The sequence below is a fragment of the Ambystoma mexicanum genome, chromosome 3p (genome assembly GCF_040938575.1).
Source record: "Ambystoma mexicanum isolate Mex_15411 chromosome 3p, UKY_AmexF1_1, whole genome shotgun sequence".
Taxonomy (NCBI): Eukaryota; Metazoa; Chordata; class Amphibia; order Caudata; family Ambystomatidae; genus Ambystoma; species Ambystoma mexicanum.
In genome coordinates this window covers 1,128,177,616-1,128,249,704 of record NC_090925.1, presented here as the reverse complement: position 1 = coordinate 1,128,249,704, position 72,089 = coordinate 1,128,177,616, and the positions used below count along the sequence as shown (strand labels likewise).

Sequence of the window (72,089 nt, the reverse complement as noted above, 5' to 3'; positions counted from 1 at the left end):
GCTGCTGGAGTCTACCTATCCCACTGCTGGAGTCCACCTATCCCGCTGATGGAGTCTACCTATCCCGCTGATGGAGTCTACGTATCCCGCTGATGGAGTCTACCTATCCCACTGCTGGAGTCTACCTATCCAAACCCCCACTGCTGGAGTCTACCTATCCCACTGCTGGAGTCTACCTATCCCGCTGCTGGAGTCTACCTATCCCAACCCCCGCTGATGGAGTCTACCTATCCCAACCCCCGCTGATGGAGTCTACCTATCCTATCCCGCTGCTGGAGTCTACCTATCCCGTTGATGGAGTCTACCTATCCCGCTGATGGAGTCTACCTATCCCAACCCCCGCTGATGGAGTCTACCTATCCCAACCCCCGCTGATGGAGTCTACCTATCCCGCTGCTGGAGTCTACCTATCCCGCTGCTGGAGTCTACCTATCCCAACCCCCGCTGCTGGAGTCTACCTATCCCACTGCTGGAGTCCACCTATCCCGCTGATGGAGTCTACCTATCCCGCTGATGGAGTCTACCTATCCCGCTGATGGAGTCTACCTATCCCGCTGATGGAGTCTACCTATCCCACTGCTGGAGTCTACCTATCCAAACCCCCGCTGATGGAGTCTACCTATCCCACTGCTGGAGTCTACCTATCCTGCTGATGGAGTCTACCTATCCCGCTGATGGAGTCTACCTCTCCTTTCCCGCTGATGGAGTCTACCTCTCCCGCTGCTGGAGTCTACCTATCCCAACCCCCGCTGATGGAGTCTACCTATCCCACTGCTGGAGTCTACCTATCCCGCTGATGGAGTCTACCTATCCCGCTGATGGAGTCTACCTATCCCGCTGCTGGAGTCTACCTATCCCAACCCCCGCTGCTGGAGTCTACCTATCCCGCTGCTGGAGTCTACCTTTCCCAACCCCCGCTGATGGAGTCTACCTATCCCACTGCTGGAGTCTACCTATCCCACTGCTGGAGTCTACCTATCCCGCTGATGGAGTCTACCTATCCTATCCCGCTGATGGAGTCTACCTGTCCCGCTGCTGGAGTCTACCTATCCCACTGATGGAGTCTACCTATCCTTTCTTGCTGCTGGAGTCTACCTATCCCGCTGATGGAGTCTACCCATCCTATCGCGCTGCTGGAGTCTACCTATCCCGTTGATGGAGTCTGCCTATCCCGCTGATGGAGTCTACCTATCCCAACCCCCGCTGCTGGAGTCTACCTATCCCAACCCCCGCTGATGGAGACTACCTATCCCGCTGATGGAGCCTACCTATCCCGCTGCTGGAGTCCACCTATCCCAACCCCCGCTGATGGAGTCTACCTATCCCGCTGCTGGAGTCTACCTATCCCGCTGCTGGAGTCTACCTATCCCGCTGATGGAGTCTACCTATCCTTTCCTGCTGCTGGAGTCTACCTATCCTGCTGATGGAGTCTACCTATCCTATCGCGCTGCTGGAGTCTACCTATCCCGTTGATGGAGTCTACCTATCCCGCTGATGGAGTCTACCTATCCCAACCCCCGCTGCTGGAGTCTACCTATCCCGCTGCTGGAGTCTACCTATCCCAACCCCCGCTGCTGGAGTCTACCTATCCCACTGCTGGAGTCCACCTATCCCGCTGATGGAGTCTACCTATCCCGCTGATGGAGTCTACCTATTCCGCTTCTGGAGTCTACCTATCCCAACCCCCGCTGCTGGAGTCTACCTATCCCACTGCTTGATTCTACCTATCCCAACCCCCGCTGCTGGACTCCACCTATCCCGCTGCTGCCTGAAGCAGAAATGAAGCCCGCTCTCCCCGCGTCACTTCTACAAACCCACCTCACGCTGCAGCCCATTTCCCAATGAGTTGGGGTAGTTTCTCTTTCAGGCGATGCACTGCTTGCATGTGCTAAATACAAGGAATCATTAAAATACTAAATAAACGGCATCTTCCATGTGTTAAAAGGCACACCTATTAGCTTTGCCAATGCGTGTTTATGACCAGCCGCGGCGGATGGCAGGTGTCAGTGGCAGCCGTGTTACCTCTAGTCCGGGTTTTTGGGATTGTGTTTAAGGAATGTCCGCCATTTGGCTAGAGAAGGGCCACTGCCCTCAGTAGCTCCGGCGGGACTTCTCCTTAGAGCAGCTCCACGCGACCATGACACTAGGCGCTATAGCGAGGCAGTATAGGCACATTGGAGCTGTTGGCTAGGTCTTTATTTTTGCAACCTCTCAGGTTATAACCCTTGACCCGGATTATTGCTGTACGGTTTTTTGCACGACTTTATTTCTGAGAGAGTTTTTGTTGTACCCATTAATGAGGCACCGTGCTGCACGCGTCTATATTATATATTCATGGAGCTGATGCTTTGGTAAAAGGGGGAATTGGTGCATACCGCCCTTTTTGTTGACTGGGAGATAAAAATAGCAGAGAGAACAAGATTAGCACACAGCCGGTGTTTTGAAAATAAGAAATACCCTTTCAGGTGTTTTGAAAATGAACCTGTATTTTTTTTTAATCATTTTATTTGCACGTGACTTGTTCTGTAACGTGTCATACTAATTTGAAAGGAGGCGTCGTTTTTATATAATATATTTCATTCTTAGGACTTTTCTTTGCAGGGGCTGTTACCCCATCGTGCCAAAGCGACCCTAGAATGGCTGCGGACGCTTACATGGCCCATCCCTCGTTCTGATTATGGCTCTCTTCCCGGTGCTTTATCCCCGATCATTTATTACCTTTGCAGGTGGAGCCTGGCTGCCATTTTTCATTCACAGGTCCCTTGACACAGGGCACCCCTGTCCTACACTACACCAAGATAAGGTAGAGTACACCAAGAGGGGTGTGGTTGCACATGTGTTGCAGGAAACCTTAATTTATATAGCTGCGTTAATCTTGTAGTATAGTCCCATGGCGCCCTCTGCTGGTTCTTAGAATAAAAACATGCACTTCCACTTATGCTTTCATGAAAGTTGTTTTGCATCTCTTAATTTAATTTTCTCAGGCTTTTTTTTCATTTCAAATTGAAATCCACCTTCATTAAACAAAATATGCTTCCTATTAATGTCCTTTGTTTCATAGATTGTGTTTAAATATCTCCCTCTGATGTCAGCAGACCACTGCTTTATGTTGGATGACATGAAAAGGGAGTCATAAAATAGGAGTTGTTTCTGTTGCGTCCATGTTGAGTTCAGCGTTGCTGTGATGCGTAAGAGATAAGGTGATTGCTGTGGCACGGTAGACCTGGCCACGTTTCCTCATCGCTTCTCTGCTGGGCTGACTCACAATGTCCCAGTAGTGTAGTAGCACTACTCCACTTTACTTCCAAAGTTGCAATTTCGCAGTTCAGGAAAGAAGCGGCCAACTGGCAGCATGGAATTACTCGAATTTTACTGCCACTTTTTTCCCACGCCGCCAATCTCACAACTTGGCCCAATATATTTGCCCCAGTTCTCAAGAGTATGAACCAAATATGTCTTTTGTGCACAGATCTGACAACTAAATTGTGTGTGCGAATTTCATCTCCTTATTATTGTGTTTAATGTCTTAATGTTCTTACAGTGCTCGACAGTGCTTGCTAACAGCCCCAATGCAGCATCCGTTTGCCACTATAGGGCAGAGGGAAAGGGTGGAGCTTGGAAGGTGGTGTGTGTGTGTGGTCTGGTCTGGTGTGTGTGTGTGTGTGTGTGTGTTTGTGTGTGTCTGCGTCTGTGTGTGTACGTGCGTGTCTGCGTGTGCGCGCGCGCCTGCGCACACAAGCACTCCACCTACATGAAAGCACACATGAATATAGTAGGTCGCTCATGCTCTGTCTCCAGCACCAGACCCCAGGCGGATTCCCCTTGCAGTTCCCTCTACTTCGATGGATTGGAAGGAGCAGCCGACTTTCCAGGAAAGTGCAACTTGTGAGTGCAATGAAAGCCAAACCCTCTCAGAGTCTTTCACTGTGTGATGTTGAAATGCAGACCCCCATAGCCATAATTATCAGCAAGACCCTGACCACGGCTGCTTGTTGTGTCTGGCAGAGGCTTGCTGGCAAATCATGGGGAATGTGGTGAGGGGCAAGTAATGGGCTTGGTGTGATGGGCAATTAAAGGGGATGATTGGCAAGGAATTGGTGACTGAGCAATGAGGGCAAGGGAAGGGGGTGCATGCAAAGGAAGGGGATTGAGTTGGGTGCATAAAAGAAAGTGGTGTAAGGTAGGACACTGGAGGATGATGGGAAAATAGGCTAAATGAGCCCGAGGGACACATCTTGAAGGTCAGCAGGTTGACTGACTGTTGTTGAGATTGTGCCTAACCTGCATGCTACTGCACCCGATCGCGGGCTTGGCTCGGCCCCTTTATTGTTTTGACAAAGTGACGTATAGCTGCTTTATGACCATAGATGTCAATTAAGACTTCTCTTATATTATAAAGCTGCTTTATGATCTGACTTGGGGCTTCTAAAGTACACACAAATGTACAGACGAAGATTACAGTTATGGTGCCTTTTCATTTTATTGATAATCGTAATCTGTACAATTGTGAGCACTCTCAAATGTATTTGTCTCTGGATACAGACGATGAATAGGCTTCTCTCTTGTAGATACATTGGTGCTTTGAAAACTAGATTTAATTAATGTATTCCTCGAATAACAACTTTGCAGTAAGTGTTTGGTTGTTTCTAATATTGAAGCTGGAATAGGAGAAGATGAAGTCGCATCTGCCCTCTAAATTGGAAGCAGTGGAACAAGGATGCAAGGCCCAAATCCCCAACTTCCACACATCATGCATTCTGGGATCCTTCTCAAATCACTTTTTATCACTGTGGCTTATTTCCCTTAACTATCTGTAGAGTGGCTTACTGTTCAAACGTATCGAGCAGAAATGATGGCACTCTATACTAATGCAAATGGTTATGGGTCCTAGACAGACATGGGGGTCTTATTGGGGCTTCTTGATTTAAGGAAAAGAAGACAGAAGATTTCTCTCTCAAAGTGTGCATTCACTAATTATGTAAGGACTAGGATGAGGAATTTGAGTATTTAATGTTACTAGTAATTAGGGCATTAGTGATCTGAGTAAGAGTGGGGAAAAGTCAACCGACCCGATCTTCCTAGATTAGTCAACAATCGTGCTTGTTGCTCAACAAACCCCTAAGGCCTTGCAGTGCCTGCCGGGAGCCAAGAATAACGGGCAACCCCCTGCGAAAGATTTGGCGTGCAGCATAGGCGTTGGAGGTCCAATCAGAGCCCTTCAATTTCCCTGCGAGTGTTAGCAGGCAGATGCGAACCTCTGATTTTCTGAAGGTTTGTGGCCTGATGAAAGTCACAGGCCACGCTCTAGTTCTCTGTGGGTTGTTTGTGCGTGTTAGAGGCAGGAATAGATCTGATCTACATGGGGTGGCAGTTCTGTAGCCACTGAGAGCAATTTTGTGTCTACCTTTTTCACATCTCATTCCATGTTTGTGCCATTTTTTAAATACAGTTCTCATTTCAGTATCTCATTTGGTAGTCAGCTGTCCAGCCTTGATAAGTATCCGGGAAAGGTATTTTAAAAATGTGTTTCATTTCAATCTCTATCGAACTGAAGATGAAATATGGAGTCAGATATTATCTAACAGACGAATTGCTGTACAAATTGCTTTAGCTCAATATGTACAAGCAATACTACCTGATAGCGACAGCTTCGAAGGAGAAAGGTGAAAAAAAATGAACATTGTTTTATGTGCTACAGAGATGTATTGAGGAAAATTCATTGATTGCACTTTCTTTCTGAGATTAACAACAACATTTTTATATGAATCAAAACATTTGTAAAATAGGAAGTGAAATGATGGAAACACACCCTGAATGTTGTAAATTGAAATATGTAATAATGTTTCCTTTCTCTGCCTATTAATGTGTATGAAAAATTTGAAAGGTTGAGTGCATCAACAAAGCAAAAAAAAAAAAGAAAAACCCAGTTCTCGTCACTTTTCTCCATCCACCAAAAAAAAGGGAAAAGGGAAATCTTTTGGGAACACCCTGTTATTGGTTTTTTTATTCCCTTTGAAGGACAAAACCCCCAACATAGAAAAAGACAAACATACTAGGAAAACAATTCTACCAGTAGAAACCCCTCGTCGGACGCTGCTCTTAGTTCCCACAAAATTCGTATGGAATAGTTGATCTCTTTAGTGTGAACATCTCATCTTCCACTAAGGATGAGGATCAGCGGCAGGTAGAGGACAAGGAGGAGGCAGAGATAGAGGGGCAAGAGGAGATGGAACACAAAGATGAAGAAATGTAGGGGGCAGCCAGATTGCTGCATGTTTCAGGCCTGAGTTGACTCAGTTGGCTCTACCCGCCTTTGGTGGAAAGGTTGCGTGTGCCTACATGCGGCAGCAGTCAGGTTGATCATCTGTTCTGGCATGAAGGCACACATTGTCTGCATTGCGTGGTGCTTAGGAGCCAGTTGGAGATGTAAGACACTGCGATTGAAGAGTCTCTGGAGGTTCGCCTGTGTGCACATTAGCAGTCACCAGTAAACTGAGCAAAGGGCTAAAACGGACAGAGCATTGTTTATGTCTTACTGTCAGGGTTCCACTAGATGGTTCTGCATCTGATCATAAAGAAGTTCCGCGTAAATGCAAACATTCCAGAATACACAGTAGAGTGAACGGTTCTCACTCCAAATCGGGACGCTCTGTAACTCCTCGGAGTCATGGTTCATTTGTTTACACGCTCCCTTTCAGGAAACGCTATGGGTTGCCGTGGAGAAGCTGGTGTCCTTTGCATTGGCATAGGCTGTCAGGCCTACGATGCCACGCTGTGCGTGCAGTCACCTGACCAGTATTTAAGCCCGCACCTGCGCATAGTGGAGCTTCTGAATTTGCAAAAACTCTTAAGCTATGCATCTTGTTACTCTGTCTCCTGGTTCCTTGACTCTTTGTTTTTCTATGTGACTTTTTGCATTGTTCTTGTCTATTGCCTTCGCCTTACCTGCCCGTTGTTAGACCCGGAACGTCCACGCACTGCATCGTCTCTTCCCACAAGTGTTACCTGCTCATTACTAGACCTGGAACGTCCACAGACTGCATCGTCTCTTCCCACAAGTCTTACCTGTCATTACTAGACCCGGAACGTCCACGGACTGCATCGTCTCCTCCCACAAATCTTACCTGCTCTTACTAGATCCGGAATATCCACGGACTGCATCGCCTCATCCCACAAGTCTTACCTTCTCATTACAAGACCTGGAACAGCCACGGACTGCATTTGCATCATTCTTCAAGTCTTACCCGTTAACTGCTTATCTTGGAACTTTCACAGACTGCTTGGTCCTCTTCACGTCTTACCCCGCTTGCCAAAGCCATTTGGATTATTCCAGCTACAGTCATTTCCTCATCCTCCGTTTTTCAGCTCAAAGACTCTAAGGGACATAAAGAACTGTCACGCATCGGCACAAGGATCAAAGAACATCAGCGCAATGGTGCAAGGATCAAATGACTCTTTAGGCATCCTCGTTCCGTCGGGAATAAGAAACAGGACATTGGGTTTCCAGGGCTACCGCTTCATTCACCAGAATGAATCTGCTGTTTTTCACCTGTCCACTCAATTGGTAAGCCCATACACTTTGGTTCATGCTTTGTTTCCTTCCACTACTGTCCTTCCGGTAATTGTTGCATTTCTTGTTTTAGGGTACTCACCAATCTAGCTCGGAAGTATTTAGGCCCATTTTGAGTTTCTTGCTTGTGAGTATCGGTTCTTCATCTTGTTTTGTGATAGCAGTACCATTAGCCAAATGTTAATACTTGGTTACTTTTTCTTGCAACCAGCTCTTCTGAGTACCAGAGTGTACAAACATTTTCGGGCAATACTCACCTCAATCTGTCCTTTTGTACTCTTGAGGGGTATATTGCCAGAAAGACCAAATTGCGTCTCGATGTGTCAAGCCACCACAACTGGATTTAGGCCTTGGGCTCTAATACTTACTGTCATGCATGCTGGACGCTACGCTCGTAGAACAGCTAGACCGTTCTACTCCAAATGGAGGCTATTCGATACGTTACCGGGAAAACGACGTTTACACTTTTCACGTCGCTAACTTCACGTGACTTTGCTTCGTCACGTGAACTACGGTATCACGTATTTAAGCAGCGTAGAAACTTCACTCGCTGCTTCTGATCGTCTCTATTGGCGTCGTGTAGCTGAACCTCTGATCTACATCCTGGTATATTCCTACAGCTACTTTTGGGCCTTCGATAGCGTGTGTTCCGCCACACGCTGATTCCTGGAGCTATCCCTTCGCGTGCTATTCCACACGCGCTCTTCGTCTGCAAGTGCGGCCGGCCCAGGCTGCGTGAATCCTGCCCGCGTGTAAAATCCACACGCGCTCTTTGTCTTCATACGCGGCTGGCCAAGGCTGCGTAAATCCTGCCCGCGTGTAACATCCACACGCGCTCTTCGTCTTCAAGTGCGGCCGGCCCAGGCTGCGTGAATCCTGCCCGCGTGTAAAGTCCACACGCGCTCTTTGTTTTCATACGCGGCTGGCCAAGGCTGCGTAAATCCTGCCCGCGTGTAACATCCACACGCGCTCTTCGTCTTCAAGTGCGGCCGGCCCAGGCTGCGTGAATCCTGCCCGCGTGTAAAGTCCACACGCGCTCTTTGTCTTCATACGCGGCTGGCCAAGGCTGCGTAAATCCTGCCCGCGTGTAACATCCACACGCGCTCTTCGTCTTCAAGTGCGGCTGGCCCAGGCTGCGTGAATCCTGCCCGCGTGTAAAATCCACACGCGCTCTTCGTCTTCAAGTGCGGCTGGCCAAGGCTGCGCGAACCCTGCCCGCGTGTAAATCCACACGCGCACGTTGTCTTCACACGCGGCTGGCCCAGGCTGCGCGATTCCTGCCCGCGTGTAAATCCACACGCTCACGTTGTCTTCAAACACTATTTTCTTCTAACTCCTGCATCCGTGGAATTAACAGAAGGATTGATCCCTAAGTGGGAAGGAAGCCTTTCAAGGATTATTGGAAGTGACTTTGAACTGAACTTTGGACGCTATCCTGTGGTGAATTCAACCCGTATCTAGCGTGAGCCTCGTTCCGTCCGGGATAAGTCTCCCTTACTAATTTTCCCTTCCCTGTCGTTTTGTTCTTCATTTCAAATCCATCAAGAGACTTCTGGATTGTTCTACCCAGAGATACAGGTCAGTGTGATCATTCCTGTCATTATCTAACTCATCATACTCAGGTTGGAGCAGTTATTCATGATACTTTAATTTGTCCTAGGCTGGATTACTATACCTTACCCACGCCCTTTCCAGTGATCCATCGCTCTGCCTGTTTTATCAGCCAGAGGGTTGTATCATTTGGAAGGTCTTTGTTGACTTCACGACTATCAAGTCGGGTGAACAGGGATCCGGAAGACCCTACCTCCTGTATCCTTTTGAATATTGTATCCTTTTCGGTTGATACTTTGGTGCATTCTGACACTTACATAGACTACCCTGCGGCCACCTGTTTGCTCCTCTCTCCCACCATGGTCCCCTGGGGGCTCCACCATCTTGAACCCTTCCTAATCCATCAGTGCTTCACCCACCCTGTGCATTCTCCTGCTTCCAGCCCTTCTCCACCTTGCCTTCATTCTACTAAATTATCAAAAATACCATCAACGTATTTGCTTTAAAGTGGGCCCTCCCCCTCCATCTCCTCCACTTGGAAGAGGCCCCTATTTATTGACCTGCACATTCTTGACCCTCTTGAACCTTTCTCTCAGACCCTCCCAGGTCTATATGCTTGCTGAGATCTCCATGTAAATACTCATCCTTGTCCTCCTGCTGGTCTGTTCTCTGTCCCCAGTTCATGCCCAGTCCCCAAAGAGATTGTCAGAATATGCCTGAGTCTCTTTTGTGTTGTGCAAGAGAACCTGATGAATTCTGATCTTGGAGATTCTTAGACACCTGAGAGAGCCCAGCAATTTCTCATGTTAGTGGCTCTCGGGTAGCTGTGAAACTCCCCACAAATGTATATGGTGGCAGCTCTCAGGACTGTTTAAAGGTAGCACTCCCATCTTAATAAACCTGGATTTATAACAGCTGAAGCAAGACCTAGAACAAGGACTTAAGAACAGAAAATGAGTAACACAAACGCGAAGAGCATCTCATCATGACATGACAAGAGCACGTCGCCTACACCACCAGTCAGGCACTGGAGCCATCGGAAGGTTTAGAATTCATTTGAACCTCTGGCATTGCTCTGGGCAAACCTCCAGACCATCGTTCTTCAGTTGGTGACCGCACCCTTTGGGGTGAGAGCAAGTCTGATTTGCATGTAGTATTTCACCTTACGGTAATGGCTTGGCAGGCTGGAGAGCGATGGTGTGAAAGGCTGCCCAGCGCAATGGCAGACGTTTACTTTAATTCAGATCCTTCAGTCATTGCCTCTTTTATTTTGCTGAAGACACTGAGTGGGACGGATATGTCCAAATATGTCACTGATCCTGCTGGGTCTAGAGACCCAAGCTACTCCTCACTGATGACACCCAACAAGGCTGAAAAAACATGTCTGGGGATGCTTGTGGTCTCGTGCATAAGGGGTGTGGCCAAGCAGCTCGGGCTGGAGTGCTCCTTTTGGGTTGCGGCCAAGCCCGATTTGCATATGGCCTTTCCACTTCCTGCATTGGCTTGGCAGGCTGGAGAACTTGCCATCCATAATGCCTGCATAGTGCCCCCTGTCACCCAGCAAGTAGGGCCACAGGAAGATGTCTAGAATTGCCATCTTTATATTAGGAATCTTTCTTTTTACTTTTATAGGTAAAACAACAATACAGATATTCAAAAGCAATTATCAATTAAACAGGACTCCTGCAGAAACCCCCCCCCCTCCATCTATAGCAACCAATTCACCCATCGAGGTAAGAAAAGCTTCTCTATCGAGCCAACTCCCCCACCCCCCCGCTGACAGAGGGAAGAAACTAAAGACAAATCACGTGTCTGCATTTCCGCAGTACAAAAACACCGGATTCAGTAAAGGTGGAGCTTAAACTACACGACTCACAACCTTGAGCAAAGTTCAGAAAGCTTGCCTTTGGAGAATGATTTATTTATTTATTTATAGACTTATTAAGCGCACTTAGCCCGCAGGCACCGAGGCGCCGTTACATTGCGTTACAGGCAGGGCCGTCACGAGGGAGGTGCAGGGGGGGCAAACTGCCCCGGGCCTCGCACTTGCAGGGGGCCTCGTGTCCCCCTCTCCTAAGTGGAAGGCAGCACAGTCTCCCGTGTCCATTATTCACACGGGGGACTGTGCTGTCTGCTCTCTGCCCCTGCAATGATTTTGCTTTTTGTTGCGAAGCCGTTTGGCTCCGCAACAAACAGCAAAATAATGGGAGACAGCAGGGCTCAGAAGTGGGCTCTGCTGCCTCCGTCATGACAACGTGGACATGCTGAATGACAAGAGAGGACTCCTCTTCTGTTGCTCAGCATGAACACGCTGACTGATAGGAGAGTTCTCTCTTGTCAGTCAGTGTGTTCATGTTGTCAGCGTAATCACGCTGACTGATGGGAGAGGAGTTCTCTCTTGTCAATCAGTATGTTCACGTTGCTCAGCATGACCACGCTGACTCCTGTCAGTCAGTGTGTTCATGTTGTCAGTGTGATCAGGCTAACTGATGGGAGAGGAGTTCTCTCTTGTCAGTCAGTGTGTTCATGTTGTCAGCGTGATCACGCTGACTGATGGGAGAGGAGTTCTCTCTTGTCAGTCAGTGTGTTCATGTTGCTCAGCGTGACCACGCTGACTGATGGGAGAGGAGTTCTCTCTTGTCAATCAGTGTGTTCTTTTCAGCGTGATCACGCTGACTGATGGGAGAGGAGTTCTCTCTTGTCAATCAGTGTGTTCACGTTGCTCAGCATGACCACGCTGACTGATAGGAGAGGACTCCTCTCCTGTCAGTCAGTGTGTTCACGTTGCTCAGCATGAACACGCTGACTGATAGGAGAGTTCTCTCTTGTCAGTCAGTGTGTTCATGTTGTCAGCGTAATCACGCTGACTGATGGGAGAGGAGTTCTCTCTTCTCAGTCAGTGTGTTCACGTTGCTCAGCATGACCACGCTGACTGATAGGAGAGGACTCCTCTCCTGTCAGTCAGTGTGTTCATGTTGTCAGCGTAATCACGGTGACTGATGGGAGAGGAGTTCTCTCTTTTCAGTCAGTGTGTTCATGTTGCTCAGCGTGACCACGCTGACTAATGAGAGAGGAGTTCTCTCTTGTCAATCAGTGTGTTCATGTTGCTCAGCGTGACCATGCTGACTGATGGGAGAGGACTCCTCTCCTGTCAGTCAGTGTGTTCACGTTGCTCAGCATGAACACGCTGACTGATAGGAGAGTTCTCTCTTGTCAGTCAGTGTGTTCATGTTGTCAGCGTAATCACGCTGACTGATGGGAGAGGAGTTCTCTCTTCTCAGTCAGTGTGTTCACGTTGCTCAGCATGACCACGCTGAGTGATAGGAGAGGACTCCTCTCCTGTCAGTCAGTGTGTTCATGTTGTCAGCGTAATCACGCTGACTGATGGGAGAGGAGTTCTCTCTTGTCAATCAGTATGTTCATGTTGCTCAGCGTGACCACGCTGACTGATAGGAGAGGAGTCCTCTCCTGTCAGTCAGTGTGTTCATGTTGTCAGTGTGATCACGCTAACTGATGGGAGAGGAGTTCTCTCTTGTCAGTCAGTGTGTTCATGTTGTCAGCGTGATCACGCTGACTGATGGGAGAGGAGTTCTCTCTTGTCAGTCAGTGTGTTCATGTTGCTCAGCGTGACCACGCTGACTGATGGGAGAGGAGTTCTCTCTTGTCAATCAGTGTGTTCACGTTGCTCAGCGTGACCACGCTGACTGATGGGAGAGGAGTTCTCTCTTGTCAATCAGTGTGTTCATGTTGTCAGCGTGGTCACGCTGACTGATGAGAGAGGAGTTCTCTCGTCAGTCAGTGTGGTCACGTTGCTCAGTGTGACCACGCTGACAGATGGGAGAGGAGTTCTCTCTTGTCAGTCAGTGTGTTCACGTTGCTCAGCAGGACCATGCTGATTGGCAGGAGAGGAGTTCTCTCTTGTCAGTCAGTGTGTTCATGTTGTCAGTGTGATCACTCTAACTGATGGGAGAGGAGTTCTCTCTTGTCAGTGTGTTAACGTTGCTCAGCGTGACCATGCTGACTGATGGGAGAGGAGTTCTCTCTTGTCAGTCATTGTGTTCACGTTGCTCAGCATGACCACGCTGACTGACAGGAGAGAAGTTCTCTCTTGTCAGTCAGTATGTTCATGTTGTCAGCGTGATCACGCTGACTGATGGGAGAGGAGTCCTCTCTTGTCAGTGTGTTCACGTTGCTCAGCGTTACCACGCTGACAGATGGGAGAGGAGTTCTCTCTTGTCAGTCAGTGTGTTCACGTTGCTCAGCAGGACCACGCTGATTGGCAGGAGAGGAGTTCTCTCTTGCTTGTCAGTCAGTGTGTTCATGTTGTCAGTGTGATCACTCTAACTGATGGGAGAGGAGTTCTCTCTTGTCAGTGTGTTAACGTTGCTCAGCGTGACCATGCTGACTGATGGGAGAGGAGTTCTCTCTTGTCAGTCATTGTGTTCACGTTGCTCAGCATGACCACGCTGACTGACAGGAGAGGAGTTCTCTCTTGTCAGTCAGTATGTTCATGTTGTCAGCGTGATCACGCTGACTGATGGGAGAGGAGTCCTCTCTTGTCAGTATGTTCACGTTGCTCAGCGTTACCACGCTAACTGATAGGAGAGGAGTTCTCTCCTGTCAGTCAGTGTGTTCACGTTGCTCAGCATGAACACGCTGACTGATAGGAGAGTTCTCTCTTGTCAGTCAGTGTGTACATGTTGTCAGCGTAATCACGCTGACTGATGGGAGAGGAGTTCTCTCTTATCAATCAGTATGTTCACTTTGATCAGCATGACCACGCCGACTGATAGGAGAGGACTCCTCTCCTGTCAGTCAGTGTGTTCATGTTGTCAGCGTGATCACGCTGACTGATGGGAGAGGAGTCCTCTCTTGTCAGTGTGTTCATGTTGTCAGAGTGATCACGCTGACTGATGGGAGAGGAGTTCTCTCTTGTCAGTCAGTGTGTTCATGTTGCTCAGCGTGACCACGCTGACTGATGGGAGAGGAGTTCTCTCTTGTCAGTCAGTGTGTTCACGTTGCTCAGCATGACCACACTGACTGACAGGAGAGGAGTTCTCTCTTGTCAATCAGTGTGTTCTTTTCAGCGTGATCACGCTGACTGATGGGAGAGGAGTTCTCTCTTGTCAATCAGTGTGTTCACGTTGCTCAGCGTGACCACGCTGACTGATGGGAGAGGAGTTCTCTCTTGTCAGTCAGTGTGTTCATGTTGTCAGCGTGATCACGCTGAAGGATGGGAGAGGAGTTCTCTCTTGTCAATCAGTGTGTTCATGTTGTCAGCGTGGTCACGCTGACTGATGGGAGAGGAGTTCTCTCATGTCAGTCAGTGTGTTCATGTTGCTCAGCGTGACCACGCTGACTGACAGGAGAGGAGTTCTCTCTTGTCAGTCATTGTGTACATGTTGTCAGCGTGATCACGCTGACTGATGGGAGAGTTCTCTCGTCAGTCAGTGTGGTCACGTTGCTCAGTGTGACCACGCTGACAGATGGGAGAGGAGTTCTCTCTTGTCAGTCAGTGTGTTCACGTTGCTCAGCAGGACCATGCTGATTGGCAGGAGAGGTGTTATCTCTTGTCAGTCAGTGTGTTCATGTTGTCAGTGTGATCACTCTAACTGATGGGAGAGGAGTTCTCTCTTGTCAGTGTGTTAACGTTGCTCAGCGTGACCATGCTGACTGATGGGAGAGGAGTTCTCTCTTGTCAGTCATTGTGTTCACGTTGCTCAACATGACCACGCTGACTGACAGGAGAGGAGTTCTCTCTTGTCAGTCAGTGTGTGCATATTGTCAGCGTGATCACGCTGACTGATGGGAGAGGAGTCCTCTCTTGTCAGTGTGTTCACGTTGCTCAGCGTTACCACGCTAACTGATGGGAGAGGAGTTCTCTCTTGTCAGTCAGTGTGTTCATGTTGCTCAGCGTGACCACGCTGACTGATGGGAGAGGAGTTCTCTCTTGTCAGTCAGTGTGTTCACATTGCTCAGCATGACCACACTGACTGACAGGAGAGGAGTTCTCTCTTGTCAATCAGTGTGTTCTTTTCAGCGTGATCACGCTGACTGATGGGAGAGGAGTTCTCTCTTGTCAATCAGTGTGTTCACGTTGCTCAGCGTGACCACGCTGACTGATGGGAGAGGAGTTCTCTCTTGTCAGTCAGTGTGTTCATGTTGTCAGCGTGATCACGCTGAAGGATGGGAGAGGAGTTCTCTCTTGTCAATCAGTGTGTTCATGTTGTCAGCGTGGTCACGCTGACTGATGGGAGAGGAGTTCTCTCATGTCAGTCAGTGTGTTCATGTTGCTCAGCGTGACCACGCTGACTGACAGAAGAGGAGTTCTCTCTTGTCAGTCATTGTGTACATGTTGTCAGCGTGATCACGCTGACTGATGGGAGAGTTCTCTCGTCAGTCAGTGTGGTCACGTTGCTCAGTGTGACCACGCTGACAGATGGGAGAGGAGTTATCTCTTGTCAGTCAGTGTGTTCATGTTGTCAGTGTGATCACTCTAACTGATGGGAGAGGAGTTCTCTCTTGTCAGTGTATTAACGTTGCTCAGCGTGACCATGCTGACTGATGGGAGAGGAGTTCTCTCTTGTCAGTCATTGTGTTCACGTTGCTCAACATGACCACGTTGACTGACAGGAGAGGAGTTCTCTCTTGTCAGTCAGTGTGTTCATGTTGTCAGCGTGATCACGCTGACTGATGGGAGAGGAGTCCTCTCTTGTCAGTGTGTTCACGTTGCTCAGCGTTACCACGCTAACTGATGGGAGAGGAGTTCTCTCTTGTCAGTCAGTGTGTTCATGTTGCTCAACATGACCACACTGACTGACAGGAGAGGAGTTCTCTCTTGTCAATCAGTGTGTTCATGTTGTCAGCGTGATCACGCTGACTGATGGGAGAGGAGTTCTCTCTTGTCAGTCAGTGTGTTCATGTTGCTCAGCGTGACCACGCTGACTGACAGGAGAGGAGTTCTCTCTTGTCAATCAGTGTGTTCTTTTCAGCGTGATCACGCTGACTGATGGGAGAGGAGTTCTCTCTTGTCAATCAGTGTGTTCACGTTGCTCAGCGTGACCACGCTGACTGATGGGAGAGGAGTTCTCTCTTGTCAATCAGTGTGTTCACGTTGCTCAGCGTGACCACGCTGACTGACAGGAGAGGAGTTCTCTCTTGCAAATCAGTGTGTTCATGTTGTCAGCGTGGTCATGCTGACTGATGGGAGAGGAGTTCTCTCTTGTCAGTCAGTGTGTTCACGTTGCTCAGCGTGACCACGCTAACTGATGGGAGAGGAGTTCTCTCTTTTCAGTCAGTGTGTTCACGTTTCTCAGCATGATCACGCTGACTGACAGGAGAGGAGTTCTCTCTTGTCTGTCAGTGTGTTCATGTTGTCAGCGTAATCACGCTGACTGATGGGAGAGGAGTCCTCTCTTGTCAGTCAGTGTGTTCACGTTGCTCAGCATGACCACGCTAACTGACGGGAGAGGAGTTCTCGCTTGCCAATCAGTGTGTTCACGTTGCTGAGCGTGACCACGCTGACTGATGGGAGAGGAGTTCTCTCTTGTCAGGCAGTGTGTTCACGCTGCTCAGCATGACCACGCTGACTGATAGGAGAGGACTCCTCTCCTGTCAACCAGTGCGTTCATGTTGTCAGCGTGATCACGCTGAACGATTGGAGAGGAGTTCTCTCTTGTCTGTCAGTGTGTTCATGTTGTCAGCGTAATCACGCTGACTGACGGGAGAGGAGTTCTCTCTTGTCAATCAGTGTGTTCACGTTGCTCAGCGTGACCACGCTGACTGATGGGAGAGGAGTTCTCTCTTCAGGCAGTGTGTTCGCGTTGCTCAGCATGACCACGCTGACTGATAGGAGAGGACTCCTCTCCTGTCAGCCAGTGTGTTGTTCATGTTGTCAGCGTGATCACACTGAACGATGGGAGAGGAGTTCTCTCTTGTCAGGCAGTATGTCTATGTGTCGGCTCTGTGGATGCTTTGTACGGGTGCATGGAGGTAAGGTAAGTGTTTTTATTTTAAATTAAAATTGTATATGTGTATTTAAATTAAATTAGTATGTATGTGTGTATGTATGAATGCATGCGTGCATGTTGGTGTTTGTGTCAATGCTGTGTTTGGTTTTTTGTATACATGCATGTATGGAGTTGTGTAAGTGGTGGATGAATGCATGGGTCAAAGTGTTTTTTGTGAGTGTGTGTTCAGCATCATGCCTAAATGTAGCCACCCTGGGGGCAACCTCATTAAGGGTTGGGTCCATGGCATCAGAGGTGCACCTAGGCTAAAATGTCAGGGGGGAAAGGAGACTAACACTTCAAATGTTGGGAGAGGCGCTGACGTCAGAGGCTGTGAGGAAGGGGCAACCTTCCTTGTGTGGGGGCGCCTAACATTTTTCCACATTTCGAATGAGACTATTCTGGTGAAGCTTCAATGTTACAAGCAGCTACCTCTTGCCTTCATTTCTGAAACGTCACACTTAGGGACTGCTGTGAGAATGAGATGTCTCATGTCACCACTTCCCTTCTAATTACTCCCCTAGCATGCAAGTGCTAACCCCACATCACGATTTCAATTACCTAAAAATGTATGGATATGAATGCAGGTGCTAACAGTGAAATGACTTCTCATGGCCGTGCAATTCCCTATGGCAATTCTCACCCAGTTCCTGCCCTCCCCACTCAAAACACCTCCTCACTGGAACTCTTTGAGCTAGCTTTAAACATGCCTTGCCATCAAACTTTGCCCTCAATGTGCCTGCAAGTGTTCCTCAAAGGAGTCTTCTGAGAGTTCATGACTTCATTGGAGTTGTAAACACGCAACTGGTGTAATAAAAATGTCTTAATCAGGTCTGCCTTTGGCCACTCAATTTAAAAACACCCTGCGTGTCTTTCGCTGAAGTTCTTTTAAAAAAAAGCATTGGCAAAGCCAACAGTTTTGGCTTGTGTATAAGTATTAGGCATTTACCAGGCACTGCTTTTAGATGCTCAGGTACTCAAACCATTTTGCACTGGCACTATCAATGGCCAGCTAATACCAATACAGAAGTGCCTTTCCCATGCCTACATGAATGCCCAAACTGTTAGCATTACCAGTGCTCTTTTTGCTTTACCCTTGATGCACAGGACTATGCATCAAGGTTAAAGCAAACATACTACTTGGCTAAATTGGCCCACATTGAATGAAGGCCAATCTAGCCAGTAATAAAACTTATGGTGCACAGTCAGCCTGGATATACTTTCTGTGGCATGGCATTTTTACTGGCTGGTATTCCATACATGGTAATAATGGCATGATGCAGCCTGCATCGACATAATTAGAACAACCAGCATGAATATATTTTTATACTAGCATATCTCGCGTGGAAAGGCGGCATGAAATGTATTGGAAAATGTTCCTATGCACAATGTGTGATTTGCAAATATTGGGGTTTTCCATGTGCTTCCATACAAAACCAATTGCAAATTGTATGAATTTCTACCCAATTTTGCAAAGAAAGTGCTCTAAAATGCATACTTTTAACCCAATGTTTCAAACATTTTCTTGGGAATGAGAACCCCCCTCAAGCAACCCTTGTTTGGTTTGGGCTCCCTCACTGTGCTCTGTTGATCCTGCCTAATTGGCACAAACATTTAAGCCTCTTAAGTTCAGAAATGTACCAGCCTCCACTCTACATCATTTGTTACTGTGTATGATGTGTGTTTTAATGCACACACGGGGCGGGGTGCTCATTAATGATATGATATGGCATTTATAACGTGCCCATACACAAGTGTTTGAAGGCGCGACAAGGCAAGGAAGGAGAAACAAAGAGTAGGACAAAACACAGATCTTCCTAGGCCTTGTGTCATTCAGATCGCGCAAGAACAGTGAAGGGGGAAGGGAAGAAGTGCCGACGGTGGGGCAGGATGCAGAAGTGCAGTAACAAAGGAGAAATAAGAGTGCAGCCAACGGGTGGCAAGTGTGGGTACTCATAAGTGCAGTCAACGGGTGGAGAATAAGAGCAAGAGCGGGGACTGTAGGGTTACAGATACAGACCACAAGTGCAGGGGAGCCAAGAGACAGTGTGGGATTGCAACAGGACAGGCAGGGACCTGGGCCCGAATTCAGAGCTTGACCAGATGACCAGTGCATGGATCAGGCAGGTGATCAGCAAGGGAGAGGAAGAGAGAAGGCAGAAGCAAAGAGACAGGTCTTGAGGTGCTTCCGGAACCAGAGATGGCTCTCCTCAAGTTTCAGCGAGGCTGAGAGGCTATTTGCAGGGGGAGGCCCCAGCCAAAGAAAGAGATCTGCCCTCAACTCTTTGCTTGGAAAAGTGACTGACCCTCAGAGAATTGGAGGTGGCGCAGTGGAGAGCTCATGTCTTCTTATATATATTTATTCATATGATAAAAAAGTTAGTCTGGCATGAACCTTCCTTCAGTAGAGAAATCTAACTTTGCTGTAGTTGATTTGGAGTTGTAGTAATAAACCATATTTGGGATCCTGCACACAAACTCAAGAGTAGATTTCTCGAGTCTCCTGTTTGCGGATGTGTCGCCGCTGCCGAGTGCAAAAAAATTCTAAGGGGGCCTCACCAAATGTTTTGCCCCGGGCCTCACCACATCTTCTGACAGCCCTGGTTACAGGCTGTTACATTACATTACAGGCAAGAGTTGTCTCCTTTGACAAAGTGGTGTGAAGGCGGACCGAGATATATTGAGTGATGACATTGATGGACATACAGTGCCATTCCATCAGACTCCTGGCTCATCTCCAGGCCCAGCATGCCTAGGACAGTGAATGTCCTTACTGTAGCACTGGGCATGGAGTCCTACGGGCCTCGAGTCGCTAGGAAAAGCGAGCAAAGCAGCACGGGCTACCAACCCGGAAGCATATTGGACAAAAGAGGCAGAGCACCCAAACAGCCTGAAGAGGGACTCAGGGGCCTGTTTGACACTTAGCTGAATGCGAATACATATGAAAAAACAAATCTAAAATGTACAGCAGATAAACGAGGGAGATGATAAAAAAACGACCACAATATAAAGCTGATTGGATTAAGGCATCCACCGAAGAATACAAAATAAGCGCTACCCACGAGCGGAAACCCAAGACTTTAAATTGTCGAGGTATTTTATTTAGTGTATAAAATGTCACTGGTAGAGCAGCAACTGCATAAGAGCAAGGCTCTGCTGCCACCCGGAGGCCATTTGTGAATTAACCACCACATAAAAAACAACAGCCAGCTCGAAATAAATGATGTAACCAAAAGAGCGATAATTCACGTAGGGTCCCATAGCATATAACACTAGCTCCCACAGTACAAAACACCATACTACAATAAAAAAGAGAAGCCGAACCTTGTTTGTGATAGTGTTGTTAACGGGTTGCATACTACACTATGTGCGTGTATTATATAGTTATTTTTTTTATTTTATTTTATTTTTTTGATTTATTTTGTTCAGGGAACCCTGAAAAATGTATCGAATGCTTCCATCCTTCGTTAATTGGTCTAAAACTTCGTTTTAACTATGTAGTCTCGCTTCCTGGGTAAGAAGAGCTTTGGAGTTTTAGAGTTTCCTGTAAATGTAAGTGGGGAGACGGCGTCAAGACACTGTCACCGTTGGCTGGGCCCTATTGGGTTCTTCTGTGGGAGAGGGAGTGCTATTTCCCAACTGTTTGAAAGTCGCCTCAATTATGTTCACCATAGCCACCGACCACCTAGTGGATTCCCCTGATATCAATCTGTTCCACAGCTCGTTTTCTTTGAACATCCATGGCTTCTCCATCAAAGGTAGTAGGTAAGTTGTTCTGTTGTGTTTGTTGTTTTTGCAATTAAGTATTAAATGCTTTAGAGTTTCTTTCGTTGCTGGCTTTTTGCATAATCGGCATTTCATCTTGTTTGAGGCGGATCTGATCGTGAGTATTTCTTGAGTCGGTAACAAATTTAGTCTTGCTTTCAAGCGCGAGTTTCTTTTTCTTTTGTCGGGAAATTTTTTGCAGTACTTGATTGGAGATTTTACTTTATTAAAGGTCGGGGGGAGGTGGGTTAGGAGTTTGTTATTTGTTGCAAGTTCGAGTGTTCGTATCCAATCCGTAATTACTATTTTCTTCTTGATTCTGTCGGGATTTTCTTTGAGTTCTTTGGCTGAGCATGCTATTTCCAGCAGTTTCTCTCTCCTTTTTTCTTTCCATTTTTCCAGGGCTGCACATTTGGCGTTGTCCATCTCGTCTTTGATAATGGAAAAGGATGGCAGGGGCTCGTCCAAGATGGATTTTCTGAAGAAATTCATGGCTGCTTGATCTACCATGGATTTGAGAGATACTAGGCCCAGCTCCCTTCTAATTGCCGCCATCGAGGTTGATTTAGGGACTCCCAAAACTGATTTCCAAATTAGGCCTTCTAGTTTAGTCCAAATGTTAGTTGGAATTGAGAGCGAGACTGCCATTCCATAGATCAATGCGGGGGTGACTTTGCCCTTGTAGAAGTTTATCGCGGGTGTCAAGGAGAATTTGACAAACTTTTTATCGACCAGGCGCATTTGCGCTGTTAACCTTTTAGCTTTGTCCAATAGGGTTTGTTGCATTGCCAGGGATGTGTTTGTGCTATCCAAGTCAACTCCCAGGTATCCGATTTAACTGATTCAATTTTTTCATTTTCCAGGAACCAGACTGGTTGCTTTGATCTTATGTTCGGCGCTTTCTCAATCGTCAAGACTTTAGTTTTTTTTTTGTTGATGACAAGGTAGTTTTGGGCGATATATTTAGCCAGGTTATTTAGTTTACCCTGGAGGCCAATTGAAGTCTGGTCGATTAAGATAATATCGTCAGCATATAACAGTCTTGGTATGGTTGTTTTTCCTAGTTTTGGCGGAAAGCACCTGATTTCAGTTTCAGAGTGTTGGAAGTCACTTAGGAACGAGGTGAAAAGGGTTGGTGCTAGGGGGCAGCCTTGTTTGACACCACGTGCAATCTTGATCTCTTCGGACAACGTTCCTTCTTGGCTGAGTTTGACTCTTACGCTGTTATCCTTGTGAAGTGCTTTAATCGGATCCAGAACTGGTTGGGGGCAATTCCAAGCCTGTAGTTTAGCCCACAATGAGTTGCGATCGATTTTGTCAAAAGCCTTGGATAGGTCGATGAAGGCTAAGTAGATTTTTGGAGCCCCTTCCTTTACCTTGGCCGCTAAGATGTTGATGATCATGATATTTACCGCGGTGGATCCTTTTTTTTTGAAAACCCGTTTGGAGGTTATCTCTGAATAGGGCACTTTTTTCCCACGCTCGGAAGTGATCCAAGAGCAGGGACGCGTAAAGTTTGCCAATGATGTCTAGTAAAGGCGATAGGCCTGTAGTTCGCCGGGTCTTCACAACAGCCCTTTTTGTATACTGGGACGATTACGGCTTTCAGCCACGATTCAGGGATTTCCTTTGTGTTTTCACATTCTTCAAAGATTTTGCTTATCACCTCCGACCACTGGGTGGGAAATTGTTTTAGTATTGCGTTTGTTAGACCATCGGGGCCGGGAGCTCTCGAAGACTTTAGCTTCATGATTTTTGATTCTACGTCTTCTCGGTTTGTTAAATTTATCCACCTTAAGTTTGTATTTGCTGGTTTGGGTGGTGGTGGATTTTTGGCCTCTTCGAATTCCGACGTTATGTAGGTTATCCATTTCAACTCCGCAACTGCATTACACAACAGCGTGGGCTGAGGAAGGGCAGATTTGTTTAGCAGTGACCAAAATTCGCTAGATTTTTTGGACACCAGACTTTTCATCATCGCCTCGGCGTCAAGTTGGTATTGGAGTGCCTTGTGTTGTTTTTGCCAGTTGGAATACCTTTTCCTCTCCAGGTGCCAGTGCTCCCAATCCGACGGGGTGTTAGATTTTTTGCTCTTCTTTTCAGGCAGCGGCTCAGTTTTCTTTGTTTAACCAATTCTTCGTTAAAAGCGTGGAGTGGCTGGGCTGATTTTTGGGATTTTCGCCAGGGTTTCTTGTAGAGCACTAGGAACGGGGTGTAGTCCGGTCTTTCTTTTAAGTTTTTCTGCTTGTTGTACCAAACTTTGTTGTCCCATGCGAGCCTAAATTTCCGAATGTCATTTTCCGTTAGCCTTAGTCGGGAGCTCTGACTGCTGGCTTCTGTTTCTAAGGGGTAAGTCAATTTTGCTGTTCTCGATGCCTTCCAAGAGCATGTGATCAGGTTATGGTCACTGTTGCTGGTTCTTTTGACTCTGAACCTCGTTATGGAATCGATCAGACCTGACGAGATGCAGATGTGGTCTATTGTAGCGTTCGACTCTCCACGCTCCCAAGTTGGAATATTGATTTGATTTGGGAACAGGGTGGTGATGTTTTGGATGTCTCTTTCAGCGATGAGCTCTTGCCATGCTATCCCTCGTTTCCTGGTGTGGTCTGGTGTTAGGAAGTTTGGCTTGTTGATGTCGCTGCAGCTGGCGTTAAGGTCACCACAGATGATGATGTCGATATCCTTGAAAGCCTCGTAGAGATGGTCGATCGTGTTACCCATATTTGAGCAAAACGTCTCCGTTGACATGCGCTGGGGGTTCCAGTAACAGTTGATAATAGCTAACTTTTTAGAGCTCCCTCCGCCATGTTTGTTTTCCTGTCGGGACCAAGTGGTCAAGGACACCAACATTTCATAAGCTTCCTTCCATTTTCTCGGTTCTTCCAGACCCAGACCTATTTTAAAAGCCGTCAATAGGCCCGCTGATGGTCTACCCAGGAGACCTTTTACCGCTGGAGAGATTTGTACTGTGAAGCCGTCGAGTGTAGGTTTGGCCGTTAACCATGTCTTTGTAGGCACAGTATGTCAAAGCTGCCTAGGTTTACGTCGCTGAGCTGGGTAAGGTGTGTGTGACCTCGGGTGTTCCTTGATCCCAGGCAGAAGACCTCGTTTGTGGGCCGTTCCTCTTTACCGTTTGTAACGTGGGTGTTTGAGAGGGCTGCTCCTGGTTGTTGCTATTTGTTATTGTTTATGTTCAACGTTGATCGCAACCAGTTCCAGGGCCCTTGTGGTTTGCGTGATTCTGAGTGTGGTTCTGTGCATTTGTTCTCGTCTGGGTTTACCGAGGAATCCTCTTGTGAGCAAGAATAGAGCTCGTTTTTTCTCAGGCTGGGTTCTCGGGTTTGGTCAAGATGATTAGAGTTGGGTTTCTGACACTTTGAAGGGACCAGCTGATTTCCATCGTTTTTTCTTTCCTGTTTCTTTAATTCTGTTAGCTGGAAGCCCAGCTCTTTTAGCTCTTGACAGGCATTTTGATTTACTTTTTTCCTGCTGTCTGCTTCAATGTGGATGTACGCTTTGGGTCTTTCGTTGCTATGGTAGGTTCTACTAGTTTGATATCTTCCGTTGTTAAGTGTCTTAGCGCTTTGGATCTATTCATTATCTGAAGTATCTTCGGGCGATTGAGTGGGGTTGGTCCTTCTTTGCATCTAGTTGTTCTAGTTTGAATAGACCGGACCATGTGGTTTCTGACTGGCCCTCTTCCCCTGGTTTTGCCGATTTCCTATTTATCGTTTGTTTTTCTTCGTTACCGGGTAAGACTCTGTGTTTGTACTCCTGTTGTTCCTGTTTTTTTGTTTTGTTAGATTCTCTCCTGTGTTTGTCTTTGTAGCTCGTCTCGTCAGAGGAGTTCTGCCTTTCGTTTGGCACGGTTGTGAATCTTATTTTTTCTTCTGGTCTCAAGGCAGGTGTTTCTCTCTCCTCTTTTTTATCTGGTGCAATAAGTTAAGTTAGTTTGAAGCCCATCTGCTCGATTTCCTTGAAAGCTAGGAAGTCGATATTTCCAACTGCTTCGGAATTGACGTGTAGATACGCTTTGGCTAACTTTCTGCTGTGGTAGGCTTCAACTCGATTTAGGTCTTCCGTTCTGATGCTCCTTAGGGATTTTGTTTTTCTCATGAGATGAATTACTGTCGAGCGGTTGAGGATCAGGTCGTTTTTTCCCTCGTCTTGTTGCTCCAATTTAAAGAGGCGTGTCGCACTCTTTGTGTGTTGATACTGGGAGTAGGTCCTACTTCTCCATTTCGTCTTTGGTTTTTCTTGTGCCATCTGTGGGTCGTGCCTTGTCTCCCTAGGCATCTTCATGTGTAAATGTTCTTTCCGTTTTTCGCCGTTTGTTTCACGGTGGTGGGTTTCTTGTAGTTTTTTGGCAGGGTCACACCTCTTTGGCGACGTTTTGCTTGTTCTCAGTGAGGCAGAATCTTCGTCTGTACTAATTGGGGTGTTCATGTGTTGGGATAAGTTCATTAGGACTTTTTCCAACATGAAATCTTCAGTGGTTCGTGGGGAACTTATGATGATTATTTCTTTTGTCTGGGTCTCGATCTGAGGTACTGTCTGTGCTTTGGGTGTGGATATAGGGTGGGCTGTTTTGTCTCCTGGTCTTACAGATTCCACGCTTATGTTTAGGAGCGCGTTGGGTTGGAATAGCTCCAACCTTGGATTTGGGCAAGATGTAGAGCTTTTTTTTGCCGGTTGGTCCTGGACCAACTCTGTCCTTGGTGGCCCGTCCCGAGCCATGAGTTGGGCGTTAGAGAGCCTTTCCAGTTTGGCGATCTTTTTTTCCAATTCTTCAATTATTGTATTCCTTAGTTGATTTAGACCGTTTTTCTGATCTTCAATTGCCTTTACATAGCTTTCCACGTGGGAAATGTTTGTAATAGTGTTTGTCAAGATTGCTGTATTGTCTCGGATATCTTCTTTTATCGCCTCGTATAGTTTGCAGAAGGGAGCTAATACAACTGACATTGCTGACATGATTGTGATCATGTCTGGTTTGTCGTTTGTGGTGGCTTTCTGCATTCCTGCTGCAATGTCGCTGAGGCGACTTTTTTGGGCGTATAAAGAGTGTTGTCAGACCTTTTTTGTGCAATCAAAGGGTCCTGGTTTAAGAGTTCCATTGAGACATTGTGGTCTTGGTCGGCTGGTTTTTGGGTCGTGGAAATTTTTTGTTTAGGTAAGGCCGGGCCGTGTTGGTTATCCTCGGCTTCCGTAGACCTTGCAGGCGGCGTCTTTAGTAAACCTGTCAACAAATGTGGTTTTGTCCATGCGTATCTTTGCTCTTTCAATCCTGTTGCAGGATTTGCGGCTTAATCGTTTGTGGAACTTTCTGGTGGAATACTACTGTTCCTTGCTTGTGGTAAAACAGGTAGCTTATCCTGCTCTGGGTGTGGTAACAATTGTGGACGTGATGGTTCAGGGTTATCGGTTGCTTTTCCCACAGTTGCCTCCGGAGCGTCGATGTTTCTGCTTGTTTGTCTTTTTTGCGTCCAAATTGACTCAATGATTTTCTGCTTACTGCCAGTCGTTTGCTCGTGCGCTATTTCCAGCATCTCGGCGTCAGAGACTTCCAGCTCTGAGGTTAGCTTCCTTTTGTATTGTTGTGTAAAGAAAGCCTTTAACGGGCATGAAAGAAGAGGATTCAGTAGATTGTCCTTTTGCTTTCTCCTTCTTTTGACGACTTTGACAAGCTTGTATTCGTTTGAGGTGGAGTTAGGTTCGTCCTCCAAGATTTCTGCCCCTTTTTTGGTTACTGTTTTTTTTGGTATAGTTGGTTTACCATTTATTTTTGTTTTTATCTTCCAGCTTTTTTTCTTAGGAACTTTTCGAGCTGATTTCGACTGTTTATTCTCAGGGTTGGTTGCAAGTTTTTCCCCGTTGTTAGCTGTTTCTAAAACGGAAATTTCTTCTATCACAGCGGGTGAGATCGCGCAGTTGTTGGGTGTTTTGGAGATCAGCTCCTTTACCTTCGTCATTGGATTTGTATGCGTGGTGGGTAATTGCTTCTCGTGCTGTGAAGGTGTCATGATGCCTACCTCCAAGGAGCCAGACCAGGCCCAGCTACCCCAGAGGCAGACATCATGTCCCCGAGGGAAGTCTCAGCAGCCCCAAGTAGGGGCCCTTTGGACTCAGTCCTGGCGCCTTTGGCGCCAGGCTCATATTGGACAACAGTCCTGGCGCCATAGGCGCCAGGCTCATAAAAGATGACTTTGTGTTTAAAGGTGCTTGGTGTAAATTTACCTGATGCAGACCATGCTGCAACATCCGGGCCATCTAGAGGCCTGAATGGGACTACTTTCTCTTTGGGGACTACTTAACCACACGGGTGTGGCCGGAGGAAGAATACATACCTGAGAGGAAGGATACATACCTGGAACTACTTTGAAGGCTATTTAAGCCAAGCCCAAGCAGCAACTCAAGCTTCACGTTGTTCTGCATCTAGCAGCTGGACGCTCACCGTGTCTGCTCCTGCATCCTGACTTCTGCCACGCCTGCCAGCATCCTGGAACACCTGCAAAGGGAGAAGAGAAGAGAATAGTAAAGAAGAGTCCTTACCTGCTAAACCGCATTCCGGAGACATTTCGCCGACGATCCTGAAAAGGAAGACATTCATTTTAAAAGCACATCGCATCGATCGCTGCAGCGCCGCATTCCACTCACCTTTACTAGGCGCCTCCATGTTCATCAGCGACCATCTGGATCCGCAACCACATTTCAGCGCCTAGGGAGAAAAAGACAAGAACAAAGGTGAGCTAGGGAAGAGAATAAGAAAACCTTAATTTACCATCATAAGACTTACCTGTTGGGTCATTCCCACTTCATTTCCGGTCGGTGCCGCATCCTGGCATTTCCGGACCCCGGCCCCTAAGGGGAAAAAGAGACATCAGCGTTAGTGAGCGAATGCTAAGACATTACCTGAACGCTCATTAAAGACTTACCTGATATCTACTGGAACTGCACCTTTCACTTCGGGTCGGTGCCATATCTCCGGCATTTCCGAACCCCCGCCCCTATGGGGAAAAAAGACAAAAGCATTACTGCATTAATGCAAGGACACTAAAGGAACCTCTCATCAAACAACTCACCTGAGTTTCCTTCGTCGGTTCCATTGCTCATCTCGGAGTCTTTGTTCTGCATCTGAAATAGAGACAATGGACAATTATTATTTCGGGCTCATACTTATAAACAGAATTCTCACAGTACTTTTCCGGGAAGGTCAAGCAAACTTGAACTCTCTACAATCCATGATCCAGTGAAGTAACTGGATTACAACGCGCACCGGCATCAGAAGCAGGATGGAGAGCTCGTCCTTTCAGACCCTAAGGTGAGACTTCACGGGGAATCGCAGAAGGGTTTCGTGGAGGGTGAGAAGGGAGTGGGAGGCTTACACATTATCCCGCAGATTGTTAATACTCCCTTTTCACACACAGAAGGATATTTCTACGAGTCAGACAAGCCAGATTTGAAGGTCCGGTCCTGTCCATATTCCGAGTCCTGCGCTTCACCATAGAAGAGGCTACAGCACTCCAAACCAGGCCTGCGCCTCCGTGGGAGTCAGGTGAGCGTAACAGAAGGTGGCACTAAGGCGTCTTTGTCCTTATCCGGGTGATGACATTGTGCCTTTGTTGTTTGGCCCTTTCTGGGCTGGTCTATGCTCTGAAGTTTCAAAACTCGGTTGGCATTTTTTTTCTTTGTTACACCAGCGGAGATGGCATCTGCGGGTCTCTGTGGGCTAGACCTTACGCTCGTTGCCCCTCCGCTTTCTCCTGTGGTTTTAGCAGGGTAAGGGGGTACGGTTTCGTGAGCCTTTTCTCCACAGACCCTCTCGAGAAATGCCCCCTGTTCATCGGCGTCTCTTGGGGCGTCTTTAATCGGGGCCTGTCTTTCCTCGTCAGAGGCTGGCTTGGTTTTCCCCACCCCGCCTGCAGTGTTTTGGTTTGCCTCGGGCAGGGGCCGTCCTCCGACCGCTCCCACTCGCCTTAAGGGTGGGTAGAACACCACTCATGGCTACGGGCGGGGAACCAGGGATCTCTTTGCTTAAGCCGCCGGGCCCAGTGGGTCTCGTCACCCGGAGTTCGCCCGTGGTGATTTCCAGCAGCTGTTCGGGCTCTAGTTCCCCTGTACTAGGTACCTCGGATCGTGCGGTTGGTGTGATTAGATCCGGGCAGCCCTCGCTGGTCTCGGCAGGGGTTAGTGCGCTGAGTCTTGTTTCTCTTTTTTTTGAAAGCTCCATAGGCTTGCGAGCTTGAGTCTCCATCAGGGTTAGCGTAGATTGAATGTGCTTGGACTTCATAATACTTTTCTCGTCGTGGGTGTGCGACAATGGGCTTGAGGGCTCGTCACGCGTCTCCATAAAGTCAGTATTTGCTTTGTTGAGCTTTCCTGGGTGTGCGGACACCATGCTTGGAGTCCTGACGGATTTCGTCCGAGGGCGCACTTCGGGTTCCATTAGGGTCCTGCTACGAGTCTGCAGCAGACTGCTGCAGACTGCTCCAAAACTCAGCTCCCAAACTCCGCTCCCCACTCCGCGGTCAGTTTAGGTAGATAAAGTTTTGGCTTCCGCTTAAGGACGTCGAGGGGCTGCAAGACTGCTGCAGACTGCTCCAAAACTCGGCTCCCAAACTCCCATCCCCGCTCCGCGGTCAGTTTGGGTAGATAAAGTTTTGGCTTCCACAAAAGGATGTTGATGGGCTGCAAGACTGCTGCAGACTGCTCCAAAACTCGGCTCCCAAACTCCGCTCCCCGCTCTACGGTCAGTTTGGGTAGATAATGTTTTGGCTTCCGCAAAAGTACGCCGAAGGGCTGCAAGACTGCTGCAGACTGCTCCAAAACTCGGCTTTTTTCCCCTCGAAGTATTCACATCTGAACTGTTGTGATTTCTCATGCACACTTCAATTATGGGAGGACTGGGAACCAAAAGGGGCCCTAGAGAGGTTTTTCAAAGTAGCTCCATGTTACATCATGTGAGCAGGTCCACCTCTAAGAAGTGTTTGGGGCCTTTCCCACGAGAACATGTGGAAACATTTGGTCTAAATTCTGAATTGTAAAGCCCATTTGCCCCCTCAATAGGGATTTAAAGATTGTAAAAATGTGCAAATAACGAGCATATAACGTTTGTTAAGAGCTAACCAAATGAAATCGGTTTTATTACATCATGATTCAAGAACTTTGCAGTAACTCCTCAGACAAAGCAGCGTACACAAACAGTATATACTACTTTTAAAGTTTTGTGTCAATTTTTAGTCTATGTTAAGGGCACTCTCTTTGGCTTTCACTTTATTGCTGCATAACCAAGATTTTCCAAGTGCCATATTTTGCTCCCACCTTCCCGAACCTCTGCACGGGGGCATGTGCGACACCAGCACCACTACAAGCCAGGGATTTTTCAAAATCCAGCCTTAGTCCTCTCACATGTGACCCGGTCACAGAAAAAGACTAGTTTCCCTCTCTCCCACAACGTGAACCCCTCCTCCTCTTTTTCAGATCCGGAATAGCGCCTAGAGACCATGTAAATGGCAGTGGAGTGCGATATAACTGCCAGTATCATAACATAGCTAAAATGGCTCGATCTCCAGCCCACTATGTATTACGCAAAAGGGCTGCCCGGGTGAACGGAGGAGGGGAGTGGGAGAGGGTGGGTCAGGTGGACAGGGAAGCAGGGAGGGTAAAGGAGAGTGGTGCAATAGAGGGGACTGCAGGAGTGTCCTCGCATACGATGAGTAGGGGGAGAGGTGTAGACAGGGTAGGGCCTGAACGGGCAAGGCCCAACCAAAATCTGTAACTGCAGTGCCGTGTCGGCTTTTACAGGTGTTAATGTCACTGCAGTGGTCCCCACTACATTAGCTTCTGGCCCCACTTGTTAGATAATTCTGGTTACGCCTCCCCGAGAACATGGTCAGGAGTTCCGGGGGTGTCCCCTAAGGGAGGCAGAGGGGACATGAGAGGCAGGGAGCACACGGAGGAAAGCTACATCCTTTTTGCAACTCATTCCTCGCAATGGGAGGTGCGAAAAGGATGAATTTCCAGAAGGTCCTGTAGGGACCGAGCCCCAGTTAATGGCTTCGCTTTATAAATTGTCTGAATCAGACAATTTATAAAGGCCTCGCTGCACGTCCATTAGGTGATGCGAAACGGGGCTCCAACCGGTGCAGACCCAATTTACATTACAGTGTTTGCTGGCACCACTTTCTATGCGTCATTGCCTTAGTAGTAATCAAACCAAGGACGATGGGAAACGGATTACGGGTGTAAACCTGGATCTCAGCAGCAGGCACCTAACCCAGCAAGCTATCTGCCCTGTATGTGAACGGGAGCTGCGCAGATGTGGATGACTGGTAACCCGCCGGATTCTACCTGTATGCCTGAGTTTGCTAGGCTGACGGACGTCAGTTTCTGGAAGATGTTTGATGTCACAAAGTCATGGAATCAGTGCACACGAGGGCGCTGCTTCAGACTACTTGTTAATATGCCAAATGCTGTTGTCATTCATTCTGTCTCGCGCAATGTTTGTTTTTAAAACAATCGGAGGGGCTTGGAGAGAGGACCCCATTATTAGACCTCCCCCACCTTTCTGCGTGCGATCTTTCAGGGCCATATAGGGTCTTCTCCTCAGACAGTGTGACATCTGTGATGCCATGATGAGCATTTGTAAGAAGCCAGCGTGGAGCTCCCAAGCTGCCTGTGATTTCGCGCCTGGGAATTGGAGATGCCCATGACATTTGCTGTAAATGGGGATGCCACAACACAGCAAGTAGAGCCCTTAACGTGCCAAAGACAGTGCTACTGTATGTGAGTGGACCTTCTCCTGAACCCTTCAACCAACACTCATACTCCACACACTGATACTCCACAGATTTAGGGCTATTTAGTGGGACTTCCCAAATGGAGACAGGAAGAACATACGTGTGGTGCCACCTCACACAGATGCGGGACACGTTTTCGAACCACAATAAATGACGCGAAACAACCTCACAGTAAGCATGGAGCCTAAGACCGCCTCAGAAAAACCGGCAAGCAATGGCACATCTCACATAACGGACTCCGCGGCGGCCTGTCACCGATGCGGCAGCAAGCCACACACATTCCAGGGAGCAGCCGGGGACTGTGGGGGTGCGGAGGGTGGAGAGACAGCGCCACTGGCCCTCTCCTCTCATCACAATGCCAGCACAAAACCATTCAGTGACTAATGGCCCACCATTAGCAGTTTCCTGCTGGCATTGTGATGGGAGTGGCTGGTCTTAGCTGCAGGGGGGATCTGAAGTGTTTTTACTGTTGTGCTTATGCCCCCACCCCACCCCAAGTGGTGGGAAAGTGGTCAGAGGGAGCCTCTGACTTCTGTAATGTCACGTAGTACTTCCGTACTACGTGACATTACAGTCAGAAGAATAAGAATTTCATCCCCTCCAGAGGCTCCAGGGACCGGCCGGGGCAATTGTGCCCCCCCGAGCCTATTGTGCCGCAGGCAGCTGCCTGCCTCACCCAGGCCAAGAAACAGGCATGGTCGTACAGTTCCGTATAGTCAGCAGTCGACAGGCCAGTATGTGGACCGCTTTGAGAAGCACGTTTGTGGGAGTGTTTCATGATCTGGAGCATTGCTGCTGTGCAGTGGAAGAGCGGTGCGAGTTCTGGAGCAGCTGCCAGACAGTTAAAGGCATGCGCCATGCAGTTGTTCTCACACACACTTGCCGGGCCTTGCTCATCATTACCTAGGAGGTGGACCTGCCAAACATGCATGCCTCTGCTTCAACACATGCATATGCTTTCTGCACTATGACTCCACAAGACTTTTCAGGGGCAATTCCCCCCTACAGTGGTAGCAGCTGAAATGTTTGGCATGTCGGAAACCTGGGCAGCAGAGCCTGCCAGTTCCCTCTCTGTAGTTTTGAATTTTTATTTTTTTATTTTTATTTTATTGGACATTTGTATGGCGCCTATGCACAAGTGTTTCAAGGCTCCAGAAGACAAGATGGCGGAGTGGGGAGGCGGAGGGGGAGGGAGGAAAGTAGAACAACATTTTTAAAAAAAACGGTTATATTGGCCTTGTGACAATCCTGCCATGCAAGTGCAAGGCAAATAGTGCAGGGGGGCTGGGGTGGTAGAGGGAAAAGTGCAGGGGTGGGGGGTCCAAGCAGGGGTGGTGCCAGGTCTGGAAAAGATCCGGGGCTACGCTAATGTTGGGACTGTAGGGACTCTCGGATAGCTAGCCTTTTGGTTGGAGACCCTGAGCTTCTATCCCGGGCTACAACCCAAAGACCCAGGGCTATAGCCCCCTCAGCCCCCCCCAGCAACACCTCTGGGCCCAAGGAAGGAGTGGGCAAGTGCGGGGGTGGGGGACAGGACAGCAAGTGGCAGGGGAGAGACAGAGGGAAGGGAGGATGAGTGCAGTAGACAGAGTGGACCCCAGGTTTAGGGCTAGTCCGGGGAAGCGGCACAAAGGCAAGTGCTGGCAAGGGATGCTGGGGGGACTTGTAGGGGAGTTGTCTGATCCCTGTGTGACTCTGAAGGGTCCAGGCTCCAGTCGCAGCAGCAGAGGGAAAGATTAACGCGGAAGGGGGAGAGGGAAGGAAGACGAGAAAAGTCTTGAGAAGTTTTCGGAACTTAAGAAGATCCTGCTCAAGTCTGAGGTGGCAGGGAGGCAGTTCCTGCTTGGAGAAACGTTTGACCTGCAGAGAGTTGGAGCCAGAGTACCGAAGGACTCTGGCCGGGAGGTATTTAGGGAGGGAAAGCTGGATGTAGAGAGGTCCCAGACAGCATTGCGGATGAAGCAATGGGTCTTGAATTTGACCCTTGTGGTCACCGAGAGCCAGTGGAGAGATTTTAGGGCTGGAGAGATGCGGTCTCCCTGGGCTTGAGGCCAGGGATAAGTTACGCAGTCCTATTCTGGATTAGTTGAAGGGGGGAAGGAGGGAAAGAGATAGATTGAGGAAGAGGCTATTGCAATAGTCCAGCCTAGAGAGAACCAGGACTCTGGAGACGTTGCACTTCTGGGGAAAGGTGAGGAAAGGTAGAATGCCCCGGAGGAGGTGGAGGTGAAAGTTGGACTTCTTAGCAAGGTTTGGGATGTGTGGAGAGAAAGAGAGAGAGAGGAGTCAAAGATGATTCCATGGTTTTTTGCCTCACAAGTGGGTGAGAGGAGAGGACCCAAGGAGGCTGGCCAAAGAGTGGGGCGGGGGAGGAGCAGGCGTCCTACTGAGAGGGATCTCCGTTTTACTGGCATTAAGGCAGAGATCATTGGCAAAGCACCATGTCTAAATAACAGTCAGACAGTCAGGTATGAGAGAGCAGGTAGGGGATGGCAGCTTGAACGAGAGCTGTGTGTCGTCTGCATAACACTGGAAATGAGGAGAAAAAGTGGAAAATGGCCCACTACTTACCGGACCGGCAGGCCACTAACTAACCCTCACTATGTTTTTGCGAATGCCACCCAAGAACCCCCACAAATGATGTACTTCGGCTGAGCGGCGGCCCCAGTTTTCATGTAATATGAGCTGTTTTTACACATGCTCACATTTGAGGCGCTCAGTGGGGCAACGCACGGATAGAAAGCAGATTGGGCGAGCAATGATTTCATCAGCAGGGGTTGACGTCACAAAAGGAGAGTGGCCTTAGAAGGCAGAGGGCACCAGTAATAGTTATTCAGTATTTTAAGCTTCATGATATGAGCAGTAACAACCTTGCAGCTTGTTCAGAGTTTAGATCTCTTGCCTTGCAGGAGCTGGCACACCAGAAGTTCTGATTTCAACCGCTTCTCTTTATAGGTGAACCGGCGCGTATACCGGGACAAGAATGGACAGGTTTAATCTGGCCTTTAAAGATCGCTCAGTTCTGTCGTACCTGCTCACAATGCGGCATAAAGATATAGAGGATATGCTTAAGGTGACACAATTTCGGTGATGTGGTGAAGCCGGAATAGAGCCCAAATTGCACATTGCCAACATTTCAGGTGAGGGGGCACAGGAGTTGGGTAGGACGGCCGAGAATGATAGGCCAATACTGCGAAATTAAAATGAAATTGCATATGGAAATGAGACTGCAATGGGGGCTGCGCAGGCGTCCATGCGTTCCACTTCCTGCCTGCCTGTGACAATAACAATCAGCCTCATTATGAGTCAGCATGTCAAACATGTAGCTTGATGTATCCTGGAGTGTCTTGCGGTTCCCAGTCCATCAACAATCACCATGGGCAGTTGCCCTCACACACGTGTAGCCTCAGCGCCTGCTGGCCATTGAGCTCCCACCTAGGAAATGCAAAATGCCAAGCAGCCATATTCTGGGCACGTGGAGACATTTGAAATCCACGTGCCAAAGAGTGCTGGCAGCAAGTGGACGACGTGTTCCACATTAATAAGTTGTGACACACTTGTGAGACAACAGCTCCGATCACGAATGGCATGCTGGGTAACTGTGTGTATATAGCCGGCTATGAGCATGGCCAAGCTCAACGTCCATGAAGTATTACCCAAATTGATCGTTTACAAACGATTGTACGGTAAACCTGGTCGAATTCGGCCAGTACCATTCGTTCATTTGTAAACGATCATCAGTTTGGGTAATCACAAACAAACATGGGGGGCGGCAGTTGCAGCGGCGGCCCCCACTCCACATGTTTTGAAGAGATGGCTTTTGAGGGTAGCGGGGGTGTCCCCTGCTTCTGGAGGTGGGAGGCGGGGGACGGGACGAAAAAAAAAAGCAGACCCTGCGGCGTCAGACCCGACCCGCATAGGAGGGACGGATCCAACACCGCAGGGTTAGAAGATGAGTGGACGGCGAAAAGGTAAGTAGGGGGTGGGTGGGGGAGTCTATGGGGGTTTTTACTTTGGGTGGGTTTTGCCACAGCAAAATTGGCTTTGCGGACAAATTGACAGTCAATTCGGCCGCGAACAATTGTGCCACATCCAAACCGTATACATGCGTCCATGAGACATGACTAACATGCATGATGGAGTGTGTCTTTGCTGCTGCTCCTGCTTTAGTCACAACTGGCACAGGGGAGCGGGCGGGGGGGGGCGCAGGGGCGAATGATGTTGCTCTCGAGACAACCTGCAAAAGGAAATAACGTGACCCACATCCAGTCCTCCACAGCACGTATGTACGAGCTCACCACATAGGAGAATGTAAAATTCACACAGATTGGCTGATGAAAAACCATCTTCAAACATGCGGGTGGTGGAAAAACCTTAACAAGAGCAACCAGCCCATGGCGTTTGTGTCTGCCACCCCGTGTTGATATGGCCCAATTATTTTCTGAAGAGAACTAATACTTGAAAATGAAACATGTGCTAAGTGGGACCATTGTATATCAAAATGGGTAGCTGTGTACCAGCAGCAGTATTGGCATTGGTCCTAGGGTTTGGGGCGTTTTCAGATGCACTAGTGGTCATAAACACCGATTACGGAACCACTGTGGAGAGATGCTTTCTAAGTGTGCATATTGCAAACATTTTGCTGTCCGGCTTAAGCCCCTTCAGAACTGCATCCAATTATGACTGAGGTTTGAGGACAAATGTGAATCTTAAGAATGGATTTGAAGGGATTCGCAAACTCCCTGACTTGTTACAAACCAGATTCTTTTTTGGCAATGGCACTGGTCTAGTGCCCTTAAAATGCAGAGTTTTCCACAACCTTTGCTAGAAATTCCTTGGAGGGGATCCTTCAAACTCATATGTAAAAAGTGTCTTTAAATCCCATCTAGTTGGATATAATGAAACTGACAGTGCACTCTTTAAAATGCCCCATTTCTCACAACCTTTTAAACAATCTATTTAGGGAGAGCACGCTAACCTCTCGGTATAATTGTCCTTGAACTCCTGTAGAGTTGGCATCAGTGCCACTGGCACACTGCTTTAGAATCCACCATTTTACCTTGGCAGCCACAACCATGGGGGAACTCATGTACTAAAATAGGGTGTTGCGAAAAGCTGCATTTCGTATTTTGGTACTGTTAGGGAGAATTCTCATTCTATGGCTAATTTCCCTTACCTATAGAGTCCCCCAGCAGCTTTGCTGGATTTGAAGGGCTTGTTAATTTTCTCCTGCTAAGAGTGAGACTCTTTTTCCCACTCTTAGGCATTTTTGCTGTGTGTTCTAGGCTATTTTTGTGTTTAATGCCTATGGGGTTTCTCTCACCTCCATAGGAACCATCTTTATTCACATGTGTTACCCCGCACCCTCCGTGTAGTGACACAGGGGTGTCGTAGCGAACCCCAAACATAGACTCCATACCCTGGGACTGACTACTGTCTCCCAGGGCATGTAAAGTCCCAATTGACTTTACTAGTCAATCTTTATGAACTAAACCAGTACAACCCATCTTACTCTGGAGGTACTGGAAAGGGTTCGTAGTTTTTCCCTTATGTTCATTTTCAAGAGGGTACCATACAGTCCCTCTCTCAAAAGTTTCTGGCTGGTAGCAGTGGTTACTACCATAAATATTCGACCGCAAATATTCCCTATGGGATTTTCCCATTATTCGAGGCTACCACTTTTTCTGACAGCCTCTAACATACCGCCGGTTTATTTTTATATGAACTTTACTCCGGTAGGTTTAATTTGCCAGAACTTTAATATAAATTCTTTCTCGTGTCTTTCTCTAAACTCCTAACCCAGGTCGGGGATCCTTTGTTCGTCCGTTTGGCAGGCTTCTGCCAAGAAGCCCTCCTTTAGGCGCCACTTAGTCTGGGGTGGGTCCATTATGTGGGAGGGGGAGTAGGACCCATGGACAGGGTTGCCTCAGCAACCCATGTTGCACTCTATCCTGATAGGCTGCAAGGTCTCCCGCCAAGGATGACCACTCCACTGTGTGAGTGACAGCTAGGCTGTATGAATGGGGCTCTTTTTGCATAAAAGCAGGGTCCTGAGGACTGGAAGAGCAAGACGTTGCCATTGGAAATAAGAAACCAAAGAGGAGAGAAGCCAAAAACACCTGCAATGACTGAACCACCGGTGAAGCCCTGCTGCAGCGTCTCACCACTTTTCTCCACACGACGAGAGAAGATCTTCACCTGCAAGAGCCTTCTTCCCTTGAGCTGGTGGGGCCAACCAGTTTGCCAATTGCCTTCCTGGACCTGCCTTGGTAGAATCGTCAGTACCCTGTACTCGGAGGCCGGATAGCCAGGCACCAGTCCACCCGGACCGCGATTTAAAGGAGAATACCTTTTATTTGTCGGGCAGCACCGCGGCTGTTTTCATCCCTGGGTAGTGCAGTAACTCAAACCTTCCTCCACGACGAAAGCCTCCCTTCCTCTGCTGGATCCCCTGAACTGCAGGAACTACCAGGAACAACCGCCACCGCAGGAGCCACTTCTTCATTTTGAAGGTACATTGTTCCGCCAGGCTGCCCTTTCTTCGTGGTAGCACTGAGGTGTTTTAAATCCTTTACCTACCTGTTGGGTTGGCCACCCCTCTCTCTTAACTTTGTCTTTCACCTTCTGCATCCACCTTTTCAAAATCGTTAACCAAAGACCTGACTGCAGCTACAAGAACATTTTGCTCCTGGGCCCTTGCCCTGTACCACTGACTCTGGCACAGGCCTACTGACTCGGGCTACATTTGTTAGAACTGCCTTCTTTAGATTGCTTCTCAACTAGAACTGTGTTGGTGCACCAACTTCTTATAACTACCCTTTTCTTCCCCTTTCTAAACCTTGTGAAATGCCATTTTGCTCAGTTTTCATTTAAGTATTTTCTATACTGATGCACTGTCTTGCTTAAAGTGGTTCACAAACCTATGGGAAGGGTTGCTAGGGTGTGTAAGAAGATATTTCTGTATAACTTGTGCTTTCCCTTCCTTGTGAGAAATTGCCAGAGTATCCCTTGTGTGTGGTTTTCACTGTGCCGTTTTGCTCAGTTTTCACTCTGGTTCACTTGGTCTACAATTGAACTAGGGAGTGTGTTTATTTTTCTTTGACTTATTTTAACTTGCTTGATGAATGTGGTAAATGTGTTTTACTAGAAGTGTATAAAATAAATATATATCTACTTTTGAATACAACGCTTTGGTCAGTGTTTCATTGTGCCATAGTACTGTAGGCCTATTGTGTAAACCCTGAATACTGCTCATCTCCCTCTTGAGATAAGTCTGACTGCTCAGCCACAGCTACCAACTAAATCTTTGTGGTACAGACTGATACCAAAGGGGATTTATTGCTCTCACCTGTAGTCCTAATCTTCTGTAGTGCTCCCTAAGGGCACTGCACAGGATTCTGCCTAACAGGTACCTGTCCGACCCTGGCAGTATTGTGAGTAAATTGTAAGATATTTCATAACTGTACAGTTTGTTTTGTGATGAATACTGTTAAAGGTGTCCATACTTCCGTATTAGTATAGATGAACACTATGCATACCACCCTTCTGCACTAAACATATGTAAAGTGGAGTAACTTCTAAAATAATCTGTAGTATTCGAAAGCTAGCAGCAGTGCGGCACTTAGACTATAACAGACATGTAGAGGGGTACATGTATTTGCTCCTGACATCGGACCTCTTATCTCTATTTGACATAGCAGCTTAGAAAAGCTTGCTTTTGACATGTAAAAGTGAACAGGAAATGCCTGCCTGTGTCACACTATCATACATATTCAATCTGGTCACCTGTACTATCTATTACTAGTCAGTCTGTATACAGTGCCATTGGGGGGGATCTGACAATGACGTTTCTTTTAGTGTTTTGCATTTTATATAGTACTGCATCTTTACTGGACACTTTACAACACTGCTGCATGCTGCAAATTCCAGTAAAGGGCAAGGCTCAGACAGTCACATTAATCAGTGGAAGCACAAGTTCAGCCCAGGGTATGTGCCATGTGCTGCTCTCTTGGCAGCCTTGCCACACTGTTCTTTTCCTTTTGAGCCTCCACTAGAGGTGCAAAGTTCTCTGACCTTCTGGTAGTCACCTGCAGATACCACTCCTTGCCAAAGTTCTTCTCTGTTGGGCAGTTGCCTTCTTGCACGGAAAGGGGACAGCAAGATGGACCTTGAATGTGTACTTAAGTAGCTAAATGACAACCAACTGGAAGCATAAGATCCCAAACCTGCTGAACAATATAAAATACCAAGGATTAAGAAAGTCCCAAATCTTCTGGAGGCTGAGGGGAGGCAAGTATCCCTATGGGGATACTAGTCCAAGGGCATCCTAGTACCTCTGTACATAATTCATACTCAGCTGTAATTCTACCTGTACGATATTTCCGATATTGTACATCTGGTGAATGGCCTACGTTTATGGTAACCAGGCATTGCTTAAACTATCAACAAAACTGAGCTCCATTGCTCCCAGCATGTTGCCTTGGTGCAGAGCACATGCCCCAGAAGGATGTTGTGAAAAGAAAATTGCTTCAATTGATTTAACATCCAAGGCTAGTAATACATTGTAATATCTAGAGAAATGCATTTAAAGGGTATTTTCTAAATATATATGTTGCAACACAATTATCCTAATCCTCTTTCACCATTGCTTGATAGGCTCAGCATTTGCCCACACACTGTCTAGAATGTTTTCTGGTCCCACCTCAACTCTAAATGTACATTTCATATATGGTAAACTGAACATGGCCCAATAAAATTGAGGCTGTTTTGTTGGATCATCTATCCTGTGATTTATGTCTCCCAGGATCACGACCTGGCTACCCTTGCTCAAAAGTCCTGCAATTCTACCTGGTATTCATTTTAAAGGGAGACTTTTAACGGAGGAACCCGGTTTCATGGTATTTTTCTTTTGCCAACAATTCCATCTGTAATTATCCATATGTTCTTTTCATTTTATATCTTTGCACATTTATATTTTCTCTGTAAAAAAATAAGCTGCAACTATTGATTTTCCGTACTTATTCAAATTAGAAGAGTAGCGCTTTGGTGCCTGTAATGGCAAGCTAATAGAGCTGGACTCTTTTTTAATTGTAATTGTAATTGGCTATTCATAACGCGCCTAATACCTAGAGGTTTCTAAGAGCGGACCCGGGATCAAATCTGTGTTGCTCTGTGTCGTCTTGCTTCCAAGGTGAGCACTTTGTGCCTGAGCTATCCTCCTGAGAAGGCTTTGCACATAAAGCCACAATCCATGTGTCACGCTCTACGAATCCCTCCTGTGCTTCCTCCTCACCTGATACTTCAACGGAGCTGTCTAGGGCGTCCGAGTCCTTCTTCTTGCAGGTCTTCCTAGGCTCCTTGGTCTTCTTTTCCATCTTTTGATGTAAATAAGAGCAAGCTCCCTCGGAATCCACCATTGGTATGGAAAACAGCACAAGCCCAGTGGGACTCCAAGGAGCAAGCTCCCAAAAAACAGGGGAAAAGCCGCTATGGGACAAAAAACCCTGGTAGAGTGACTTGACAAGCGGAAGTGGTTGAATGTCTTTTCCCTTCTTCTTGTGACAGGATTGAAGTTAACAGCAAGTCCAACACTTTCCAGAGAAGGACATCTCTTGAGCAGAAACAAACGTTCCACCAATCACCTGCGGTAGAACAATGAATACTGGGAACACACATAGCAAAATGTAACTAAGTGTACAGCACAAAATCACAGGTAAGATGAAAAGAAATACTATGGACAGCTGAGCACTCTTGAAATAAGAAAAGATAGAATCCTCCGAAAGCAAGTGAATACCAAAGTAACCCTGCAGTGGAGAAAGACCACAGACTGTCACAGAGTTATGGAGCTCTGTGATCGAAAGCACCGAAGGCGAGGCAAGCTCCGCCGTGTCTAATAGTGATGGTACGAGATAGTCGCAAGGCATGTAAACAAAAGGAAAGAAAACAAACAAACGGTTAGCCGGTAAAGGGACGCTAGAGGAAGCATTCAGAACCGAGTGAACGCTGTGAGACGGCAGAAAACAGAAAGGCAGAATAACAGACAAGGAAAGCAGAAAGCGGAGTATAAGGCGCACCAGAAGTGCAGAAAAGGTAGAAGCTATAAACAGGGAGACGAACAAGCGGAAGGCAAGGAAAACAGAAAGTAAAAGAGAAAGATCTACAGAACAAGCGACTAGGGACGCAGGGAAAAACCAAGAAGGACTGGAGCAAAGGGAGAAGGGATGAGACCCTGAAAGGCTAGTGTAGCACCCAGGAAAGTAAACAAGGGTAATGCTGGAGCTCTGAAAGAGGAATCCTGCAAGAGTCTTTCCTAAGAATAATGGATACAACGCGAGGAGCGGGTGGCTCCGCCCACCCTTATAGAGGTGGTGGCCATCTTGCTGGAAGTCTAGACCGCAGTAGAAAGCTGTAGATTACGTCTATCTCCAGCGATGCCACAACCTCCAGGGCCGGTGTATGACAGCATATTCACCTTAAAAACTGAAAGGGAAATGCATCACCTTGTTAGTCTTCCGACTGTGTTACTTGGCACAGTCATTAGCTTGGAACGCATAATTGACAAACTCAAGAGATACCCAAGAAATATGAATTTCCGCTTCTATCCATTTAAAAAAAAAATGCTGAAAGGAAATGAGTGATTTCCATCTTTATTTATTTGTAAAAATCAGTAAAAATAGAAAACTGGTATTTGCTGAAGCATTTAAAGAATAAAGCAATGTCATTACTTTTGGAACTGGAAATTAATGGAGGTTTGACAAGTTGTTAAGCCTGATATTTGTATTTTATGAAGGACAACAGAAGCTGGCATTATGCAGAATATCTTCAATAGCCACTCCAACAGCAGCAATTTACCAAGAATAGAGTAGAAACTGCAACCCAGTTTAGCGACAGAAGCAGAGCAGAAGAGGATTATTCACACAAGGAGAAAATGCGGCCAGGCAACCCCAATTACAAGGAAATAGAAGTTGAAATAACAAACCAATGAAAAGATCAAATGGCCAACGCTAAAAAAAAACTTCAAATCAAGTGTACAATAGGTAGGGTAATTCAAAATAAAGCAGCCAGCTGAATCAATTTCTTCTCACATAAAAAGGTGGAGGGGAGAGGTGGAGTCCTGGCACTTTCCAAGTACAAGGAAATAAATACAAGCTAAAAAAACAATGAGAAATATAAAATCAAATAAAGATCAAACAGCAAACAGAAAGGCAAATTAAAAGTAGGAACTAAAATAAAAATAAGCAAGGCGTTTTAAAATAAAGCAGCCAGCGTGAGTAGTGTGGACATGCACTGGCAAAACACATGTACAGTGTCATTCAGGACGTATCACTGAAGGGCACAACATGAGTACTGGGGCTCTGCTCAGTAACCTTCCATCTTCTAATGGTAAGAGTCGCAGCCCAAGAGAAGGAAGCAGAGCAACATACTACAAAGTAATACAAAAAACAGGTTGGAAGGGAGGAGTCCAGGCATACTCCAAAAACAAGGAAAGAAAATAGGACAAAATCGAAGTTAGGCAACCCCAAATACAAGGAAATAAATACAACTTAAAAAAAAGGGCAGATCAGACACCTCAGGCAGGAACTGCAGCATTGATTACTAGACCACCATCTTAGAATGGCAGAGTCAACAGAAACAAAAGACACAATAAAAGAAACAGGAAGTAGCGGGCCCAGTTCACAAAAACTATGAGTATCGGACAACAAATATTACCAAAGAACTGGGTTTGGCAATATTAAATATAATGAGAAAATACAGGCTAAAAACAGGTAGGACATTTAAATAACGAATAATGAATCAACTGGAAGAACATACATGAACTACATGTAGTAAGAGGAGTGAGGGTCTTATAAGCACACAGGGATGTTGGACCAGAGAAAAAAGAAGAGTGAGGGTCTGTTACGCACACATGGACGTTGGACCAGAGAAAAAAGAATCCTCACGGAGGAAAAAGTTTAAAAGGCAAAGTAGAAAGTAAAGTCGTTAGTTGTCTAAAGATCTTAAGCCAGTAAGGCTGTTATGGTCAGAAACAGGTTGGTTTTAAGAGTTTTAGATTCTGTGCTCTTCCTTGGGACATGATTTCATTGGATACTTTTTACAATATGGAATTTAGTGCCATATAGATTATCCTGGGCCAAGGTATAATAAACTGACTTTAAATCAGTCTTCAGTTAAGATTGAACATTCACTCCTTCCTCTTCAATAATAGAATGCATGCTTGATTGCAGGGCTAGCATTTTAAGAGTCACCTTCATGGGCTATATCAGTTAGTTGCAACATCCTACTGGTTTTAGGAAAGTATTGACTTGGGCCTTGGGATTTTGCCTCTACGACTGTTGCTAGTGGCATTATTTGCCATCCTTCAGGCTAGTGGAGTTATCTCATGCTTGGAAGTGGAGGCTAGAACTGGGTATTTCAAGTGGTTGTTACGCCTTGTTTCTCTTAATCAAGTGATGTGGCTATTACACCTCATTTTGCTTAAGCCCCAAATGGTTGCAAGTATATGGGTTTGGTTCTTACGAAACTGGATTTTCTCTGTCTCTTCAGAGTCTGAGCATCAGAAAGTTAATCTGTAGTATAGATTCAGTTTGTAGTAATGAACTTATTCTACATAATAGGAGTCTAAAAAGCCTAGAATCTCCCTGATTGTTCATTCTTGAAGAAGGAGTTCACAGGTCTTTTTGTAGCCATGCTTTTAGATGTTCAGTCGTCTAGGCGTCTACCTAGGTAAAGGTACTTCGTTGGTCATTGAAAAGACAACACCACCTAAAAAATAAGGCATGTTCTAGTAACACGTTACTCCTTGAGATCTCATTTGCAACTGCGATGTTAGCTAAAGAACTATTTAGCACATGGAGTCCATGTGAATAGTGAAATTAGTTTCCCTTTTACTACTAACATGTAATGTAGTGCCTCTCATTTCAGGGAAGAAAACTAATGAGGATAACACGAGACACAATTTTGAAAATGACCTACTTGCTCTTTCCCGGCCTGTTTTGTGCTTTGTGATTTTAAAATAGTTATTTATGTCACTATGTTTATGCTGTCATATGTTCTTTATCCTGACATGTCAACCTATCATTTTCTAGGATTAAACAAGTTGAACTGCCCCGTACCACCGTGCCATGTGCATGAATCTGTAGACTTGGCCACAAAGGAGAGCTTTGCCATCCGTCTCCATTCTGCCTCCTGGCTGTCCTAGCGTGTTTGGACTGTCAGTTGAATCTAAGTACCAAGTGGATACATATTTTGTTTTTCTAGTGATGTAGTAAACTCTGGCCTAAGCAATACAGAATTACAGGCCCTGAATTTTGAATTTGAAGTCTGAGTTAGTATACACTAAAGCAATACAGAATTACAGGTCCTGAATTTTTAATTTGAAGTCTGATTTAGTATGCACTGAAGAAGGCATTTATTAACCCAAAGTCATATCTCCCAACGCAGGTTAGAGAGTCTAGAATTCAAAAATAATTGTGACACATGCCTGAGAGCAGATTCCAGGCATGGTTCCAGGTTCGGAATCTGTACTTTGCCTTGACTGCATTCCAACAGACTTTGCTTTTGTATATTTTTCTGCATTAGTGCTCTGGTACTGTTCAATCATTATTTGGCACGGTTGTCTGAATGCCCTGGGGTCTCCAGTTGCTTTGGTGGACTCACCTGTCTATTTCCAGCATCTTCAACGATCCTGGTGCCTTCTCATTATGGCCTCCTCTGATCTGGCATGAGGAAAGGGGTGCTGTCTGTGAAATGGGGGAGGACCTTCCAGCATAGGCTTCCTTTCTGAAACAACTGAGTAAAGGTCAGTTGTAGGATATGTGGCTGACCACTGAGGGCATACCTCTAGAAAAGGAACTGGCCGTATCCTCAGCGTACAGAAAGGAGCAGCTAAATGAAACCCCATCAGGTCCAAATGGGGAATAATGTCCTCACAGGAGGAAGGTGCCTTGTAGTATTCTGTTAGGGGATCCAGAATTGCAGACAGGTGCTTGCTTACAGGTTTTTCCTATGGAAGGGTCACCATTTTTATTTTTTAAGAATCCCTAATGCTCTTGAAAGGAAAAGATTTGTGAAGTGTCCAACTTTTTTTAGCAGCCCCTGCTTTATATGTGGGAAATGCATAAATTGTAAAAATGTTTCTGTTAAATCTTGCCAAGTAAACACGCTCAATCCAGTGCCAGTAGCAAGAGTACAGAGAGGTATGAAAGGTGTAAGATTTCCAAGGGAAAGCTTCAGTCCTCCCATCACCAGCTAATTTTCACAGCAAATCTTCAAATATTTGCTAAGAGGGCGTCTTTGGTCCTGCTGCTTCAAACGTGAAACTGCAGTTAAGCCCAACCACCACGACAAGGTAACTCCTGAGGTTGGGAAAAACGACAGTTCACATTTTTGTTTGGAAAAGGTTTACTTTATGGAACTTTTATTTGAATTTCCAAATGCATTTTTATACAGGTGTTAACAAAGACTAGCTACTTATCTTAAATGAAGTTTAGTGATGATTCCCCACCCTTCAGACACTTATGTTTATGGGTGAAGGCAGTTCCTTATTGAGATGCACATGTTTTCATTGCAACTATGCTACGGCTGAATTAATGTGGTCTCCAGGCTTGCCTGTTGCCAGCGTTGCTGCTTGTTATACCCATAGACATGAGAAAAACTCTGTACCTCTGAGTGTATGTGGGCCCATGGCTGGATCAAAGACAAGGCAAAAATAGGAGGTGGCTTAAGAAGTCAGCACAAGAGGCTGCCCGATTGTGCCCTGCAAGCAACAGATGTTGGACCATATTTTAAGATATTCTGAGGCTGATTTCAATGTCAACTTTGCTGCTGATTTAAGGATTGCTCAAACATCGACCCACATCTAGTTTCCTTGGTTATGCCCTGGAAATCTTTTACAGCTTGTATAGGTGGGAGATGATGGGAGTTTATCAAGAGCAACGGGATATAAGGCATGTGTGCCAGAAAAAGCAAGTGTACGATTTTCGTTTAAGAAAGCCGCCTTAACAAGGGAACTTTGGACAACTCTACTGAGAGCAAAAGGATTACACAAAATATAAGGGGGTCAGTGTGTCAAGGAATAGCACATCTGACTATGAGTCAGTTTATTGTAAGTCCAAATCCTACCCTTTTTGACATTTTTCCAGGCTTTTTGTTTCATTTCTTTACAGATCCATTCCTATGGACCTCTGTATTTTCAACTGAGTTTTCATTGTAAGGGAGGGACATACAGTATGCATTAAACATTCCTGGGCAGGGAACAGTCTATGTCAAAACAAGAGTAGCAGACAGCCTAATAAATCATCAGCGGAACCCTCTGGGACTTCCCAAAAAAACATAAAATGATTCCTCTGCATGTATGTTCTTCGAACAGAGCAAGTATTTTGGTTAATGTCAGTGGATAAATGTCACTTTTCCATAGCGCAGAACAACATCACTTGTAAAGGCCCCTTCAACAAAAGCATTACCGCTGTAGAATGCAGTGAAAAGGTGAGGCAGTGTGCAGTCACCCACGACCCTTCACGCCTCTGATCAGCCACGATCGGCAAAGGACCTCTCTATGAGAGCTGAGGGTGGAATTTTTCTGGACCTCGGTAACTTAGGGAGACATGGCTAAAGGGATCCTCAATCAACGGCCCAGCCTTTGCTTTGCGGCCTGTCCGAATATTTCTGTTCTCCAAATTACCTGTTGCTACCCAGGTGTCAGCTGGTGAGATGGAATGACCTCCCAGGAATGATCCTGGCAGATGATTTGCATAGGCACACCCCCTCTTCCTCTCTTAGCCCTGCTTACTCCACAGTAGCAAGTATCTGGGGAAAATATAGTGGTCGAGGTGGGGTAGCAGTAACTAGCAACTCTGAGAAAGTAAATCTGGGGCGCTTGGCGACTTGTGGGAACAACTGCAGAGCTCAGTGCCCAGAACTTTGTGGCACAGGGAGGAGGTCTATGGGATTTCAGTAACTTGGAGAGATGCAACCTGGTCGGGAGTGCGTCAAGTCTCCTTCCTTGCATGTTCCAAGCAACTCAACAAAGCATCAACAGGCTGAGATATCAGCCACAGAGCCCTTTTCCACTTGATTAAAAGCCTAAAAACAGTTCCATGTAAACACATAGCCCCCAAATACCATATTTGCTTTGTTTTCTCTCTCTCTGTCTCTCTCTCTCTCTCTCTCTCTCTGTCTCTCTCTCTCTCCCTCCCTTCTTCCCTCCCTCCCACCCCCTCTTCCTCCCCCGCCCCTCTCCCTCTTCCTCTTCCTTTCCCTACCATTAATTTGAGGTTTTCATGCACTGCAGCACATTGTGACAATGGTATTTCACAAGGGGACTGTTTGAAAGTTACAGAAATCAAAAAAGAAATCAACCAACTAAAAGCAGCCAAATCCGGAGTACACTGCTCAGGCCCAATTAAAGATTAAGGCCGAGAAGCAAATAAAGCTGCAGTTCAGAGCGATGTTTGCAAATAGCACCTTAAAGCAGTTTACGCTGGACTGCACAACAAGGGGGAAAGTGATAATACTGAGTTTGGTAGAATGGGATAAAAAAACAAAAGAAGTGTGCCACTTCTAAAAGTACAAGTCAAGAAATTGAAGGGGACGGGGCTGTTCATTCAGTCAATAGGACTCACAAGTAAAAGGCTCCTGAGGCATTAGTGTTGAATTTGGCACAAAATGTATTGTGTTGTCGTGTAGTATGTATGAACATACAATTTCAATCTTCATTAAGAAAGATGTATTAAAAAATAAAGACTTGCAAATTAAGAAAGTTTCTGTCCTGTCATGTGCCAAAAATAGTGAATGCTTTACGAATGTGCGTGTCAACCTTTAGAGCAGGGACCAATTTAATTTTCACATTATTATTCCAATATTAGTAAATGTGTTGCTGAGGTGCATAGGAATGGATATGTTAAGAAATTAAACAAAAAGCCTGGAAAAAATCCTAGACCTGTTTTTATGGCACACATGCCTAATATCCTGTTGCTCCCGATAAACTCACATCATCTCCCACCAATACAAGCTGTAAAAGATGTCAAGGGCATAGCCAAGGAAACTAGACATGGGTCGAAGGTTGAGCAATCCTTAAATCAGCAGCAAAAATAACATTGAAATCAGCCTCAGAATCTCTTAAAGGATGGGCCAACATTGGTTGCTTGCAGGGCGCAATCGTGCATCCTCTGGTGCTGACGCCTTAAGACAAGCGCAAAGGGAGAGCCAACCAAACCATTGATTAGGACCTCTGGACTGTCTGCCCTTTGACATAAGGACATCTGATATGTCAAACGTTTCAAAAAACACCATTTAGATGTCGGATGGTATGAAATTAAGAGGCAATCAGCAATACATCAGCATTCTTTGCTGCTGTATTGATCTGGTCCTAAAGGGTTTGGTTTAATGCCAATTATGTTTAAAGATAAAAAGATTCATGCTCCAGGGTGAAAATTGAAAATTGACACCCCCTACCCATAACGATGGCTGGGTGATGCAAGCGTGAGAGCATCACAATAGACCCATAGACATGAGAAACACTCTGTACCTCTGAGTGTATGTTGGCCCATGGCTGTATCAAGTACAAGGCAAGAACAGGAAGTGGCTTAAGGCGTCAGTGCCAGAGGCTGTCCGGTTGAGCCCTGTAAGCAACAGATGTTGGACCATCCTTTAAGAGATTCTGAGGCTGATTTCAATGTTAACTTTGCTGCTGATTTAAGGATTGCTCAACCTTCGACCCACGTCTAGTTTGCTAGGATAAGCCCTGGAAATTTTTTACAGCTTGTATTGGTGGGAGACAATGTGAGTTTATCAAGAGCAGAGCAACGGGAAATGAGGCATGTGTGCCACAAAAAGCAGGTCTAGGATTTTTTTTAGAAGAAAGCCGCATTAAGAAGGGAACTTTGGACAACGATACTGAGAGCAAAAGGATTACACAAAAGGAAAGGGGGTCAGTGGGTCAAGGGATAGCACATCTAACTGAGTCAGTTAATTGTAGGTCCAAATCCTACCCGTTTTGACATTTTTCCAGGCTTGTTGTTTCATTTCTTAACAGATCCATTCCTATGTACCTCTGTGCTTTCAAAAGAGTTTTCATTGTAAGGGAGGGCCATACAGTATGCCTTAAACATTTCTGGGCAGGGAAGACTCTATGTAAAAGAAAGAGAGGCAGACTGCTTAATAAATCATCAGCAGGACCCTCTAGACCTTTCCCAAAAAACATAACATTATTTCTCTGCATGTATGTGTGTAGAACAGCGCAAGTAGTTTGGTTAATGTCAGTGGATAATTTTCACTTTCCCACAGCGCAGAACAAAATCGCTTGTACAGGCCCCTTCTACATAAGCATTACCGCTGTAGAAGGCAGTGAAAAGGTGAGGCAGTGTGCAGTCACCCCCGACCCTTCACTCCCCTGATCGGCCCCAATCGGCGAAGGACCTCTCTATGAGAGCTGAGGGTGGAATTTTTCTGGAACTCGGTAATTTAGGGAGGCATGGCTAAAGAGATCCTCAATCAACGGCCCAGCCTTTGCTTTGTGGCCTGTCCGTATATGTCTGTTCTCCAAATTACCTGCCGCTGCCCAGGTGTCAGCTGGTGAGATGGAATGATCTCCCAGGAATTATCCTGGCAGATGATTTGCATAGGCACACCCCCTCTCCCTCTCCTAGCCCTGCTTACTCCACAGTAGCAAGTATCTGGGGAAAATATAGTGGTCGAGGTGGGGTAGCAGTAACTAGCAACTCTGAGAAAGTAAACCTGGGGCGCTTAGCGACTTGTGGGAACAACTGCAGAACTCAGTGCCCAGAACTTTGTGGCACACGGAGGAGGTATGTGGGATTTCAGTAACTTGGAGACATGCAACCTGGTCGGGAGTGCTTCAGGTCTCCTTCCTTGCATGTTCCAAGCAACTCAACAAAGCATGTACCGGCTGAGATTCCAGCCACAGAGCCCCTTTCCACTTGATTAAAAGCCTAAAATCTTTTCCATGTAAACACATAGCCCCCGAATACCATATTTGCTTTGTTTTCTCTCTCTCTGTCTCTCTCTCTCTCTCTGTCTCTCTCTCCCACCGTTTCTTTCTCCCCCTGCCCCTCTCCCTCTTCCTCTTCCTCGCCCTACCATTAATTTGAGGTTTTCATGCACTGCAGCACATTGTGACAATGGTATTTCACAATGGGACTGTTTGAAAGTTACAGAAATCAAAAAAGAAATCAACCAACTAAAAGCAGCTAAATCCGGAATACACTGCTCAGCCCCAATTAAAGATTAAGGCCTAAGTAAGTAAAGACGTAGTTCAGAGCGATGTTTGCAAAAAGCACCTTAAAGCAGTTTACGCTGTAGTGCACAACAAGGGGGGAAGTGATAATACTGAGTTTGGTAAAATGCGATAAAAAACAAAAGAAGCGTGCCACTTCTAAAAGTACAAGTCAAGAAATTGAAGGGGACGGGGCTGTTCATTCAGTCAATAGGATTCACAAGGAAAAGGCTCCTGAGGCATTGGTGTTGAATTTCGTGCAAAATGTATTGTGTTGTCGTGTAATATGTATGAACATAGAATTTCAATCTTCATTAAAAAAGATGTATTAAATAATAAAGACTTGCAAATTAAGAAAGTTTCTGTCCTGTCATGTGCCAAAAATAGTGAATGCTTTACGAATGTGCGTGTCATCCTTTAGAGCAGGGGCCAATTTAATTATCACATTATCATTCCAATATTAATACATGTGTTGCTGAAGCAAGCGCAAAGGGAGAGTCAATCAAACCATTGATTAGGACCTCGAGTCAAGGGTTTGCCATGCCAAATGTCCTTATGTCAGAGGGCAGTAAGTCCAAACACCATTTAGATATCGGGTGGTATGAAATGAAGAGGCAAACAACAATGAATAAGCATTCTTTGCTGCTGTAATGATCTGGTCCTAAAGGATTTGGTTTAATGCCAATTATATTTAAAGATATAAAGATTCATGCTCCAGGGTGCTTGCAAAATGACAACCCCCTCCCCATCACAATGGCTGGGTGATGCAAGCCTGAGAGCATCACAATAGACCCATAGACATGAGAAAAACTCTGTACCTCTGAGTGTATGTTGGCCCATGGCTGTATCAAGGACAAGGCAAGAACAGGAAGTGGCTTAAGGCGTCAGCGGCAGAGGCTGTCTGATTGAGCCCTCTAAACAACAGATGTTGGACCATCCTTTAAGGGATTCTGAGGCTGATTTCAATGTTAACTTTGCTGCTGATTTAAGGATTGCTGAACCTTCGACCCATGTCTAGTTTGCTTGGATCAGCCCTGGAAATCTTTTACAGCTTGTATTGGTGGGAGATGATGTGAGTTTTTTAAGAGCAACGGGATATGAGGTATGTGTGCCATAAAAAGCAGGTCTAGGATTTTTTCTTTTGTCAAAATCTTTTTTATTGACACATTGATAAACATTGAATTCATTCAAAGGAAGACAAATCAATAGCAATGTGCAAAATCACTTAGTCCCAGAAGTATTCAGCTTCTAAAGTTCTAGATTTAAAAAGCATCTACAGTTCCATCTGGGATCTTAATCTTTTCTCGAAAAGGTCCATTGCCCTCGCAACTCTCAGGGATCTAAAAATAGAGCATTATGCTATGAGACTTTCTTATTATGCAATAGATATTTACTCTCAGGCCTAATCAGATAATCAACTTCAACAATTCATAAGTTCGACATTTGTCATTAATCTTACAACTCTGATCAACTTGTAAACAATGCATCAACATTTCATTTTAATGCCTTTGTAATTTCTCTTGTGAATCCGTTTTGTAGCCACCCTTGGGGGTGTAGTATTGCTTTATGTTTCGTAGCGTTCCTGGCAAAAGAAAAGTGTAAGAAGGAGGGAGAGGAAGAAAAAAAAAAATTCTTATCACCATATTTATCCCTGGTTCGCACCTTTGCCCTCCGTGACCCTGCCGTGTCTCTCGATTTTAGATTCATGTGGGCGGGTGTTTCCATGTTTCAAAGGCTTATTAGGGTTGGAGCAGATATTTGACCAGTCTAGGCTGGAAGAACATGTGTTCTTTCTCTGCTACGTGGTCCAGGAAAGGGCCCCAAATGTTTTGGAATTTAGCTGACCAGTTTTCTATAGCAGCCGTCAATTTCTCTACTCCGAGAAGTTCCCATACCTTGACCCACCAGTACGCGATCTGAGGGCCCACCCGCTCTTTCCAAAACCGAGCTCGCGTGATGCGAGCTGCCATCAGTAGTTGTGTAATTGGACTCGTTCTGGGACCAGACTGAGGATAGGTCCCGTCATCAGGGGTGTCTTCCAATATCAGCACTAGTGGGTTCATCGGAAGGAGGGTTCCACAAATGTCTTTAATCTTGGACCTGACCTCCAACCAAAAGGATTGAATGGCCGGGCAATGCCACCATAGGTGCCCCAAATCTCCCTTCGCTCCGCAGCCATGCCAACACACCTCAGGGTATTTTACATTCATCGCATGCAATCTCTGTGGCGAAAAGTACCACCGATAACATATCTTAAGTGCGCATTCCCTGACCATAGTGCATCTAGAGGCCTTATGTGCCCTGTCCCAGATTCTCTGCCAAGACTCTGAGGTGATCTCTTTCCCTAGTTCTCTTTCCCATTCTATCATGTAAGGGAGTTTCTCTCCCTCTGATACATTTTCCAGAAGGCAATAGGTTGTTGTCGCCACTCTATGCGATCGTTGTCCTTCTGAGACCGTTAACTCTAATCCTGTGGGGGTCCTAATGGCAGCCTTCGTTACAACCGGATTAGAAGCCCAGTGTCTGAGTTGGATGTATTTTAATCTCTCTGTCTCTGCGAGGTCGAATTTCTCCTTACATTGAATGAAGGTCAAGGGGCTGTTATCGGCGTAGAGCTCTTGCAATCTCAAGGTTTCCGTTTTGGACCAATTGCAGTATGATTTAGGTTGAAGTCCCGGAGTGAAGGCTGGGTTCTGGGTGATTGGGGTCAGAGGGCCTAATCCCGGGGTGATCCCTCTTAACTTTTAATGTCTGTCCCAGCAGTGGAGTGTAGCTCCTGTAGTTGGGAGAAGAGGTCTCCGGGAGGCCCGAACTTCTCGCGGTATAAAAGGGAGATGGGAAAGGGGAGCGTCTGTGAGCAGTTGTTCAATACCCTGCCATTTGGGGGGGGTCGGATTGGATAGCCCAGCCCAGGATGGGGGCAATTTGGGATGCCCTATAGTATCTCAGGATAGAGGGGACCCCCAATCCTCCCAGCTGCCTGCTTCTCGTGAGGATCTTATGCTGAATTATGTGCATTTTACGCTGCCAAATAAAGCGGCATATTTCTTTCTGTAAAGCATGTAGGTCCCGCTCTAGAATTTGGACCGGAAGGGCTTGGAATGTGTACAGAAGCCGGGGCAGTAGGGTCATTTTAATGGCGTTTATGCGCCCTAACCATGATATTTCTTGAAGGGCCCATTTTTGCAGGGATTCCTTTGCATCTTTTATCAGTGAAGGGATGTTGGCTTTCACCAGTCCCGAGTATGTCGGAGTTAGGTGTACGCCCAGGTAAGTGATTTTGGAGTTTCCCCAGCTAAGAGCGAAAGTGTTCTGTAGGGCGTTTAAGACCTGTGAGGATTCGGACAAGTTCAGGCCCTTTGATTTGGCTTTGTTTATTGTGAATCCCGAGATCTGTCAAAACAGTCAAGCAGGCCCATAAGTGTGGGACTGAGGTTTGAGCCTCCTTTAGGAAACAGAGCACATCATCTGCATAGAGCGCTACTTTATGACTCTGGTCTTCTACTTCGAACCCTTGGATCTCGGGGTGGAGGCGGATGTGTTGAGCCAGTGGTTCCATTGCCAGGGCAAAGACCAGTGGCAACAGGGGGCACCCTTGTCTGGTTCCCCTGCCGAGGGGTATCTGTGGTGTCCAATGTGCATTGATTCGTACTCTGGTGGAGGGAATTTGAGAATTGGACAGCACCAACTTAGAGAATTGTGGGCCAAAGCCAAAACCTTCCAGGACCAGTTGCAGATAGTCCCATGACATGCTATCAAAGGCCCGATGTGCATCTAGGGAGAGCAATGAAAAGGGGCCTGATAGGGTGAGGGCCAGAGATATTAAGTCAATTGCTCTCCGGATGTTATCATGGGCTGCCCGGCCCTGGATAAAACCCGTCTGGTCCCTATCTATTATTGTGGGTAGCACTTCCCCCAGTCGCTGCGCTTTAATTTCACTGAACAGTTTGGCATCCGTGTTAAGCAAAGCTATGGGCCCGTAGGATGCGCAATCCTCCGGATCTTTCCCCGGTTTTAAGATTAAGGTAGTGTTTGATTCTGCCATGGACGGAGTGACCGACCCGGAATCCCATACCACGTTAAATAATCTTGTGAGGCGCGGTATGAGTTCCTTGGCAAAGATTTTGTAGAACTTGTTTGTGAATCCGTCTGGGCCCGGAGCCTTGCCCACAGGGAGGGCTTTGATAGTGCATTCAACTTCTTCTGTGGATTTTGGGGCTTCTAAGGATTCTGATAGCGCTTGTGGCAGCCGGGGGAGATCCGCCTTATTTATGAACTCTTTGGCAGACTGTGGGTCCCCTTTATGCGGGGTCGCATGTTCCCTGAAGAATTCTTCTATAATACGGCGTTTACCTTCCTCAGAATAGGTGCTTTTGCCTGATATGTCCCGCAGAGATTCTATTCTGTTTTGTTTGGTTTGTTTACCCAATTTGGCTGCCAAAAGCTTATTAGCCTTATTTCCCCTCGTATAAAAGAATTGATTGGTGCGCATCATCCCATAGGCCGCCCTCCCCATGTGTTGCGTTTCGAGGGCTTTTTTCGCCATCCTCATGTCTCGCAGAGCCCGCCGAGAGGGTTTCTTTTTATGTGCTTCCTCTAGTTTCTGGGCTTCCCCCTCCAACTGTTCCCGCAGTAAACCCCGGGCTCTCCCCCGTTGTGCTGTTTGTTCTATTAAATGACCCCTAAACACTGCCTTACTAGCGTCTCAGATCGTGCTCCAGCTCACCTCCCCGGTATCATTCTCTGCACAGTACAACTCTATTGTTTCTCTGATGTGGGTAGGCACCACTAGGTCATCGAATAGAAATTCATTCAGTCTCAAAGGGGGTTTTGTACGGAGGAGAGGCTGAAGGGGAGTTATTCACAATAGGACTGGGGAGTGGTCTGCCAGCGCTTCTGGGAGAATGTCCACCTCTAATACATTTTCAATGAGCGTATCTGCCAACATAAACATGTCCAGCCTCGAAAACCCCCCATGAACTGCTGAGAAATATGTGTAATCCCTTTCATCTCGATGACAAAATCTCCACACCTCAATCAGAGAGTGGTCTTTCAGTAGTGCGCTAAGGGCCCTAAAGTTGTTCCTGTCATGGGGTGTTGGGGCCAGTGTTTTATCGACCAAAGAGTTAATCACTGCATTAAAGTCTCCCCCTAGTATCACTTGATACTTGAATACTTGATACTACCGACTTGAAACACTTGTGTATAGGCGCGTTACAAATGCCATTTCATATATCATTCTCCTTTTGCGTGGCCAAATATGGCTTTCGAGAGTTTCATAAAGAATCGGTCTTGGTTAGTGTTTGGAGCATAAATAGAGACCAGTGTTTCCCTTCGGCCATCTAAAGTGGCATTCACCAAGAGAAACCTTCCCTCTTCATCTCGGACCCTTCCCAAGGTCCTGAATGCGATCCCCTTGCGGACCAAGATGGCAACCCCTCGAATTTAGTGGGGTATAACTTACCATTTAAGCGGAATTCATCCTCCGGTTTTAAGTGGGTCTCTTGAAAGGAACAAGAAGGATGCGTCTAGGGATTTCAGTCTGTGGAGGAGAGATTTACGTTTCAGAGGGGAATTCAGGTCTTGTACATTAAGTGATATAAATTTATAGTTAAGGGCTGCCATATTGTGGTCATTTGGGTTCTCGCCTCAAAACAGTGGAAAACTTCATTAGGTCATTCATTCGATCCCGTATGAAAAAGGATTGTGGTGAGTCGGACCATAAAATCCCTTCTGAGTTTCCCCGGTAGGGTCATAAACATGAAATGGAAAACAATAAGTAGGGCAAAAATAGAAAAAGCCGATTAAATCTACTACTATCAACCAAAATTGAGCATTTTTGGGTCTTTTCAATAGTTTAACCAGATTCAAAGTCTGGCGGGCGCCATCCATTCCGGCGCCCAAGTCAATTATTAATAACAGAGTTTTCTGACACTCAACTCTAACTCAACAAGAGGTGAAGAACAGCGGGGGTTATCCTAAACTCCAGCGGATTTCCCATGTGGTGTGATGGTTCCCCTCCGGCCCCCAGGCAGGGTTACAACCATGGCATCCCCGGAGCAATCAACCAGGGTTCCACGTATTCGACCGTGCACTCTCAATAAAGAATGTACCTCTCACGCTCAGACGGCTCAAGTCGCTGCCCAACTTTCTCCTTCTATTGATGCTGGGGTGGAGTTTTCTCCCGGCACCTCGGCTATTTACTTGGGACTGGAATTTCGAGGTGGGTTTCCCGTGGTTTGTGGTCGTCGCCGGGATCTCCCCCATCCCGTTTTTGCTGGCTGGCGTAGGGTAGAGCCCTTAGTCTCCTAAGGCTGGGGACTGGAGTCAGAATCCACGGATGAGTCGGCCATCAAGCTTTTAGCTTCTTCCTCTGTGGAGATTATGTGATGTTGATTGTGTAGTTCAAACATCAGCTTGCAGGGGAACCCCCAACGGTAGCAAATCTTTCGGGCTCTCAACCAGGATGTTACCCTCTGTAGGCGTAGTCTGCACGCCAAAGTATAGGGAGCCTAGTCCTGAAAGAATTGGATCTTCGCACCCTGGAAAGTTATGCAGCCTGCATCCCTGACTGCGGCCATGATGTCTTCTTTCTGACGGTAGAAGTGCACACGGGTGAGCACATCTGGGAATAGATTTTTCCTCATTTGAGCTGATGAGTACACCCGGTGGGTTCTATCTAATTTTATCTCTTCATTCGGATGAAGTGCCAAGAGGGTTCTAAACATGGTTTCTACATATTCAGCCAGATCTCGATCATCTATCTGCCGGGGGATCCCCCGAAGGAGCACTGTGTTCCGTCTCGATCTGTTTTCTAAATCGGCCTGTTTTGTCCAGATATCCTCAAGGTGCTCCTCGATGGCCTTTACCCTTCCCGTCTGGGCTTCGTTATCATGGGATTGCACACAGGTTACATTTTCAAGGTCGTTGACTCTGGACTCCAAACCCCCTAAGTGGGACGTGAGGTCTGCCAGTGACTGAGCCAGGGAGTCCTTGGAGGTCTTAATTTCCTTTTTGATCTTGTGAGTGATGTCATGTTTAAACAACTTCAACATACCCTCTAGTTCTTCCCTGGACATTGCCATCTCGGAGATCGGTTTAGCGGTCGAAGCCGGGAGGATTTCAGTGACAATGTGAGTGGAGGGTGGATGTGTTGTCAGATAGGACTGAATACCGCATGCTTTCTTTCTCGCCTCTGTTTTGGGCATCCCTTGGCGATATTGCACTTGATTATGCCGGCTGCCAGGAGTTTTCAAGTTAAGAGGCGTGCAGGGGCTCGTTGTGATTAAGCCCAGTGAAGTATGGGGAAGTTTCAGTGGGTTGAATGTATGGAAAGGCTGATGTGATCCCAATCCCTGGTTCAGGGACCTCTTATAATGATCTGGCGCCTATAACACACCACTCCCGCTCCATATTCAGACACTCACCGGGCCTTATGCATATGTCCGCTGGATTTTCCGCCTCGCCTTCAGCGCCTCGCATTCGGGGTGCCTTCTCCCCGTGTGGTGTTCCGAGGAGGTTTTCTCCCTCTCCGACTCTCCACTGTTCCGAGGGTTGCTGTTTCCTCAGTATATTAGGGCGACAGGCTTTTCGCGGTCCGCCCGTAATCAGCTCGCATTCGATTTCCTTCAAGGGATTTCCCAGGTTCCGACAGCGGCCACAGTCGGGGACCCTGTATCGCCGCTCGTGTCACCTTGAGCGGAGCTCCAGGGGCCAGCGCCGTGCTATTCCTGGGCACTGAGGTCTAGGACGGACATCTCCCATTTAATGCGACGCTCTCTTCAGGGGCCCCGGCTGCCGCACTGTCCACCACAAGCGTAGCTCCAGGATGCCAGCCCTATGCTACGTCCGAGCTCCGCCGCCGAGGACAACAGGAGAAGCGGGTTACGCTATGTCTCTGGGGATCCTTCAGCGAGATCGAGGGTCAGCTGGCCTCCGTTCCGCTCACCCCACTGGTCGCTCATCCCTCCTCCGCCACCGCACCCTGGGTTTCCCTCCCTTCGAGCCGATTCAACTCGGGACCCAGGCTTCAGTAATGATTCTTCCCAGGCGTTGATGGCGTTCGGTGGGTCGCATCCTCTGCGCGGCTCGGTCCGTCCTCTTACCAGGGGTGATTTAGGCACACACCGCCATTTTGTTGTTGGCCCCGGTCAGTTATTATGTTCATATGAGGGAGTTTGTAGATCTAAACCCCATCAAAGGCATCAGCTTCCTTTCTTCTTCCCTCCGGAGTCAGAATCGGGCGAAAACTCTCTAATTAAACGGTTGAAATGACATGACTCGGGCGTTACGGAGCGGAGCTCACAGGAAACACGGCCGCATAGCGTGCTTCCTAGCCAAGCCCCCCTCGGTCTAGGATTTTTTTAATAAGAAAGCCGCTTTAAGAAGGGAACATTGGACAACAATACTGAGAGCAAAAGTATTACACACAAGGTAAGGGGGTCAGTGGGTCAACGAATAGCACATTTGAGTGTGAGTCAGTTTATTGTAAGTCCAAATTCTACCTGTTTTGACATTTTCCAGGCTTTCTGTTTCATTTCTTAACAGATCCATTCCTATGTACCTCTGTGTTTTGAACAGAGTTTTCATTGTAAGGGAGGGACATACAGTATGCCTTAAACATTCCTTGGCAGGGAAGACTATGTAAAAGCAAGAGTAGCGTACAGCTTAATAAATAATCAGCAGGATACTCTAGACCTTCCCCAAAAAACAGAAAATAATTTCTCTGCATGTATGTGTATTGAACAGCGCAAGTAGTTTGGTTAATGTCAGTGGATAAATGTCACTTTCCCACAGCGCAGAACAAAATCACTTGTACAGGCCCCTTCTGTAGAAAGCAGTGAAAAGGTGAGGCAGTGTGCAGTCACCCCCGACCCTTCACGTCCCTGAGCGGCCACGATCGGCCAAGGACCTCTCTACGAGAGCTGAGGGTGGAATTTTTCTGGACCTCGGTAACTTAGGTAGACATGGCTAAAGGGATCCTCAATCAACGGCCCAGCCTTTGCTTTGTGGCCTGTCCGAATATTTCTGCTCTCCAAATTACCTGTTGCTGCCCAGGTGTCAGCTGGTGAGATGGAATGAACTCCCAGGAATGATCCTGGCAGATGATTTGCATAGGCACATCCCCTCTCCCTCTCTTAGACCTGCTTACTCCACAGTAGCAAGTATCTGGGGAAAATATAGTGGTCAAGGTGGGGTAGCAGTAACTAGCAACTCTGAGAAAGTAAATCTGGGGCGCTTGGCGACTTGTGGGAACAACTGCAGAGCTGAGTGCCCAGAACTTTGTGGCACAGGGAGGAGGTATGTGGGATTTCAGTAACTTAGAGACATGCAACCAGCTCGGGAGTGCTTCAGGTCTCCTTCCTTGCATGTTCCAAGCAACTCAACAGAGCATCAACAGGCTGAGATACCAGTCACAGAGCCCCTTTCCACTTGATGATTAAAAGCCTAAAATCTTTTCCATGCAAACACATAGCCCCCGAATACCATATTTTCTTTGTATTCTTTCTCTCTGTCTCTCTCTCTCTCTCTCTCTCTCTCTCTCTCTTTTTCTCTCTCCCACCCTCCCTCCTTCCCTCTCTCTTCCCCCCATCTCACTCTTCCTCTTCCTCTCCCTACCATTAATTTGAGGTTTTCATGCACTGCAGCACAATGTGACAATGGTATTTCACAATGGGACTGTTTGAAAGTTACAGAAATCAAAAAATAAATCAACCAACTAAAAGCATTTGTAGTATCGGGGATGGTAAGAAGACATCTGGATTCAGGTAAGGCACAGGAGGCCAGTATATATAAAAGGAGTAAGTGTATTTATAAGTTACAGAGTTACAGGGCTAGTTATATAGAAAGGGGCAGGGAGCTAAATAGATGACATCCTTTCAGTAAGGTTCTCCCATCCTGTGTCCCCAACTGTAGTTCTTGGAAACCTCAGGTCCCATTACATTCCATATGACATAGCTGTATTTTACCATCAGCACTGTGTGCACCCAGTGCAGATAGATAGCTACAATACTGCACATCTCCCTCTCTTCAATTGAATACACAAACATAATATCATAAACCAGGCATTCAGAGAGACTTCCAAAATTACAACATCCTCCACATCTGTAAAACCTATACAACATTCACAACCAAGTAAGCGTATCCACATTCACATAACTAACATTCAAAACAATCAGATACACAAATCACCACCTGCCCGGGACTGCCACTCCCGGGCCTCACAGCTGCCACCTGCAAGCACATACATTCCTTGCCACACTCTGCATCATCAGTGCGTATCTCCTCCCACTCCATCTGCCACATGGTGACAAGGGTCTGCCACACCCAGCACAACCGCGTACTCACGCAACCATCAGGAACTAACTAACATTCTTCTGGACCATATATTTTATCCTTATCAACATTTGCCTCACAACCATAACTGCATAACTACATACAGCACCATTCCTCTCCGAAACACCTGTGGTTTGCGCCATCACATATTCACATACACACCCTGCCATAAGAAACAATGAAAAGTGGGAAAATGCAGAAAAGAAAACTCACAAAACAAAGATCACATTGAAACAACGCAGCTGGAAAAGAACAGCGCGAGAGAATACACCGCGACAGAGACTGATCAGATCTGAGTCCAAGTGCAAAAGATCTTTGAAAACAAAATTGTTTTGAATGCAGCCAAAAATTGAAAGCAGTTTTACAAAGGTAGCGGGCGCCCCTCTCTCGCAAGAACAGACATGATAACCTGTTCAGTGGTTTTTAACCACTTGAGAGTTCGCAGCCACTGCTTTTACTCACTGTGCCTTTCACAGATGGGAAATATCCATTTGCATATCAGTCTTTGTCCTGCCCAGGGGCAGTCCAGCACCGAAATACAATGGCAATTCCAATCTGAACGAGAGTACCACCAGCAACCCCATACACGTGTTTCACCCTTGTTGGGGATCATCAGTGAGGTGAAGCTGATGCCTCTCTAAGCACAGTGAGAGGGAGACCACGTCTGGTTGCCCCCAGGAGACCTAGGGTTACCAATCCCAGGTTCCTTAAAAAATAGTTTTACAAAGGTAGCGGGCGCCCCTCTCTCGCAAGAACAGACATGATAACCTGTTCAGTGGTTTTTAACCACTTGAGAGTTCGCAGCCACTGCTTTTACTCACTGTGCCTTTCACAGATGGGAAATATCCATTTGCATATCAGTCTTTGTCCTGCCCAGGGGCAGTCCAGCACCGAAATACAATGGCAATTCCAATCTGAACGAGAGTACCACCAGCAACCCCATACACGTGTTTCACCCTTGTTGGGGATCATCAGTGAGGTGAAGCTGATGCCTCTCTAAGCACAGTGAGAGGGAGACCACGTCTGGTTGCCCCCAGGAGACCTAGGGTTACCAATCCCAGGTTCCTTAAAAAATAGTTTTACAAAGGTAGCGGGCGCCCCTCTCTCGCAAGAACAGACATGATAAACTGTTCAGTGGTTTTTAACCACTTGAGAGTTCGCAGCCACTGCTTTTACTCACTGTGCCTTTCACAGATGGGAAATATCCATTTGCATATCAGTCTTTGTCCTGCCCAGGGGCAGTCCAGCACCGAAATACAATGGCAATTCCAATCTGAACGAGAGTACCACCAGCAACCCCATACACGTGTTTCACCCTTGTTGGGGATCATCAGTGAGGTGAAGCTGATGCTTCTCTAAGCACAGTGAGAAGGAGACCACGTCTGGTTGCCCCCAGGAGACCTAGGGTTACCAATCCCAGGTTCCTTAAAAAATAGTTTTACAAAGGTAGCGGGCGCCCCTCTCTCGCAAGAACAGACATGATAACCTGTTCAGTGGTTTTTAACCACTTGAGAGTTCGCAGCCACTGCTTTTACTCACTGTGCCTTTCACAGATGGGAAATATCCATTTGCATATCAGTCTTTGTCCTGCCCAGGGGCAGTCCAGCACCGAAATACAATGGCAATTCCAATCTGAACGAGAGTACCACCAGCAACCCCATACACGTGTTTCACCCTTGTTGGGGATCATCAGTGAGGTGAAGCTGATGCCTCTCTAAGCACAGTGAGAGGGAGACCACGTCTGGTTGCCCCCAGGAGACCTAGGGTTACCAATCCCAGGTTCCTTAAAAAATAGTTTTACAAAGGTAGCGGGCGCCCCTCTCTCGCAAGAACAGACATGATAACCTGTTCAGTGGTTTTTAACCACTTGAGAGTTCGCAGCCACTGCTTTTACTCACTGTGCCTTTCACAGATGGGAAATATCCATTTGCATATCAGTCTTTGTCCTGCCCAGGGGCAGTCCAGCACCGAAATACAATGGCAATTCCAATCTGAACGAGAGTACCACCAGCAACCCCATACACGTGTTTCACCCTTGTTGGGGATCATCAGTGAGGTGAAGCTGATGCCTCTCTAAGCACAGTGAGAGGGAGACCACGTCTGGTTGCCCCCAGGAGACCTAGGGTTACCAATCCCAGGTTCCTTAAAAAATAGTTTTACAAAGGTAGCGGGCGCCCCTCTCTCGCAAGAACAGACATGATAACCTGTTCAGTGGTTTTTAACCACTTGAGAGTTCGCAGCCACTGCTTTTACTCACTGTGCCTTTCACAGATGGGAAATATCCATTTGCATATCAGTCTTTGTCCTGCCCAGGGGCAGTCCAGCACCGAAATACAATGGCAATTCCAATCTGAACGAGAGTACCACCAGCAACCCCATACACGTGTTTCACCCTTGTTGGGGATCATCAGTGAGGTGAAGCTGATGCCTCTCTAAGCACAGTGAGAGGGAGACCACGTCTGGTTGCCCCCAGGAGACCTAGGGTTACCAATCCCAGGTTCCTTAAAAAATAGTTTTACAAAGGTAGCGGGCGCCCCTCTCTCGCAAGAACAGACATGATAACCTGTTCAGTGGTTTTTAACCACTTGAGAGTTCGCAGCCACTGCTTTTACTCACTGTGCCTTTCACAGATGGGAAATAACCATTTGCATATCAGTCTTTGTCCTGCCCAGGGGCAGTCCAGCACCGAAATACAATGGCAATTCCAATCTGAACGAGAGTACCACCAGCAACCCCATACACGTGTTTCACCCTTGTTGGGGATCATCAGTGAGGTGAAGCTGATGCCTCTCTAAGGTGCAACCAGACGTGGTCTCCCTCTCACTGTGCTTAGAGAGGCATCAGCTTCACCTCACTGATGATCCCCAACAAGGGTGAAACACGTGAGGTGAAGCCGATGCCTCTCTAAGCACAGTGAGAGGGAGACCACGTCTGGTTGCCCCTTAGAGAGGCATCAGCTTCACCTCACTGATGATCCCCAACAAGGGTGAAACACGTGTATGGGGTTGCTGGTGGTACTCTCGTTCAGATTGAAATTGCCATTGTATTTCGGTGCTGGACTGCCCCTGGGCAGGACAAAGACTGATATGCAAATGGATATTTCCCATCTGTGAAAGGCACAGTGAGTAAAAGCAGTGGCTGCGAACTCTCAAGTGGTTAATAACCACTGAACAGGTTATCATGTCTGTTCTTGCGAGAGAGGGGCGCCCGCTACCTTTGTAAAACTATTTTTTAAGGAACCTGGGATTGGTAACCCTAGGTCTCCTGGGGGCAACCAGACGTGGTCTCCCTCTCACTGTGCTTAGAGAGGCATCAGCTTCACCTCACTGATGATCCCCAACAAGGGTGAAACACGTGTATGGGGTTGCTGGTGGTACTCTCGTTCAGATTGAAATTGCCATTGTATTTCGGTGCTGGACTGCCCCTGGGCAGGACAAAGACTGATATGCAAATGGATATTTCCCATCTGTGAAAGGCACAGTGAGTAAAAGCAGTGGCTGCGAACTCTCAAGTGGTTAATAACCACTGAACAGGTTATCATGTCTGTTCTTGCGAGAGAGGGGCGCCCGCTACCTTTGTAAAAATTGAAAGCATCCAAGGTTTAAAAACATGTTAGGCCAAGGAATCTAAACCGGTAAAATGTTCATATGCATGCCATAAGTAATATGCCCAACAATTGTATACATACCATGCAACATTCGTGTCACATTTAACCATAGGGCTCTCTCATTTAACATGAAAATCACTAAACATTTTCACTCGTGTATTACATGGCATCAGAACGATGCTGTGCCAAATATATTGTACTCTAACATGGCATCAGAGCGATGCTGTGCCACTTGAATTATACCCATTACAATCCACATCATTGACAATACATCATTAATGAACATATTTCCCCTTTGTATTGATAACACATTTAAAATATCAATATGCATTGCAAATATATATATATGAAATGCAGCATTTGAAGACCTGACAATCCTATAATATTGTTAAACACTACCCACAGGAAAAAAACATTTTTTTCTTTGTGTTGTTTGTTGGTTAGGTTGTTGGAGTGATATAGTGTTATGCATAAACCCACACAACCACTCTCCCTCATAAAGTAAATGCAATCACCAATTGCACTCTGTCACCCTTTTAAATATTAGGACTTACCATTCCATACAACCATGGCACAATCCACTTCATAAAGTACATCAGCTTAAACCATAAATAATAATAATACATTGCTTCCGAAATAAACGTGCATTTGAATTCCATTAAGATTTTGAGAAACATAACTCATCAAAACTGCAAAATGTCCATGAATTGCACGAAGAAATATAATTGCAGCAAACAAAACATGACCGAACTACTAAGTACAATGAAACAACTGTTGCACAGTCCATGAATTGCACGTAGAATAAGTTCTGTTAAAGGAAGAAAACAAAAACAGTACCTTAATAGTTTCTCCAAGACGGAACGGAAAGCATTACTGGTGTTACACAAATAACACAAGACTTTCAAAACTAACGATGGACGCTGTAATACTTGGCCCACGGATGCACTGCAATTCATTTTCATTTCCTGAAACATCCGATCAGTTGATTTATTTTGCTCCTGCACATCCGATGCAGTCATATTATAAAAAGGACATAACTCACGGAACGTCTTTCTGAACGGATTCGGGAGGCATCTTCACATGTTGTTTCTTTAAACAGAGGAGAATATTTCCTGTAAACGTCATCGCGCAAGCCCACGCTGCAAGGGCTGTTCCTCTATCGATAAACAGTTGTGATGTGGAATGAGACGAAACGTTGCTCTGAACTGCAACACGCTTCGGAATACTCAGTTTAAACATTCCAGACTTCTCCAGCATAAACAGAACATTCTGCAACGTCATCATTCTACCAGATACGCAGCTGTGTGCAGATCACAGGAGTCACATTATGAATGGGGTCGCCGCTGCGTATTTAGCCATCATTAAGGTCTCCAAATTCACTAAGATTAGACAGCGCACAGAGTGCAAATCAGCTGGCCTGTGACCCACGCGCAATAAACACAAGAGAAAATAACTATTTCTTGCCCTGTTACAAACACTGTTCCGGCAGCTCCGGTGAAGCCCATATTTTAATCCATTCTTGCAGCGCCCCCCAACGGGCATGCACAGCCATTATAATCAGCAGCACTCCTCGGCACACAACTGCGATTTGGCTGCCTGCCAACTTAATGTCAGGGCTTATACCAGATGTAGCTGCCATCAGGAACTTCAACTTTCATACCAGCTGGTACACAGGGTATGAGCCCTGTAACTCGGCAGCTGTATTGAACAACATAGCCCTTAATTCAAACGCTGCTGCAGCTCACCAGCCATGCCGCACAGTACCTTATTTGACAGCAAAACGGGATGCTCCTCAACAGTCTTTTGCGTGCCGGTTGCCTGCCATATAATTATGAAATAGCAGGACTTATACCTTGCGCAGCATACAATGGAATCCTCTTATAGGAAACCGGCGCTGGGCATCATCACTGCTGGGCTCATCATGGACAGCTGGCAAAAGCATTTTCTTCACGCCAGGAGTCAGCAGATGGACTTCAGTGTGTCCTTTTATATTTGGATCAACAGGCTATATGTAGTAATTTATCTGGAACCAGGAAACACCTGTTAATCGCATCCTCGTCGCCATTTGTAGTATCGGGGATGGTAAGAAGACATCTGGATTCAAGTAAGGCACAGGAGACCAGTATAAATAAAAGGAGTACGTTTATTTATACGTTACAGAGTTACAGGGCTAGTTATATAGAAAGGGGCAGGGAGCTAAATAGATGACATCCTTTCAGTAAGGTTCTCCCATCCTGTGTCCCCAACTGTAGTTCTTGGAACCCTCAGGTCTCATCGCATTCCATATGACATAGCTGTATTCTACTATCAGCACTGTGTACACCCAGTGCAGATAGATAGCTACAATACTACAGTTTTCATGCACTGCAGCACATTGTGACAATGGTATTTCACAATGGGACTGTTTGAAAGTTACAGAAATCAAAAAAGAAATCAACCAACTAAAAGCAGCCAAATCCGGAGTACACTGCTCAGCCCCAATTAAAGATTAAGTCCTAAGTAAGTAAAGCTGTAGTTCAGAGCGATGTTTGCAAATAGCACCTTAAAGCAATTTACGCTGGAGTGCACAACAAGAGGGAAAGTGATAATACTGAGTTTGGTAGAATGGGATAAAAAAACAAAAGAAGCGTGCAACTTCTAAAAGTACAAGTCAAGAAATGGAAGGGGACGGGGCTGTTCATTCAGTCAATAGGACTCACAGGTAAAGGCTCCTGAGGCATTAGTGTTGAATTTGGCGCAAAATGTATTGTGTTGTCGTGTAATATGTATGAACATACAATTTCAATCTTCATTAAAAAAGATGTATTAAAAAATAAAGACTTGCAAATTAAGAAAGTTTCTGTCCTGTTATGTGTCAAAAATAGTGAATGCTTTACGAATGTGAGTGTCATCCTTTAGAGCAGGGGCCAATTTAATTTTCACTTTATCATTCCAATATTAATACATGTGTTGCTAAAGCAAGCGCAAAGGGAGAGTCAATCAAACCATTGATTAGGACCTCTAGTCAAAGGTTTGCCATACCAAATGTCCTTATGTCAGAGGGCAGAAAGTCGAAACACCATTCAGATATCGGGTGGTATGAAATGAAGAGGCAAACAACAATTAATAAGCATTCTTTGCTGCTGTAATGATCTGGTCCTAACAGATTTGGTTTAATGCCAATTATATTTAAAGATATCATGCTCCAGGGTGCTTGCAAAATGACACCCCCTCCCCATCACAATGGCTGGGTGATGCAAGCCTGAGAGCATCACAATAGACCCATAGACATAAGAAAAACTCGGTACCTCTGAGTGTATGTTGGCCCATGGCTGTATCAAGGACAAGGCAAGACCAGGAAGTGGCTTAAGGCGTCAGTGCCCAAGGCTGTCCGATTGAGCCCTGTAAGCAACAGATGTTGGACCATCCTTTAAGAGATTCTGAGGCTGATTTCAATGTTAACTTTGCTGCTGATTTAAGGATTGCTGAACCTTCGACCCACATCTAGTTTGCTTGGATAAGCCCTGGAAATCTTTTACAGCTTGTATTGGTGGGAGATGATGTGAGTTTATCAAGAGCAACAGGATATGAGGCATGTGTGCCACAAAAAACAGGTCTAGGATTCTTTTTATAACAAAGCCGCTTTAAGAAGGGAACTTTGGACAACAATACTGAGAGCAAAAGTATTACACACAAGGTAAGGGGGTCAGTGGGTCAAGGGATAGCACATTTGACTGTGAGTCAGTTTATTGTAAGTCCAAATCCTACCTGTTTCGACATTTTCCAGGCTTTTTGTTTCATTTCTTAACAGATCCATTCCTATGTACCTCTGTGCTTTCAACAGAGTTTTCATTGTAAGGGAGGGCCATACAGTATGCCTTAAACATTTCTGGGCAGGGAAGACTCTATGTAAAAGAAAGAGAGGCAGACAGCTTAATAAATCATCAGCAGGACCCTCTAGACCTTTCCCAAAAAACGTAACATTATTTCTCTGCATGTATGTGCATTGAACAGTGCAAGTAGTTTGGTTAATGTCAGTGGATAAATGTCACTTTCTCACAGCGCAGAACAAAATCACTTGTACAGGCCCCTTCTGCAAAAGCATTACTGCTGTAGAAAGCAGTGAAAAGGTGAGGCAGTGTGCAGTCACCCACGACCCTTCACGCCTCTGATCAGCCACAATCGGCAAAGGACCTCTCTATGAGAGCTGAGGGTGGAATTTTTCTGGACCTCGGTAACTTAGGGAGACATGGCTAAAGGGATCCTCAATCAACGGGCCAGCCTTTGTTTTGTGGCCTGTCCGAATATTTCTGTTCTCCAAATTACCTGCAGCTGCCCAGGTGTCAGCTGGTGAGATGGAATGACCTCCCAGGAATAATCCTGGCAGATGATTTGCATAGGCACACCCCCTCTCCCTCTCTCTTAGCCCTGCTTACTCCACAGTAGCAAGTATCTGGGGAAAATATAGTGGTCGCGCTGGGGTAGCAGTAACTAGCAACTCTGAGAAAGTAAATCTGGGGCGCTTTGCGACTTGTGGGGAACAACTGCAGAGCTCAGTGCACAGAACTTTGTGGCACAGGGAGGTCTGTGCGATTTCAGTAACTTAAGAGACATGCAGCCTGGTCGGGAGTGCTTCAGGTCTCCTTCTTTGCATGTTCCAAGCAACTCAACAAAGCATCTACCGGCTGAGATTCCAGCCACAGAGCCCCTTTCCACTTGATTAAAAGCCTAAAATCTTTTCCATGTAAAAACATAGCCCCCTAATAACATATTTGCTTTGTTTTCTCTCTCTCTGTCTCTCTCTCTCTGTCTCTCTCTCTCCCTCCCTGCTTCCCTCCCTCCTGCCCTCTCCCTCTTCCTCTTCCTCTCACTACCATTAATTTGAGGTTTTCATGCACTGCAGCACATTGTGACAATGGTATTTCACAAGGGGACTGTATGAAAGTTACAGAAATCAAAAAAAAAATCAACCAACTAAAAGCAGCCAAATCCGGAGTACACGGCTCAGCCCCAATTAAAGATTAAGGCCTAGAAGCAAATAAAGCTGGGGCGCTGTTGAGCAGCCGACAAAATGGCTGCCTAGCCTTTCAGCTCCGTGCGCCGCTGCTACGAATCTGGCTACATCTGCGGTTTGCTGTTCTCCCCCGAGCTGAGACCTGGCTCCCACCTTGCTGTTACCCTGAGCCACCTGCCTGTGAAATTTGGCCCCGATTCGGACCTTCTGACTCTGGATTCAGCCGCGGGCTCTGCCCTCCGCGCTGGGCCGCTCTGGGCCCTCGCACTTCCGACGGGCGGGCTGTTTGGCGGCGCCGAGATACCCCTGCTGTTGCTGGCGGCTCTGCGGCTCGTTTGCCTGACTGGCCCTCTATCGGGACCGCCGCGGCCGGCTGTCCTGGGCTGATGCGAGGGGGCTGTGTGTGTGACCCACGCCGGCCGCGCTGTTCTGACGTGGGGTGCCGGCGCCTGCTGCCTGGATCTCCCTGCCCGCTGCCTTACGCTCTTGCAGTGCCTCTGCCTCGCCTCACTCTACGCCGCGGCCGCTGGGGCGCCGCGGCCCACCTGGAGGATATCACCCGGCAGCCCGGAGGCCTCGCTGGACGTCGCTGGAGCGGGGTCGTCGGCCGTGTGTGGCGGCCGCCGGGGCCCCTGCATGGTCTCGCTGGGACTCCGCCATCCTGTGCCGCTCATGAGGTGAGGAGTTGCGATTCCCTGGCCCGACCCGGCTGCTGGCCCCCGCTTCCTCGCTAGGACTGGACCCCGCGGCCCGGCGTCTGCCCACTACACCTCCTGAGACCCACAGGAGCCGGCTGCCTGGTCGGTCCCGGCCGGGGTGACCTTCCCCCGATAGCTCTGCCCGCCGTCAAGATAGCGGCCTCCACCACGTCCCTGTGACCGCGCGGAGCTACTGCACCCACACTAGTCCTACCACGGCACTTGAGCTCTCAGGCTTCACGCCACACGATGTCCAGCAGATCCAGAAACACCAGCAAGACCGGGGCCATGGACAAATTCGCAAAGGCCACCCCGAGGTCTGAATCGCCCCATGCATCATGCGTCCAGGACGAATCACCACCCCCTGCGGAAGGGCCCCCTGCAGACCTGACGATCATGATGGAGTCAATGGCTAGAAATTTTGCAGCCTTTCATGAAAAACTGGACGACATTAATGCAAATGTGGCGTCCCTGAAGGCTAAACTAGATCAACAGGGGGTGCGAATCACCGAAACTGAACACAGGATCAGCTCTAATGAGGACAATATAGTCACACTGCAGAGTACGGTGTCTACCCTTGTCGCAGACATGAAGTCGGTAAAGGCCAAATGTGATGACCTCGAATCCAGATCTCGTAGGAACAATATACGCATTATTGGTGTCCCGGAAAATGCACTGAAGGGTCGACTTGAACTGGCTGTTGAGATCCTCTTGAAGGAACTTTTAGACAATCCTGATTTGTCCCCCTTCTTCACTGTTGAAAGGGCTCATAGAGCACTGGCTCCGCGCCCCAAGCCTGGGGACTTCCCGAGGCCCATTATTGCGAAAATTCTGAGCTTCAGAGACCGTGACCAGATCCTCCGCCTTGCACGTGAAAAAGGCGAGCTCAGATTGGACTCACAAGTGATTCGAATTTTCCCTGACTTCTGGATCGGAGTTCAGCAGGAGCGTCGCCAATTCATTGGCGTTAAAAAGCTGCTCAGGGAAAGAAGTATTCCCTATGCCATCCTATTTCCTGCGCGTCTAAAGTTCACATTTAACAATAAACTTTACTTCTTCACCGTGCCCTCGGAAGCAGTGAAATTCATAGAAGCACATATTCCCCCTCTTCCGCCCGCTGACATGATGGGGAATGTCTAGATTCTACTTGTGGCCTGCCCTTGTTGATCGGCCTCTGGTCGGGCGCTTTAGATGGTTCCACTGCACATTAGCCTTTTTCACAACTATTCTGCTGTTACGTTTATGTTTTTCACATGTTCTGGGCTACACTCGCTGCACCTACTTTCTCAAATAAGCTCCTGTAAGTTAATATGCTGAACTGCTCATTCTGCCCATGTTGACTTCCAATTATTGCTGAGTGGCATGCTTCTTGGATTCACATGTAGGCTTGACACGGCCACCTATAGTTGCAGCATCCTACATTACCAAACCGCACACACTGCTTGTTTTCTCTCGAATTTCTTTGGTTCCAAGCACGCTGGCACACGGCAATGGCGTACCCCACTGCGATTGCACTGTTCTACATAAT

The 72,089-nt window shown here is 46.8% G+C and overlaps 3 non-coding genes across 3 annotated transcripts; all 3 read right to left on the bottom strand.

Moving 5' to 3' along the window:
* Positions 1-48,474: 48,474 nt before the first annotated feature.
* LOC138581608 (U6 spliceosomal RNA) lies at positions 48,475-48,581 on the bottom strand. Its single transcript, XR_011304669.1, has one exon. It is a non-coding gene; the product is annotated as a U6 spliceosomal RNA (small nuclear RNA).
* Positions 48,582-51,307: 2,726 nt separating this feature from the next.
* On the bottom strand, positions 51,308-51,414 carry LOC138581603 (U6 spliceosomal RNA). The gene has a single exon (XR_011304663.1). It is a non-coding gene; the product is annotated as a U6 spliceosomal RNA (small nuclear RNA).
* A 16,312-nt stretch (positions 51,415-67,726) lies between these two features.
* On the bottom strand, positions 67,727-67,831 carry LOC138581597 (U6 spliceosomal RNA). The gene has a single exon (XR_011304658.1). It is a non-coding gene; the product is annotated as a U6 spliceosomal RNA (small nuclear RNA).
* Between the last annotated feature and the right edge of the window lie 4,258 nt (positions 67,832-72,089).